The sequence below is a fragment of the Phacochoerus africanus genome, chromosome 12 (genome assembly GCF_016906955.1).
Source record: "Phacochoerus africanus isolate WHEZ1 chromosome 12, ROS_Pafr_v1, whole genome shotgun sequence".
Lineage (NCBI taxonomy): Eukaryota > Metazoa > Chordata > Mammalia > Artiodactyla > Suidae > Phacochoerus > Phacochoerus africanus.
Genome location: NC_062555.1, coordinates 53,807,509 through 53,866,382, shown reverse-complemented (window position 1 = coordinate 53,866,382; position 58,874 = coordinate 53,807,509). Strand labels below are relative to the sequence as shown.

General features: G+C 43.2%; 1 protein-coding gene across 3 annotated transcripts; it reads left to right on the top strand.

Annotated features, from left to right (window-relative positions):
* Positions 1 to 5,177: 5,177 nt before the first annotated feature.
* Positions 5,178 to 48,841, top strand: MCM10 (minichromosome maintenance 10 replication initiation factor). 3 transcript variants are annotated; one of them, XM_047755283.1, is made up of 20 exons: positions 5,178 to 5,242; positions 7,311 to 7,397; positions 11,719 to 12,060; positions 13,054 to 13,158; positions 13,304 to 13,441; positions 15,216 to 15,387; positions 19,106 to 19,271; positions 21,346 to 21,513; positions 22,949 to 23,065; positions 25,024 to 25,223; positions 27,665 to 27,765; positions 29,009 to 29,119; positions 29,205 to 29,322; positions 31,450 to 31,678; positions 32,801 to 32,945; positions 34,112 to 34,230; positions 36,962 to 37,075; positions 40,238 to 40,383; positions 46,160 to 46,202; positions 46,287 to 48,841. In XM_047755283.1, exons 2-20 carry the CDS (start codon positions 7,391 to 7,393, stop codon positions 46,368 to 46,370), a joined length of 2,625 nt encoding a protein of 874 aa, XP_047611239.1. In that variant the 5' UTR covers positions 5,178 to 5,242; positions 7,311 to 7,390; the 3' UTR covers positions 46,371 to 48,841. The 3 variants fall into 3 exon arrangements, with proteins under 3 accessions (XP_047611239.1, XP_047611237.1, XP_047611238.1); XM_047755281.1 differs by having other exon boundaries at positions 13,301 to 13,441; XM_047755282.1 differs by lacking the exon at positions 5,178 to 5,242 and adding an exon at positions 5,259 to 5,377 and having other exon boundaries at positions 13,301 to 13,441.
* The last annotated feature ends 10,033 nt before the right edge of the window (positions 48,842 to 58,874 follow it).

The following is a 58,874-nucleotide window of genomic DNA, read 5'->3' as shown; positions in this document are numbered from 1 at the left end:
TACAAAATTAAGTCTTCAAATTATTTTATATTTAAAAATAATCTGGTGTAGGTTGCAGACACGGCTCGGATCCCATGTTGCTGTGGCTCTGGCATAGGTCGGTGGTACAGCTCCAATTAGAGCCTTACCCAGGGAACCTCCATATGCCACGGGTGCGGCCCTAGAAAAGACAAATAAAAAATAAAAAAACAGGAGTTCCCGTCGTGGCGCAGTGGTTAACAAATCCGACTAGGAACCATGAGGTTGCGGGTTCGATCCCTGCCCTTGCTCAGTGGGTTAACGATCCGGCGTTGCCGTGAGCTGTGGTGTAGGTTGCAGACGCGGCTCGGATCCCGCGTTGCTGTGGCTCTGGCGTAGGCCGGTGTCTACAGCTCTGATTCAACCCCTAGCCTGGGAACCTCCATATGCCTCAGGAGCGGCCCAAGAAATAGCAACAACAACAACAGACAAAAGACAAAAAGACAAAAAAACAAAACAAACAAACAAAAAGAAATAGCAAAAAGACAAAAAAAACCCCCAAAAAACAAAAAACCTTTGCCTCATCTGGCATGTAAAGAGCTTGGCCGTCATGACTCCTGTTTTATAATAAGAAAAAAGCTGAACAAATTTTAAATCATCAACTCTTTTTAAATCCTTCTGAGAACTGAGGTCACAGGGCAAACCTCTGCCACCAAACTGGAGATTCAGACAGGCAGATACAGAGTTACTGATTACCAGACCAGGGTCTCAGGAGCTGAAACTACAGGAGGAACCAGTACATGAGTAGAAGAACTTAAACCTAACTTGAAGAATTGCTAAAGCCTCAGCGTGGATGAGCTTGAGCATTAAAAACTCCAAGGGGAGCCCAGTCTTAGGGGGCATCCTGCACTTTTGTGAGTTTTACTTCCAGAAGTTCCACCAAATTCTCAGAGTGAAGTTTAGAAAAAACTCCCCCAGGAGTTCCCGTCGTGGTGCAGCAGAAACAAATGCGACTAGGAACCATGAGGTTGCGGGTTCGATCCCTGGCCTTGCTCAGTGGGTTAAGGATCTGGTGTTGCCGTGAGCTGTGGTGTAGGTTGCAGACACAGCTCGGATCCCGAGTTGCTGTAGCTGTGGTGTAGGCGGGCGGCTACAGCTCCGATTCAACCCCTAGCCTGGGAACCTCCATGTGCTGTGGAAGTGGCCCTAGAAAAGGCAAAAAGACCAAAAAAAAAAAAATCAAGAAAGCAAGACAGAAAAAGAATCTAGATGTAGACCTTACACCTTTCACAAAAACTAATTGGGAATAAATCTTTACAAAACATGTATCTGAAGAAGGACTGGTATCAAAATATCCACAGAACTCTTACAATGCAACAATAAGAAAACATAGGAGTTCCCACCACGGCACAGTGGGTTAAAGGATCCAGTGTTGCTGCAGCTGCAGTATAGGTCACACAGCTATGGCTCGGATTCAATCCCAGGCTGAGGAGCTTCCATATGCTGTGATTGTGGCCCTTAAAAAAAAAAAAAAAAAAAAAAAGCCCATTTTTTTTTAAAGGACAAAAGATAACAGATAACTCACCAAAGATGTACAGTTGGCAAACAAACACATGAAAAGATGTTAAACATCATTTGTCATTAGAGAATTGCAAATTTGAACAAGATAACTATAACACACTTATTAGAATGAGCACCATTCAAACAGTAACACCACCAAGTGCTGAGGAGAATGTGCAACAAGAATTCTTATTCATTGCTGGTGGAAATGCAGGATGGTACTTGGAAGACAGTTTGGCAACTTGTTGCAAAACTCAGCTCACAATCCTTGCTATTTACCCAAATTGAAAACTTACATTCACACAAAACCTGTACATGAATGTTCATAATAGCTTTACTCATAACTGCCAAAACTTGGAAGCAACTAGGTAAATGAATAATCAAACTGTGGTACACCTATACAGTGGAATATTGTTCAGTGCTAAAAAAGAAATAAGCTATCAAACCTCAAAAAGACATGGAGGAAACTTAAATGCATATTGCTAAGTGAACGAAACCAATCTGAAAAGGCTACATACTGTGTGGTTTGAACTGTATAGCAATACTATGAAGACAGTAAAAAAGATCAGTGGTTGCCAGGGGTTAAGTGGAGGGAGGGATGAACAGGTAAGAGCACAGATTTTTAGGGCAGTGAAACTATTCTGCATAATACTGTTATGGTGGATACCTCCATATAAATGTATAACATAAAGAGTGAACCTTAATGTAAACTATAGATTTAAATTAATAATGTATCAATATTAGCTCATCGATTTTAACAAAAAGTCCCATACTAATGCAAGACATTAATAATAGGGGAAATTGTGTGTGAAAGGGGCTATATGAGAACGCCATTCTTTCCATTCAGTTTTTTTGTAATCCTAAAATCCTCTAAAAAATATTCTTTTCTTTAAAAATGAAAAAAAAACCTTTGAACTCTGTATAAGATTATTTAAATATGAAAACATAAAAATGTATGGATCATAAAATCATGATTCTGATGAAGAATGTCTCACAATTCCACTTGATCCATAATGAAAGGGCTAAGCTGGAACTGCTTTCAATGAGATACTAAATTTATTATGCCATCATTAATTCAAGGGAAGAAAGCCGATATAACAGCTCACTGCAGCTTTTCAGTGTTAACAGGAACCAAGTATATGGACCAATATACAAATGTCTTAGGACAACAAATTAGTAGAATTGTTAGTTGGACAAATTCAAGTTTGGGATAAAACTCTTGAGAGTCCTGCAATACAGCGCAGGAGATGTGAAGGCAGATGTAAATAGACATCTACAGGGAGGTGGTGGGGGTGCTGTAGAAATTGGCTGTTATTCCCAGGAAAAGGGCTGATTTTCTGATTTTGAATAGCATCGCTTCCTGCTGGGCCTAAGGGTGGAAGCATTGATTTAATTATCCAGTCCATTAGCCCTGTCAACATGTTCCACAATCTCTACTTTAGAGGACTCACCAAACCTACACTTGAAGCTCTAATATGTTCTCTTGCCTTTGGTCATAAATTGAAAGGTAACTGGAGTTCTCTGGTGGCCTAGCAGGTTAAGGATCTGGCATTGTAACTGTTGTGTGCCATGGGTTCAGTCCATGGCCCGGGAAATTCCACATGCTGCAGGCACAGCTGAAAAAAAAAAAAAAAAGAAAAAAGAAAAAGTAAATGTATAGAAAAAGTTTAAAATAAAATAATAGTCCATGCAGGTTCAATCCCTGGCCTTGCTCAATGGGTTAAGGATCCGGTGTTGTCATGAGCTGTGGTGTAGGTTGCTGACCCAGCCCAATCTGGTGGTGTTGTGGCTGTGGTGTAGGCTGGCAGCTGTAGCTCTGATTTGACCCCTAGCCTGGGAACTTCCATATGCCTCGGATGTGGCCCTAAAAAGCAAAAAAAAAAAAAAAAAAAAAAGTCTAAAGGTAGCTCCTGAAATCTGCACCATCACCTTAGGCTGATCTTGTCATTTCTACCTTGTCTAAAGCCAGCTCCTCCTCTATAATTCTACTAGTGTCTCAGCTACTGCCACCTTAGCCATTGTCCTCTCCTTTTCCTACCAAAGGTAATTTTTCTTTGGTCACTTAGCACAATGCTTCCCATTTGTCCTTTCCCTTCAACTCTTTTAACAGTCTGGGACTATCACCATCTTCTCTCAAGCTTCTTCGACTCCAGTTTCTGGTATATCTAGTTCCTGAGCACTTACCTTTTTAACTGTCCTAAGCAAAGCCTTTGAAAGAATATAAGTTAATATACATTTTATACTTACATGTGCTGGGCATACTCTGCACATATTCAAGTTTTTCTCATGAATCCTCAAAATATCCTATGAAATAACTACAACTATCCTTGTTTTGCAGATAAGTCGAGGCTCAGAGAGGTTAAGTAACCTAGCAGAAGTTGCACAGTTCATATGCGGCAGTTAAAAATCTTAAAATAGTGTAAGCACCTAGCTGCACCTTCCTTTCCCACTTGCTCAAACATGATCTCTTTACTGCTTACAGAATAAAATATTTATCTGCCACATAATTTGCTTTACCTGCTTTTTTTAAAAATTTATTTTAACATTTGCTCCTCTTTTTACCTTCTCTCCAGCAAGACTGGTGCTCCTCAGTAGTCACCTTATGTTATCTTTTATGCATGTCACATCTCCAAAATTAGACCTAGTAAATTTCTAGAACATGGATTTCCTCTTTGTCCAACCTTGTACACCTGAGGCACGAAGTGATTATGGCCAATAACTCACTTGATCTTTCCTAAAACCCTCCAATCCAGGTATTGCTATTATCAGCACTTTACAGATGAAGAAATCGACCCCCCAAAGCTGACTTGTTAAGGAATAAATACTCTGTTCGATTTTTTCTTTCTTAAGCATTTACTGTGTGCCAGGCACCAGCACCAAGAGAGAAGACAGAGGAAGGGGAAGATGAAAAGACACGGTTTCTTTGTCTCCAGATGCTGATATTTTGGTGGGAAGAAGCAGCAGTTATTCCCAACTCCGACGAATTCTCAAAGTCTATGGACCACGGACTCCTCTGGAAACGATGGTTTCTACTGTGCCAAAGAATGTCATCCAGCCTTTCCTTCTCATTTTATAGACGGTGAAGATGTTAGTGCCCAAGGTCAAACAGAGGCAAAAGGAGACCAGATTTCTAGTTTTGAGTCCCAACTATTTCACTTGAACACTGGGCTATAAACTAATCTACTAAGTAAATAGTCAGCCGGCTTGTTCAGATCTCTACACAATTGGTCCAGCCGCGGGAACTCTGTGAGGACAGGGGTAGGTTTGTAATGGGTTCTGTGGTTTGGGCGTCAGCATACAGAGTTGTTCGCATCAAGCGTTACCAGCTACCTCACAGGAAGAGAAAGAGAGGCTCAGAACCACATGACACACTCAGTTCCGGAAAGTGTCAGGAACTGACACCTGTGAAAATACCGTACGGGGATACTTCAACTTCCCGGCGCCAGCAAGGACGCAGGAACACTCACCTGAAGGAGCCCAGTGCCTCACCGACCGGAAGTTCCTTTGCCCCCAACAAAGAGGGCGGCGGTCACATGAGCCAATCAGATTGCTGTACGTAAGGGGAGACTCACCCCCCCCCCCACGCTGTCGTTTCCGCCCAGCTCTCTGAAGTAGCCAATCAGTACAGCTCTGAGCTTGGCGTGCGTCTGACGTCAGAGGCGGGGCGGTGGCCAGTTGGAATTTTGGCGGGTCTGGTTGTAGAAAGCGGGGAGTGCGGATCCTGGTAAGAAGCTGGCGTCCATAGGTTGAGGGGCGGGTTGAAGGGTTCGCCACGCGCCTCAGTAGGAGAGTTTAGCAAGCTCCGAAGGCGGAAGGCCCGGAGTCTTAGGGGCGCCCAGGTGGGCGAGACTGGAATTGGGTAAGCGCGGGGGCGGCCTGGGCAGAGCGTGGGGCTGGCGCGGGCTGGGAGGCGCAGTGGGCGCTGGGTTTGGAGCCGCGAAAAATGAGGGGGTTGGGGGATTGCGTGGACTTGCGAAATGCATCTTGAGGTACAGGCGTCCGGCCGCCATGCTGTTTAAGGGTCCAATTTTTCTTTTTTAAAGGCAACCTTTTAAAACTCTTGCTAAAAGCGTGGCGGTTGGGCTTTCTCTTATTCACTCGTTCATTTGCTTAATTGATAATTTGCTAACAGTTAATGAATGCGTGCCATATGCAGCTCTCCAAATACCCATCATTTCTTAAAGAAGATAACAGCTAACAAACAGGTCCATCATGGTGGAATTGCAGGATGAGGGGAGAGGATGTAAGGGGCCTGGTCAGATAAGGTGGCTTGGAAAGGCTGAGAAAAATTGATAGTTAAGCAGAGCTTGAGGGATGAGAAGTTGCTGGAGGAGAGCTTTGCAAAGAACCTGAGGTCTGAAAGCACCGCTGAGTTGGAGAAATTGAAAGCAGACTAATCTGGGTGGAGTGTCTTTTGGGAGGTGGGTAGAGTTGGGGGAATGACCCCTGGAAAAGATGAGGAAGTAGAACTAGGCAGGAGAGAGCCTATCCATGGCCTCATAGGCTCCGTAAATTTTCTTTTCAGGGCAGTGGGAAAATCGTTAAAGAAATCATATGAAGGGACTACCACGATCTGGCTTATGTTCCTTAAAGATTGCTAAGTTAAGAAAAAATTAACTGTAGATGTTGTATAGAGGATAGATTACAGAGGGGCAGAGAGACCAATACAGGTAGTTAATACAGTAGTCTAGGCAAAAGATTGATGGTGGCTTGGGCTAGGCTTTTGGCAGTGAAAGTGGGGAGAAGTAGGAGATTTGAGCAATATTTTGGAGATAGAACCCATAACATGTCATATGGGCCTAGATGTGAGGTGAGGAACAGTGCATGGATTTGTCTGGTGGGAAAAGGGATTAGTTATAGAAATGAACAAGACAGTCTACTCCTACCAAACCCTCAAGAAGCTCACAATCCAGCAGAATCCCTAGTAGACAGCACAGCGCAGGGCACATGAGGGGTCCGTGGAAATATTTGTTGAATAAGTGAAAAGAAAGCACCATAATTAGCACCATAATTAGTGGACTTAACCAAGGACACACACACACACACGTCTTTTTAGGGCTGCACCTGTGGTATATGGAAGTTCCCAGGCTAGGAGTTGAATCCGAGCTGCTGGCCTACACCACAACCACAGCCAAATGCCAGATCCGAGCCACATCTGCAACCTACACCATAGCTCATGGCAATGCCAGATCCTTATCCCACTGAATGAGGCCAGGGATTGAAGCTGAATCTTCATGGATACCAGTCAGATTCATTTCCACTGAGCCATGGCGGGAACCCCCTCTTGCAGTTTTAAAAGTCATTTTAAATGAAAAAAGGAAAGTGCACAGAATAATATGAATTCGTCCTAATTAGCTATGCCAACTGTTTGCTTTGCTAACTAGTTTGAATTGAAAACTTGATGTGGTCAGGTTGCAACTAAGTAGAATCACACAGTAAGCTCTTAGGGGTAATGTAGACATCAAATGTGTTACAGGAAATAAAACGGATTATAGTCCTCCTGTTTAGACCCTACTGTTTACCAGCTTTCATAATACACAGTTTGTTCACAGTTTGTCTCACCTGTGTAATCTATTGTACATGAGATACATGCTATGTACCTCAAGTTTCTCTAACCATGGAGATGAGAAAAAGGGACTGCTTCCATATTAGGCGGGGAGAAGGAGTTGCCAGTGGGGTGAGAAACTGAGAGCCTAGCTGAATTCTGACCCTAAGCCTCTAGAATTTGTAGTATTCTGGCTTTGTTGGATACTCGATGTGAGAGAATAATTTCTTATGTTGATTTCACACAGACAAGAGTCTGCATCACTGCCATCACCTGGGCACCTGGTCCTCCTTCATAGGTCTCCGTCTTCACTGTTGTCTTGACAGCATGGATGGTAAGTCCTGACCGTTTTCTCCATTTCTCTTTGTTTCATGGAAAACCACTCTTTTGTCTGTGGGCTTATTGTTATGTATTCCACCTATAAAATGGTGAAAAGAGCTACCCTGGTCTCAAATAATTGTCTGAGCAGTTCCAAAGAAATCTCACTTCAGTCAAAGACTGTTATTTGTTTTAATCAGGTGAGATTTCTCCTCCTGACACCAGTGATGGTCTTTCATAATTGGGGAGTTCTTGTTGTGGCTCAGTAGGTTAAGAACCCGACTAATATCCATGAAGATACGGGTTCCGTCCCTGGCCCCACTCTGTAGGTTAGGGATCTGTCATTGCTGTGAGTTGTGGTGTAGGTTGCAGATGCAGCTCAGATCTGGCATTGCTGTGTCTGTGCTGTAGGCTGGCAACTGCAGCTCCAATTCAGTCCCTAGCCTGGGAACTTGCATGTGCCATAAGTGGGGCCATAAAAAAAAACTTTTTCAAGTTCCCATTGTGGCAGAGCAGAAATAAATCTGACTAGGAACCATGGGTTAAAGATCTGGCACTGCCGTGAGCTGTAGTGTAGGTCGCAGACTTGGTTTGGATCTAGCGTTGCCATGGCTGTGGTGTAGGCTGGCAGCTGCGGCTCCAATTCGACCCCTAGCCTGGGAACTTCTATATCACATGCTGCACATGCTTTTTAGGTACAGCCCTAAAAAGAAAAGAAGGGGAAAAAAAAAAAAAAGACAACTGGCATTTACTTCTAGTGTGCCAAGCACTACTCTCAGATCTTAGGTATACAGCAGACCTTCCATATTTGAGGTTTCTGCATCTGCAGATTCAACTGACTGTGGATAGAAAATATTCAAGAGAAAAAAAATTCCAGAAAGTTTCAAAAAGCAAAACTGGCAACTATTTACATAACATTTGTGTTGAATTAAGTATTATAAGTGATCTAGGGATGGTTTAAAGTGTATGGGAGGTTGTGGGTAGATATATGCAAATACTATGCCATTTTATGTAAGGGACTTGAGCATCTGTGCATTTTGGTATCTATGTGGGGTCCTGGAACAAATGCTGTTTGATACCAAGGACAATTGTATTAACTGATTTTATCCTCACCACAACCGTGTTTTATACACAGGAAGACAGATGTTAGATAACTTGTCATGGGTGAAACTGAGAGGCAGTCTGACATCAGAGTTCACTTTTGATATTGAAATTTCTTGAGGTGGTTTAAGTCTAGCTATGACTTAAATTCTTGGTCTTTTGAGATTTCGTTCATTTTACTGGGATGTGGGCAAAATATTTACCTAGTAAAGCTATTGTCACTCTAATTAGCAGAGCTAAGCCTGAGAGCAGCACAGAAATGATTGTGCTGCCTGGGAAGAGACCCTAATGTGTAAAATGTATTATTTTTCTGGTTGTGTAATTTTACTTTATAATTTTTTATTTATTTTTTTGCTTTTTAGGGCCACACCCATGGCATATGGATGTTCCCAGGCTAGGGGTCAAATTGGAGCTACAGCTGCTAGCCTACACCACAGCCACAGCCACAGCCACGTGGGATCCGAGCCTTGTCTGTGACCTACACCACAGCTCGTGGCAATGACGGACCCCCGACCCACTGAATGAGGCCAAGAATTGAACTTGCATCCTCATGATTACTAGTCGGATTCATTTCTGCTTCACCATCTTGGGAACTCCTGGTTGTGTAATTTTAAAGCCCAAGTGTATTACACTTTGCCCTTAAAAAAAATAGAACCAAATGTTAAAATTCATCACACTGATAATATGTGAAACTGATTGCACCTTTGTTATAATGATAGTTTTCTGTTTCCTAAAAATCACCAAATTTTGATGTCATACAAAGCATGATTTGTGGCTAGTCAGGAAAATAAGTGGTGAATGGGTCTGTATTCTCTAAGAAATTACTATATCTAATAAAAATCTCATTTGGTTGCCGTGGCTTCACAGTTTGGTCCAGTATAGACAAAATCAAAAAGTTTACTGGTGCACAGTGAGTGCTGCTGAACAACATCCCTGCTTACATGCTAGTAGAGAGTGCAAGCAAATCCGAAACAAATAAGTAGGAAAATCTCAGGTGGTTGGTAAGATGGGAGACACTGGAATGAGTTTGGATGCTGAGAGGAATGTGCCCGAAGACAGGAAAGAATGAGTGATGTGGGGGAGAGAGCTGGTGACTGTCAGCTGAAGTCCTTGAGAAGCTGAGAGGAAGGGAAGCCAGTGTATAAATGGTGGAATTGGCCAGAAATAGGACTCGACTCTTTATCCACTGTTGCCAGAGGAAAAGCAGAGATATACATGTTCAGGTTGGGCAGTGAAAGATGATGAAGTCTGATTGCTTCTACTTTTTTTTTTCCCTGTAAAATATGAGGCAAGATCATCTAAGAGTAAAGAGGGAGGAGAAGGCCCCAGAGGTTGGAGGAGAGACAGTATGAAGGAGTTCAAGAACAGGAAAGCAAGGGTGTCAGGGAAGTGTGGGCGCTTTTAAGCAGTGTTGACTGCCACTTTGTTATTGGGGGTGTACATTTAGAGCTAAACCAGTCAGGGTGGTGGGTCTTTGTCCAGGCAAGTTTACCAGCAGGGGGATAGGCATGGAGGTGTTGGCCTGTTGGATTTCATCAGGGTTACAGGACAGGAGGGCAGGAGAGAGAAGTAAGGCAGTTAAGAGGCGTTAGAAGACGGTGATTCTAATGAGGGAACATGGATCCAAAGTGAGGACGTGAGAGATGGGGGATGAGGGATGGTAAAAACCTTACGGGGGTGTCAATGGAAGGGCAGGAAATGCTGGGTAGGAATACTAGAGTGAGTTGGCTGAAGGATCAGGGGCGGGGATCAAAGTGGAATGCTTGAAATCAAGATCTCAGAGGTAGGTTGTGCCTTTGCTGTGATGAAAGGGAGTGACCTTGGGAGCAAGTGGCTAAGATGAGAGGGGAGGACATGACCTTGAAGGTGAGGTCAGGAAACCAAGAGACCAAGGCGTTGGCTGGTCCCTGCATGCGTGTTGTAGAGACTGAGAATGGAGACGGCAGTAGTGTTGGAGGGAAACTGGGGGGCATCCAAAGGGAAATCTGGCAGGGACAGCAGCTGGGAGGGGATCTTAATGAAAAAAATCTGTGCTTATTAACTGTGGCCGAAAGAAAGGTACGTGGTTCCAAAGTGAACAGGGATAAACAAAGAAGACCTGAGGGCCCTTAGTTGATTGTCAGGTATCTATGGCATGCCTTGTGCATGCTGGACACTTCTTGCATTTGCAGAGTGGGCTGTGGAAGGTTAATGAACTTCTAGTCAAGAAGGTTGCAGGACAGCCAGATTTCTGGTTTAAGAGCCACTGAGGATATAGGGAGACTACCTGATGGTAGATTTTTTTGGTTTCAGAGAGCAGATCCCAGGAATTTGGAGCAAGGAGGGTGGAGGATGGAGACAGTGTAACATGGAGAAGACAGATGGTTTGGGGTGGTGACCCAGATAAACTGGGATGGGAGGCATCATGGGATCAGCCTTCATTCTCTCAGGGAAAGATGGGCTCAAGGCAAGAGCATGGAGTCACTAGGCACCCTTTCTCGCTGTAGCTCCCTGGGGGTGTGAGCCAAGGCCTCTTCTGGGTGTGCTCTCTATGTCATCTTGGAACAGGAGAGAGGAGGGCCTCTAGGCTCCTTTTCAAGGATGCGGTGATCTCACCTGGAGCTGAGGGGCCAGGTGGCCTCTTCTCTTTTCCTGTAGTCTGCAGTCTTGGGAGTCTTTGTTGGCTGTGCTAAGCAGTTTAGACTAATCCTTATGCAGCCCCTGACTTTAAGCCTTAGATTGTTTCATCAGATTCTAGGCCTTGAGTTTAGCTATTGGCTCATTTCCTTCTGGTAAGGGAGTGTAAAGTGATGAAAAAGATATTGGCTTACTGGTCTCGAGATCTCCATCCTAACCCAGGTTCCTTTGCCAACCTGTTTCACCACGTGATCCTGAACAGACTGATTTTGTAAAGGAATCATACCCAGATGGGGGGAGGGGGGGAGCAAACAGGAGTTCCCTGGTGGCTCAGTAGGTTAAGGATCCTTTGCCACTGCTGTGGCACAGGTTCGATCTCTGGCCTGGAAACTTCCCACATGCTGCAAACGCAGCAAAAAAAAAAAAAAGAAAGAAAGAAAGAAAGAAACAAAATAAACAGATAAATCAAGAAAGAGGAACTCTTAACTGTCCATTCTCTACCTTGGAAATCCCCATCAGAACATCGAGTCTTATGAATATTGAATATTGTAACTCTGCTTGTCAATGGCTGTTTTTCATAAGTAGCCTTCCTTTTTTCCTTTTTCTTCTTTTTGCCCCAGGGGAGGAAGATGATTTGTCTCTGCTGACTGCACTGTTGGAGGAGAATGAGTCGGCCTTGAATTGTAATTCAGAAGTGAGTCAGCCCTTGACCCAGGAAGATGGTGAACCTGACGAATTTGATGAGCTTTTTGATGCTGATGGTGATGGTGAATCCTACACAGAGGAGGCTTCTGAGGGAGAAGTGGAAAAGGCTGAAGACCAAAAGGAGAATTTGGATGCTCTCTTTGGAGACATGGGAGACTTAACTGATGAGGAAGAAGTTCCTACATTGCAGTCAGCTAAAAATGGGGTCCTTCCTGCTCCTGCTCCCCGTCAAGGGAAAAGTAATCAGGAGTTGCAAGGTGCCTTAATCACTAGCTTTCTCTAATTTCTTTATGATAGACCAGATGAAAACTACCTGTCTGAAAGCTTTCCTCTAAGTGGCTGCTGAGTCAGGGGTAGAGATAAATGACTTTGCCAAAAAAAGCTGTATGAGTGGAACAAGCATTTGAAGTCTGCTTTTGAACTACAGAGGCCCCATTATATCCATACCAACTGCTATGATTGATCCTTTGCAGAATGGCTCCAGTAGTCCTCATACTTATTACAGAAACATAATAGTTTGGGGTTTTTATGCACATGAGCCAGGGATAAGAATACAAAGCGGCATATGGAGGTTCCTAGGCTAGGGGTCCATTCGGAGCTGCAGCTGCTGGCCTACACCACAGCCGCAGCAATGTGAGGTCTGAGCTGCCTCTGTGACCTACACTGCTGCTCATGGCAATGTTGGATCCTTAACCCACTGAGCAAGGCCAGGGATTGAACCCGCGTCCTCACAGATACTAATAAGTTCGTTACTGCTGAGCCACGATTGGAACTCCAGAGCAGAAGACCATTTCTAAACAGACACATTGAGAAGTGCCCTTTTCTTATCCCTGGTATCTTCTCTTATATATTTTTAAATTACATACAACAAAATTCCCTTTCAGTCAACTGGCTGTTTCTTCTAATACAAGAGTCAGCATTCATTGTATAAATTATGATCCTCAGTTTTTGAAATAAATGTGATCATCTCTTGACTCCTAAAAACTTTTCAACCATGGCTGTATATCTGTGGTATTCTGTCATAATGAGCTTTGGTATTAGAGGTTTGATGACTGGAAATAGCAAGTTTATTTCTCTGAGGGGACCTCTTTAAAGGGCAGAAGTTAACTACGAGTTCTTGGTATGTGATTATATTATGGGTCCCAAGGTTGTAGGGGTGATGGAAGGACATCAAAAACCTTTCAGCATTTTTGTTGTGTATAATATTTCCTCTAGTCTGGTTCTTAAATCAGTATGTATGTCTTTCCCAGATGAGTTAAAGAAGTTGCAAGAACAAATGAAGTCCTTACAAGAACAGCTAAAACTAGCAACAATTAAGCAGCCTGCTAGTCCAGCTCGTCTGCCTAAATCCCCAGGTAATCACACTAATTCTAGAAATAGTATGCATTTTCTATTATGAAGTAATTATAACATTACTTATGTATCCAACTCCTGGTAAAACAGCTTTTGAGTCCCTTTCTAAATTTTCTTTACTAATTTCTTTCACTATTATTCAAGTAGATAAGGTTTCACGTCCCCCTCTTAAGGAGAAGAAAGTTCAGAGAATTCAAGAGTCAGCGTGCTTTTCTGCAGATCTTGACGTCCCAACTCTGCCAAAACCCAAGCGAGTGGCTCGGACACCAAAGGTTTCACCTGCAGGTATAGTACTTGAGGCCCTCCTGGTTTCTTACTGCTTGAGTTCTGTTTAAAACACAAATTGGGGAATTCCTGTTGTGGCTCAGCAATAATGAACCCAACTAGTGTCCATGAGGATATGGGTTTCATCCCGTGGCCTTGCTTAGTGGGCTAAGGATCCAGCATTGCCATGAGCTGTGGTGTAGTGGTGTAGGACACAGACACGGCTCGGATCCCATGTTACTGTGGCTGTGGTGTAGGCCAGCAGCTACAGCTCCAATTTGACCCCTTGCCTGGGAACTTCCATGTACCAAAAGTACAGCCCTAAAAAAGCAAAGAGAATTAAAAACAACAACAACACATTTTGACTCTGTCTTATCTGCCTATTGAGAAAAGTAAGTTTTTTGGGAATGAGAACCATATGCAGTATTCTGTAATCTTTCTCTATATCTCCAAATGCTTAGAAAATCCTTAGGTAGTAAGTAGGTGTTTAACTAAATGCTTAGTGGATTCAGTTTCTTTTTAAGTCTTAATAGTTGTACGTAACCACTGGGTTGAGTTCTTCTACTAGCAGTCTAGAGATTTACTCTTCAGGCTGTGAGATAAAGGCACAGATTCCCTTATAAAATGGTCAGGTTTTATTTTTGACCTTTTGACTACCATTGGCATGTGACACAATAGGACAGAATAGGTGCAGGCTCTGAGTGTATTTATTTGACAACAAATTATGTATTTCGTGTATCCACTGATAAATGGTGTTTATCCCCTTAGAACCTTTGATATTACTAAGGTGTTTCATCAGGCAGTGTCCAAAGTTGAGTTTTGAGAGGATGTGTCAAGTGCATGATTTCTGGAGATTCTAAAGTTCTAGAGTTGCACTAGCCCCTGGCTTGGGAGCAGTGATCCAGAGTGGCTTTGAAGGTAAATAATGATCTTATTTAAGAGAGAGTGATATATACCCAAGCTTTCTGACCTTCAGGAGAATTATCAAATGCTTCTAAAATATGAAAAGTAATCACATCAGTAGAATAGTCTAGCCCCCTTAACTTCCTCCTACCCCACAAATAAAATGGATTGGATTGAAATGAAATTAAATGAAACAAGAAAACAAAGGGAAGCTAAGTTTGATCTGTGCAGAAATTCCTACTAATGCGTTTTTTCTTTTTATGGCCTCGCCTGTGGCATATGGAAGTTCCTGGGCTAGGGGTCAAATTGGAGCTGCATCTGTAAGGCCTTTGCTGCAAACTGTGCCAACGCCGGATCCTTAACCCACTGATGGAGGCCAGGGATCGAACCTGCATCCTCACAGAGACTGTGTCAGGTCCTTAACCTGTTGGGCCACAGTGGGAACTCTCCACTAGATGATTTCTAAAGGAGGGTTCTTACTTCCTTAAGGAATCAACCCCAGGTCTCTGTATGTGGTGAATACTCAAAAAATGGCATTGCACAGAGGAACAGTGTTTGAGAGCAGCATTGATATAGCAGCCACTAGCCGCATGTGACTGTTTAAATTAAATTAAATTAGACATTCATTTCCTTGGAACGCTATTCATTGTCAGTATCCCCATGTGGTTGGTGGCTACCACAGTGGAAAGCACCAGTGTGAAATATTTCCATATGCAGAAAGTCCTTTTGGACGACTGCAGAGCTTTGAGCATAGAGCAGAAATGATCCTCTGGGCTTCCTTTGGTCTCTCAAGATTTGGTTGTTGCATATGTTGATTAAAAAAGAAACAATTCCATAAAAAATTGTTAGTTATCAGTGTTGTTTTCCTCTTAAATTTATGTTAATTTTCTAGAGCCCAAAAGCCCATCTTCAAGGATGACAAGTATACCCTCCCAGCCGCTCCGAACAACTCCTGGGAACACTCCTGGTGGGGTGACTAGAGATCAGAGTGCGGGGACCCCCAGGAGCTCTGGGGAAACAGCTCCGACAGTCTCTGTGGAAGCCTTCTCTGGCCTGAGGCTCAGGTCAGTAACTGTAACCCCCCCACACACTCTCTTTGGATGCCCATTACATGGCTCATCCTCCTTCCTCGGGACTGAGCCTTCCAGAAATAAGTGTATTTACACTGCAGGTCCACATTAGACCACCAGCTCTTGAACTTGACAAAACTTGGCTGTCAGCACTGTGTTTGTTTGACTCAATATATTTGCCTGTGAAATTAAGGAAGACTTTCTCTTGCTTATATAAAGAATCAATGATATATGTTCATAAAGAAATGAATAAATAATAATACTGTATTTACTATTATAAATATTTTTTTAGGACTGCACCCACAGCATATGCAAGTTCCCAGGCTAGGGGTGGAATCAGAGCTGTAGCTGCCGACCTACACCACAGCCAGAGCAACGCTGGATCCTTAACCCACTGAGCAAGGCCAGGGATCAAACCTGAGTCCTCATGGATACTAGGGTTCGTTACCACTGAGCCACAATGGGAACTCCTGATACTGTATTTAATCAGAAACTGGGAGTTCCTGTCGTGGCTTAGGGGTTAACGAATCTGACTAGCATCTGTGAGGACATGTGTTTGATCCCTGGCCTCCATTAGTGGGTTAAGCATCTGACATTGCTCTGGCTGTGGCGTAGGCCTGCAGCTATAGCTCTGATTGGACCCCTAGCCTGGGAACCTTCTTATGCCTTGGGTGCGGCCCTAAAAAGCCAAAAGAAAGAAAGAAACTGGCAAAAATAGTAATAGAGACTATGTTTATTTATTTATTTTTTTTAGAGCCGCACCCACTTCATGTGGAGGTTCCCAGACTAGGGGTCTAATTGGAGCTATAGCTGCCGGCCTACACCACAGCCACAGCAATGCAGGATCCAAGCTGCGTCTGCAACCTAAACCATAGCTCACAGCAACACCGGATCCTTAACCCACTGAGGGAGGCCAGGGATTGAACCCTTATCCTCATGGTTCCTAGTCAGATTTGTTTCTGATGCACCACGACAGGAACTCTGAGACTTTTTAAATACCTAAAGGTATATGCAGTTTAATCAGGATAGTGTCTTATAACTGATGTTAAAAGAAATAACTGTGCTCTTTTTCTTCATGATAACTTTTAAGGCCGTTTTATATTCTTTGCGTCTGGTAGGTGGAGAAATTAAGATACTCAGTTAAAATAGGAATAAATCCCAGGATCAGTTTAGGGAAAAGCCTGGACTTGTAAATCTTCTGTGCTCTGCATCACTGCTGCCTTGCGTCTCTGTTATTACTGCTCTTGAAGCCCTGGGCACAGCAGTAATCTGAAACCAGATGGCCTTTTGTAACTTCCGTCTAAGTCGCCAAGTGCAACCCCTCTAGAACACCTGAACCTTGTCCATCAAACTGAAACTGCTGAGCTCTTAAATTGTATATTAGTAAGAAGGGGAAAAACAAATGACTCCCGACATGCAGTATAAGTTTATTCTCCAAAATTGGGGGGCAGGGTGGTGCTGGGTGGGAATCAGTATCTTGATAACATTTCAGACAGTCTCAGGGATGGAATATAGTAAAAGCTCATTGAGGGGGCTTCAGGGTTCTTGTTCAAGGTAAACATGACCTTCCTGAGCTGGTGCTGCCTTTCCCAGTTGAAATCACTGTGGATAATGAAAGATGTTGCTGCTGTGAGTGTGCTGTTCATTTGCACTGAAGTAGAGGGAGTTGAAACTACTCAGACAAAGCTTCTGAGCAGCCTCCAAATTGAGGTTGTGGAATTGAGTCTCTCATTATTCTTCCTGAATCTTCGGAAGGATCGTTGCTTGATAGTAACGTGCTAACTCAGAGAAATCAGGCAGGGAAAGGATTTCTCCACCCACATCAGTGTTTCCCTCCTGAATATTCTTCATTGTTCAGAGGTAGCTCTTGGGGGTGTCTGTTCCAGACGACTTCTGACAGAGTCAAAGGCATGTTTTTCTCCTGACTCTTTTTGCTTGTCCTTGAATGTGTAATATGATCACACAGGGAACAGATAAGAGTATTCTACCAGGGAAAAATAGTTTGTGAATTCACAAGTTTTTGGCCTGTCATTAGGAACAAGAATATATTAATTGAAGCTAGATTCAAAGCTTTTATTTGTTATGTGAAAACACTGGCTTAAAAAATCTAATTAGAAGTCATAGAACCTGTGAGCTTCTTATAGAATTGATGGAATTGAAATATTTACAGCAATTCACGATTTTGTATTAAAGTTAAGAGGTCTTGTTTTTGTTTTTGTTTTTTTTTCTTTTTCTTCTTTTTACTTTTTGGGCTTTTTAGGGCCGTACCTGTGGCATATGGAAATTCCTAGGCCAGGGGTCATATTGGAGCTATAGCTGCAGGTCTACGCCACAGCAGTGTGGGACTTGAGCTGCGTCTGCAACCTACACCACAGGTCATGGCAACACTGCATCCTTAACCCACTGCGTGAGGCCAAGGATTGAACCCACATCCTTGTCAGGTTCGTTAGTGCAGAGCTACAAGAGATTTTTTGGAGTTTCCTGTTGTGGCTCAACAGTTAGTGCAGAGCTACAAGAGATTTTTTGGAGTTTCCTGTTGTGGCTCAACAGTTAACGAACCTGACTAGTATCCATGAGGATGAGGGTTCGATCCCTGGTCTCTATCAGTGGGTTAAGGATCCGGCATGGCTGTGAGGTGTGGTGTAGGTCACAGACACGGCTCGGATCCCATGTTGCTGTGGCTGTGGTGTAGGCTGGCAGCTGTAGATCTTATGTGACCCCTAGCCTGGGAATCTCTATATGCTGCGGGTGCGGCCCTAAAAAAGACGGAAAAAAAAAAGAGATTTTTTTAATTTAAATTTTTTTTCCATTTTTGGCCACAGCATACAGAGTTCCCAGGCCAGGGATCAGATCCAAGCCACAGTTGGGGCTTATATATACCACAGCATTTAACACCAGATCCTTTAACCCACTATGCCAGGCCAGGGACCCATCCAACCTGCGTCCTGACACTCCAGAGACACTGCCAATCCTATTGCACTAAAGCAGGAAACTACAAGAGATTATTTTTAAAAGAATATTATAACTTTATATTGGAATTCATATTAACTTAAAGAATTAGGGTTCCTATGTGGCTCAGTAGGTAAAGTACCCAGTATTGTTACTACAGTGGCCTCAATTGCTGCTGTGGCACTGGTTCGATCCCCTGCCCAAGAACTTCAGTATGCCAAAAAAAAAAAAAGAAGAAGAAAGAACTTAGGGTCTTTGTTTTCTACATAAGTCCCTATTCTAGGTCCAAGGAAAAGCAAACCTTTTTTTTTTTTTTTTTGGTCTTTTTAGGGTTGCACCTGCGGCATATGGAGGTTCCCAGGCTAGGGGGCAAATTGGAGCTACAGCTGCTGGCCTACACCATAGCCATGGCAACACCAGATCCAAGCTAAGTCTGCAACCTACACCACAGCTCATGGCAATGCTGGATCCTTAACCCACTGTGTGGGGCCAGAGATCGAACCTGTGTCCTCATGGATGCTTATCAGTTTCGTTTCTGCTGAGCCATGATGGGAGCTCCAGCAAACTTTTTTTTTTTTTTTAATTATCCTGGTTTCATCTGCTGTGAGAATGTGCACCTTGTCCATACTATGTAACTAAGCCTCTCTGAGAACAGGTGCTTCAGAAATTTCTGCCCATGACACCTCTTCTCACCAATCTGTTACCATGCCTGATAATCTCTTCTTACAATAATGACCTACCAATTGCTGAATTCTTGACCCAGGAAGCCTCGAGTATCCTCCACAGAAATGAACAAGAAAATGACTGGCCGAAGACTGATCAGACTGTCTCAGCTCAAGGAAAAGATGGCAAGTGAGAAGCTGGAAGAAATAGACTGGGTGACATTTGGGGTTATTTTGAAGAAAGTCACTCCACAGAGTTCTAACAGCGTAAGCCATTTTATTGACTTCTCAGCTTTTTTTGTTACCCAGAGCCATCAGAATTTCACCTTGAAATAATTGCTAGTAAGTTCTCAAGTTGCCACACCATCATTGGGTTTGTAGCCGAGGCGGAGATAGGTAAGGAAAGCCCTATTTAAGGAAGATGTGGTTTTACAGGCTTCTTAAGCTTTTTATTGTCCACATCATTCTTACTCACTTCACTTATCTTTGTTTGATGGTGGGTGTGGTTGTATCTGTGACGCTCTCATCCCTCTTGTGGAAGAGGAGCAGGTCTTCAAAGGGACTGCGTTCACAGATCCTTTGCAGAGTCTTACTAGATATAAAATGTCAGTCTCAAAAGTCCTGAAATTGCTGACCTGTGCCAGTACAGTATGGTTTATTTAAATTGACAGATATTAAAAAAGATCTAACAAGTTTTATTTTATTTATCTTTTTTGGCTTTTTAGGGCTGCACCTGTGGCATATGGAAGTTCCTAGGCTAGGGGTTGAGTTGGAGCTGTAGCCGCCTGGCCTGCGCCACAGCCGCAGCAACTTGGGATCCGAGCCATGTCTGTGACCTACACTACAGCTCAGGGCAACGCTGGATACCTGACCCACTGAGCAAGGCCAAAGATTGAATCTGAATCCTCATGAATACTAGTTGGATTTGTTTCCGCTGTGCCACAGTGGGAACTCCCAATCTAACAAGTTTTAAAATTGCAGTCGACTGAGGCATAACAGGAAAATTATTATTTCTAAGCTTTGTTCTCTGTTTAGCAGGAGGCTTGTGGTCTTAGAGTAACCCTTAAACTTTGTTTAAGGATCTCTGTTTCCTTGCCTATAAAATGAAGGAACTGGCCTTTGAAGTCTCTCCTAACTTTAAATTACTACAGTTAATCATCCTCAAAACTGATGTCATTCTCCATTTAGATCTTGGCCAGACTTAGACTTTTTTTATGAGCTCTAACACCAGGGATTGAGGTTTAGATTCTGAATCCTGCTCTAGCCCTGTTCTGTCTCTTTAACTGTGATCAAGTCTGGTTTTCATTTGATTAAGTTCTTTTTTTCTGCTTTTTAGGGCCGCACCTGTGGCATATGGAAGTTCCCAAGCTCTAATCAGAGCTGCAGCTGCCAGCCTACACCACAGCCATAGCAACACCAGATCCGAGCCGTGTCTGCCACCTGCTGGACCACAGCTCATGGCAGTGCCAGATCCTTAACCCACTGAGTGAGGCCAGGGATCAAACCTGCAAAACCTCATGGTTCCTAGTTGGATTGGTTTCCGATGCACCATGATGGGAACTCCCTTGATTAAGTTCTTAGTTGTATCACCAGTGGCCATAATGACGTGGAAATAATAATGTGAAATTTATCTGAACTCCTCTAAGAGTTTCATATGCTGCAGGTGTGGCCCTAAAAAATTATAATTAGTTGGTGGTAAATAATAGATTTACTACATTTATATCAGGAAGGTCTTGAATGATAGTGCCACATTTTCCTTGTTCTTTCATTTTTTTCTTTAATTTTTTTTTTTTAGGGCCGCACCCACAGCATATGGAAGTTCCCAGGCTAGGGGTCCAATCGGAGCTGCAGCTGCCAGTCTATACCACCGCCACAGCAATAAAGGATCCAAGCCACATCTCCAACCTACACCACAACTCATGGCAATGCCAGATTTTTAACCCACTGAGCAAGGCCAGGGATCAAACCTACCTCTTCACAGATACTGGTCTGATTCATTTTCACTGCGCCATAACAGAAACTCCCACTTTCCTTGTTCTTTTAATGTTATATGTGTGCATGCCTGTGAAATCAGGAAAGCAGTGCTGTCCCATCGACCATTTAGATCTGAGAATTATAGACAAGTTTGCTATTGGTTTCTCTTTCTTCACCTTGATTTCTAAAACTAGAAAGGGTCATATCAAAACCGAGGAAAAGGATGAATTTATCATTAACAGACATTCTGATGATTATAAATTCAAGGTGTGTAAACTTACATATTCTTCAGTGGAACCCTTGAATCATATGTGGAGACAGTGTAACTAACTCATTGTTCAAAATTTATGAAAAATATTTCCTCCAGGGGAAAACATTTAGCATCTGGCGACTGAATGATCTTCGTGACCTGACACGGTATGTGTCGCTGTTCTTGTTTGGAGAGGTTCACAAAGAACTCTGGAAGACTGAGCAGGGCACCGTCATAGGGCTGCTCAACGCCAACCCCATGAAGCCCAAGGACGGTTCAGAGGAGGTAAGACTGGGTTTCCATGGCTTATTTTTTTTCTTTATTACTTAGCTGTGTTCTATCAAAAACATTTATATTTTAAATATAATAAGTCCAGTTTTTATAGTCTTTTATCTCCATTGAACTGGTTTTTTGTTTGTTCATTCATCCCTCACTGCCAGTATTCTGAATTTCTCACTTCTTGAGCATTTTGCATTATATATTGCATTATATCTTTTCAGATTTGTTTCAGGATTCCTGGAGTTTTTTCAACTCTTGCGATCAGGTCCCCATAGATCTCCCATAAGTTTCCATGGTGGCATCAAGAAGCCGAGGTTTTATAGTTGAGGGAACTTTGTGCCATTCCTTAGTACAGCTATAATTGCAGTTTATGAATTTACTTTTTTTTTTTTGTCTTTTTAGGGCCACACTCATGGCATATGGAAGTTCCCAGGCTAGGGGTCGAATTGGAGCTGTAGCTTCCAGCCTATGCCAGAGCCACAGCAACACCAGATCTGAGCCGCATCTGCAACCTCCTATACCACAGCTCACGACAACGCCAGATCCTTAACCCACTGAGCGATCAACGGGAACTCCACGAATTTACATTTTTAGTGTAAATTTTTATCTTTTCAAGCAGCATCTACTCAAGAGTTTGGGTAAATTGCACACCGACATACAGATGAATAGCAACAACTTCTCCACCTGAGCCAGCAGGAAACTACTGCTCCTCTTTTAGACAGATTATATCAGCAGGAATGAGAAACAATTATTTCATTTTTTGCTTTCAGGAGAGAATGACAACACATCTTCATTTATTGGTTAGGAAGGTATTTGATTACAAGTAACAGAAAAACTTTACTGTAGTTTCCTTTTAACTGTCAATACTGAGTTTGTTTCTCTTACATAGTAAAAAAAAAAAAAAGAAGAAGAAAAAAAAACAAAAACAGACATAGGCGGAGTGGTGATACCAGGGACAGTGTCCTTGAGTCTCTCAGCCTTTTCTTCTTGGTCACAAGATGGCTTTGAAGCTCTGGCCATCACATCTCCATTCAGGGCAAGAAGTGAGCAGCCTCTTTGCTCTGCTTTTGTCAGGAAAGCACAAGCTCTTATAGCTCCCTTTCCTGCCCACTCCTGCTTTATTGTCATTGGCTGGAGCAGTGGCAAATGACCATCACTGGTTCTAAAGAATGCTGGGAAAACTGGGAACTGGATTCATCACCCGAGGCTGAGCCTTTGGATTCTGATAGCAGAGACGCAGGAGGGGATGGATAGTGGGTGGAGAGCTAAATGTGTCTTCTCCACCTCCTGTCTGACAGCGCTTTGGCTTCAAACTCCTGTGCAGTGATAATAAGGGCAAAAAGCCTTCTCAGCTCTCACCAATTGTTGGTATATCCATTCGTGCTGATGAAAGACCATATCTTTGTCTGCTTTTAACTCCCACACTACCTCTTTTCTACAGGTGTGCTTATCTATTGATCATCCTCAAAAGGTCTTAATTATGGGGGAAGCTCTTGATCTGGGAACCTGTAAAGCGAAGAAGAAGAATGGAGAACCGTGTACGCAGACTGTGAATTTGGTTAGTTTCAGCTTTGTTGGGGTAATTTTTGCTAAAGAAAGAAGAAACTAGTATGAATAAATTATAGGTATTTTACCTATAATGACCTATTTAAAATTGAGTTTCCTATAAAACAGAAAGCATCAAAGTGAGAAAATTGAATGCATGGTTACTAAGGGCCAGTTTAAAAAGCGGGGGGGGGGGGGTGGTGCAGTATTTAACCTCTTAGAAAAGTAACCTATTATTGCTAGCTGACTAGGAGATATAAGAAGACAGAACTTTAATTTGCCCTCAATTCTTTTTAGTGCCGAGATCAAACACTAATGATGAAATACACTGAAACATTTAAACTCTATTTTATCTTTTCTTAGAGGTTTCTTTTAAATATATACGTAGAGATGGATTTCATATATCAGACTCTTAAAGTGCACAGTTTAGTAATTTTTAGTATACTCACAGAGTTGTGCCATCATAACCACTATGTAATTTCATAACATTTTCTCTCCGCAAAAGCCTATGCCCATTAGCAATCATTCCTCATTCCTCTCTCCCCCGCCTAGACCTGGCAACCACTAATCTAAATTCTGTCTCTATAGTTTTACCTCCTCTGGACATTTCATACAATGGCATTGTATAATATGTGGCTTCTTATGTCTGGCTTCTTTCACTTAGCATAATGTTTTTAAGATTCATCTGTGCTCTATCTATGCTGCAGAACAGTCATCAGTGCTTCATTCTTTTTACAGTTGAATAATATTCCATTCTATAGATAGATCCCACTCTGTTTATCCATTCATCAGATGATGGACATTTGGGTTGTTTTCACATTTGACTGTTAAGAATAAGCTGCTGTAAACATGTACATGATTTTGTGTGGATGTTTTCAGTTCCCTCGCATGTATTCCTGGGGTGGAATTGCTGGGTCTTATGATAACTCTATGTTTAGGCTTTTGAGGAACCACCAAACTGGTTTCCAAAGTGGCTTTTACATTTTCCCCAGTATGTGAGGGTTCCAGTTTCCCCCCATCCTCTCCTACACTTGTTTTTTTGTTTGTCTTTGATTACAGCCATCCTAGTGGATGTGAGGTGGTACTTCTTAGAGCTCTTTGAAGGATCGTGACAGGTTTTGGTTTCCTCTCTTTTGATTTCCCTCATTCCTGTCCATCAGATGAACTAGTGGAAAGGAAGTAGGAAAGTGGGAGATATTTGGAAAAAGAGGTCTCAGGGGAAGTACCTGACAGATCCCTTAAGAGCTAGACCATTAAAGCCCCACCGTCGCCATCTCTGAGGTTCATCCAAAAGGACGATACTTCACAGTTTCTCTTTGTTCCTTTCCCTGAAGGGGTAGCGTTTGTCCAAAGGTCAACCAGAGAAGTAGAAAAGCTTACTTGAAACTGATTTTGTTTTATTTTTTAACTTTTATTGAGGTAAAATTCACATTACATATGATTAACCATTTTAAAATGTACATACACATCGTTAGTATTTAGTGTATTCACTTTATTGTGCAGGTATCAGCATCTTCTGATTTGAAAACCTTTCCATCACGCCAGAAAAACATGCCGTGTTTGTTAAATAACCACTTCCCGGGTGACCTCTAAGCCGCTTTCTGTCTCTGGATACATGCCATAAAAGCAGTCCTACGACGCGGGACCTTTTGTGTCTGACTTCTTTCTCTTAGCATAACATTTTCAAGGTTCATCTGAAAGCTGATTTTATTTCCATTGTAGAAAGAGGCCAAGGCAGTGAATGACAGCACTTTTTCTTTTACCCACGTAGTACATGAAGAGGAGGTTAGGGAAGAACTTCTTGCCTTCAGCCACTCTTAACTCTGCACTGAGAATGGTCCCAGAGGCCAGCCAGGAGGGTTCTGCACACAGAATAGCCCTTTGTGGGGCCAGGAGAAAGGAGCTGTGTCTATTAATGTTGTCCCTGGCCTGTCGCCCTAACCCTGACGCAGCCCCTCTTCTTTTTCACAGAACGACTGTGAGTACTGTCAGTATCACATCCAGGCCCAGTACAAGAGGCTCAGTGCCAGGCGGGCCGACCTGCAGTCCACCTTCTCTGGAGGCCGAATTCCAAAGAAGTTTGCCCGCAAAGGCATCAGCCTGAAAGAACGGCTGTGTCAGGATGGTTTTTACTACGGAGGAGTTTCTTCGGCCTCATACGCAGCCTCAATGTAAGATATTCCTGGGGCTTCTTTGGGACAAGGGTCTTGCCTGTCTTCGTTTAAGAATAAATCCAGTGGTTATACATTTCTCTCCAGGTCCTGGAAGGCTTGTAGGGGTTTTATCTTTCATATGGTACTGCCTGGAACGAGGTAGCTGAGGGCCTCTCGCAGTCCCGGAAAGAGAGGAAAACTCTCAGAAGTCTGGGAATCTGAGTCAGGTTGTGATGGTTTGTAGCAGGGAGCCCGCACTTCCTCTTTGGCTTCTAACGTGAACAGTGCAACTTGGTCAGGTCTGATTGGAGAGAGTGTTACCTTGAAATCAGTTCCCCCATGATTGTTGGTGTGGGACTGTTGACCTCTTGGAGCCCACATTTAATTTAGTGAACAAGTATGCAGTGAAGCTTCAGGAGGGGGACATTCTTGGCCTCGCCTCTGAGCATCTTAGCCTCTCCATAGAGTCCCTGCAGGTGATCAGTGGCCTTGTCACTGTACTCTAGAAAGCACATCTGAGGACGTGACAGATGGGGACCTGGCTCGAAGAAGGTGTAGTTGGTCCAAGAATAAATTGTAGGTTTTGTCCTTGATCCAACAGAAATTGGGCTGGAGGACTCGTACTTTCTATCTATTTTGTAATATCAAGCACTTTTTTTTTTTTTTTTTTTTTTGCTGGCTGCAGTTTGTAGCCGCTTGATGTGGAATCTGAGTTCTCAGACCAGGGATCTAACCTAGGCTGCAACAGCAAAAGTACCAAGTCCTAACCACTAGACTACCAGGAAACTCCCAAGCACTTGTTTAAGATTTAAAATAATTTTGGTATTTTTCCACATTGCAAAAGCAATAGGCATATGTTATCTTAAACAAATTAGGTACAATCCAGTCAAAAGGAGACAGTAAAAACCATCTATAATCTCACCACCTGGGGGAGTTCCCTGGTGGTCTAGTGGTAGGATTTAGCACTTTCATGCTGTGGCCTGGGTTTCAATCCCTGGTCTGGAATTGAGATCCCATGTCAAGCTGCTGCTGCAGTGGTGAAAAAAAATTTTTTAAATAAAGAAAATTTTGTAAATCCCATCACCTAGGTAACTGCTAGTTTGGGTATATGTGGTTCTAGGGGGGTTTTTCCCCCCGACTTTGTTTTTTGTTTTTTTTGTTTGTTTGTTTGTTTTTTTTGGTCTTTTTGCTATTTCTTGGTCTTGGGCCGCTCCCGAGGCATATGGAGATTCCCAGGCTAGGAATCGGAGCTGTAGCCACCGGCCTATACCAGAGCCACAGCAACGCGGGATCCGAGCTTCGTCTGCAACCTACACCACAGCTCACAGCAACGCCGGATCCTTAACCCACTGAGCAAGGGCAGGGATCGAACCCGCAACCTCATGGTTCCTAGTCTGATTCGTTAACCACTGCGCCACGACGGGAACTCCTTCCCCCGACTTTGTATACACTTTTAATAATATAAAATGGGATCCTGATATACTTTGCAAGATTCTTTTTTTTCCCCACATAAAATAATGAATTTTTCTTTTTTTCTTTTTTTTTGTCTTTTCTTGTCCTTTTAGGGCCACACCCTCGGCATATGGAGGTTCCCAGGCTAGGGGTCTAATCAGAGCTGTTGCTACTGGCCTACGCCAGAGCCACAGCAACACCAGATCCAAGCCGCATCTGCAACCTACCGCACAGCTCACACAAAGCCAGATCCTTAGCCCACTGAGCAAGGCCAGGGATCCAACCCAAAACCTCATGGTTCCTAGTCAGTTCGTTTCTGCTGCATCATTACAGGAACTCCAATGAATTTTTCTTTGTGGGGTATTCACTTATGGCATTATTTTTAGTGGCTACATAGTATTCTTTTACATGCCTTTGATAATTTAACTAATTCTTCATGGATAAACATTAATAGTATTTTTGGAGTTTGTACAGTGGCTCAATGGGATCTGTGGCTTCTTGGGAGTGCTGGGATGTGTGTTTGATTCTCCGCCCCACATGGTGGGTTAGGGATCCAGCATTGCTGCAGCTATGGCATAGGCCTCAATTGTGGCTCCTGTCTGATCCCTGGCCTGGAAACTCCATACGCCCCCGGGGCAGCCCCCCAAAAAGGGTATTTCCAACTTTAAACAATACAAACAAGGTTGTTAATATCCTAAAGTTTTGCAAAGGACTTAAGGTAAATCCTAGATTACTTGATCAAAGTATTGGTGTATGTTTTATTTCTTTTGCCAACTTTCTTTTCCAGAATGATCTTCAACCTGATTGTAGGCTTCCTATTGTTTTATGTCTGTGATGTAATGCGTGCATCAGTTAGGCTGTGAGGCCATAGTATTAAGAAAGGCTGCTTACACAGTGCTTTGAGAAACATTGGCAGTTCATAATGACTGTTTCTGCATCTTCTTTACCCCATAGAGCATTGAAGTTCAGTGACTTTCTTTTTAAGAGGGTGACTCTTGTCATTTCAGTGCAGCTGCTGTGGCACCTAAAAAGAAGATTCAAACTACTCTGACTAATCTGGTGGTTAAAGGCACAGATTTGATCCTTCAGGAAACTCAGCAAAAACTTGGTAACTTTGTTTCTCCATACCTTTCTCTCTCTGTCTTTTTTTTTTTTTTTTTTTTAGAGTATGGTTGGTTTACAGTATTGTGTCAATTTCTGCTGTACAGCTTAGTGACCCAGTCATATGTATATATACATTCCCTTTCTTAGGTATTATCATCCATCATGGTCTATCCCAAGAGATTGGATATAGTTCCCTGTGCTGTACAGTAGGACCTCATTGCTTATCCATTCTAAATGTAATGGTTTGCACCTACTAACCCCAAACTCCTCTCCTATCCCAATCCCTCCCCCCCCCTTTCCCCTTGGCAACCACAGGTCTTTTCTCTATATCTGTTTTGTAGATGGTTTCATTTGTGTCATATTTTAGATTCCACATATCTCTCTCTGGCTTAAATACGTAGCCTTCAGGATTGAAAATGGTTAATTCCTAACTCTGAGTTATACTTAGCGAGTGATGTGGCATCAGCTGAAGGAACCAAGCTTGGCTGGTAGCCTTAAGGAAAAACAGCCTCTTAATCTTAGCTGTGCCTTAGCTTGCTCTGCTTGTTAAAATGTATTGATGTATATGGGTCTTACTTCTAGTATCCAGCACTGACTGGAATCAGTAGTGTCAAGTTCCTAGTCAACCTCATCAGCTATCTTTCATTAAAACAGGTCAGAGAAGGCCACCTCCTGGGGTCTCTGTTCGTAACAGTGGTCAAGGTCTGGGATGCACCCTTTCCCTTTGTGCATATTACACAAGTAGGTCTGAAATGACTGCACAAATATTAGTATTCTAATTATTATTCAAAATAAGGTATATTTATCTTCCCTTTGCAGTCTTACTGGTCCGATGTTAGAGGTTAAGGATTCTCTTTTCTCTTGATATATCTACTTCATTTGCAAATGACTAAGTTGAGAAAGCAGAGTTTAAAAGGGATAAGTCACATGATATAAAATAGTCTGAATTTTGGAGTTCCTATTGTGGCTCAGCTGTTGCAAACCCAACTAGTATCCATGAGGATATGGGTTCCATCCCTGGCCTCACTCAGTGGGTTAAGGATCCGTCATTGTTGTGAGCTGTGGTGTAGGTTGCAGATGTGGCTCAGATCCCCCTTTGCTGTGGCTGTGGCTTAGGCCAGCAGCGACCACTCTGATTCAATCCCTAGCCTGGGAACTACCATATGCTGCAGGTGCAGCCATTAAAAGGAAAAAAAAAAAATAGTCTGAATTTTGAATCCTCTAAGACTGATGTTTGTATATTCCAGGAATACCCCAGAAGAGCTTGTCTTGCTCTGAGGAATTCAGGGAACTGATGGACTTGCCTACATTTGGAGCTAGAAACTTGAAACATCATTTAGCCAAAGTCAAGACATCAGGTAGAGTCAGGCTACTCTTGCTCTGGTGTCCACACCTGAGTTCCTGAGGCCTCAGAACCCCCTAAGCCTGTGGCTCTTGTTTTAGGGATCCTGGGGAGCCCAAAACCTGCCTTCCAGTCTATTTCAGCATCATCCCTCTTGAAGCAACAGAAGCAGCGTATGTTAGAGATGCGGAAAAAGAAGTCAGAAGAAATACAGAAGCGGTAAGGGTAACATTTAATATTCCCTGTTTGGTTAGCTCATCTCAGGAATCCTGAGGATGTCTTAATAGATTTTAAAAATGTGAAATCTTTGGGGATTCCCATCGTGGCTCAGCAGGTTAAGAACCCGACATAGTACCCATGAGGATTCAGGTTCGATCCCAGGCCTCACTCAGTGGATTAAGGATTTGGCGTTGCCGCAGGCTGTGGTGTAGATCTCAGATGCAGCTGGGATCCTTTGTCGCTGTGGCTGTGTGTAGGCTGCAGCTATGGCCTCTGATTCAACCCCTAGCCTGGGAACTTCCATATGCCCTAGGTGCAGCCATAAAAAGGAAAAAAAAAAAAAAGTGACTTTGGATTTGGGGTGACTGGCTACCGTTTTAACTTTGGAAGTTTTTAAAAATGATTTTAACATAACCTAAATTGATGGCATTTAAAGTTATATATTTCTAACTTAATGCTAGTGAATTCTGAGACCTGGTGGTACAGACTGCATTAATGAATATCATTGGAAAAGAGAAAGGAGTGATGCATAAAGAGGGTTTTGTGAAAAGGGAAAATAGGTGTTAACTTGTTTGGTGCCCATTTCTTAGTTTTGCCACAATTAAGTTTTTAATTACAGGCTAAACCAATGTGTAGATTTTGCATTTGTTCAGGTCAGTGATGAAATGAGAAGCTGAAAATGGAGAGTCATTTTAGAGGCAGAATCCAGTGGAAATGGGTGTTGAAGGTAAACGAGTTTAAGACTTTTAAGCTTAAGTTATCTGAATAGTAATAAGAGCTGCTGTTTACAGGCACTCAGCATGCACTGAGCACCACGCTTTACATGGTACACACGTCTCATTCGGTCCTTACCATACTCTACAAGGCGTCATTACCTTGTTTCGTACTTAGTGTGACCAAAGGTCAGAGAGCTAGTCCAGTGTGGGAGCCGAGTCTGCTCTATTCCAGTGCTGAACTATTATGTTGTCCCAGACCTGGGCTCCTGAAAGGGTAGACAGTTCCATTGAAAGGAGAATCCATTTTGAGCCAAGAGGAAATGCTTTGGAAAAATAAGATAATAGATTTGCCCTCAGGCAGGTTAGTTTGCCGTGCTGGTGGGTTATCTATAGAGGTATTCATCAGGAGGCTACAGATGACATAAATGTATGGATGTGGACATCAAAATATACATGGAGTTGTAGACACTGTGGGAAGTAGAAAGCTCCTGTCCCTTTAAAGGCTTTACAGTTCGAAGTTTGGCAGAATTTTACTGGCCAAACAAAACATATCTTGGGATGGGATCTGATAGGCAGTTTGCACAGTCAGCCTGGAACTCACAGGAGTGGGGATGTGATAGGGAAGGAAGATTGGCCTGGGATTACCTAGTACTAGGCCTGAGCCTGTCACTTACGAGCAGTGGGGTCTTGGGCCTTGATTTCTTCATATCTAAAATGATTTGTTTTTTTCTTTCTTTTTTTTTTTTTTTGGCTGCCCTGCAGCATATGGATTTCCTGGGCCAGGCATCAGATCCAAGCCACAGTTGCGACCTGCACTACAGCTGAGGCAGGACCTGGTCCTTAATCCACTGTGCCTGGCTGGGAATCAAACCTGTGTCCCAGCCTTCCCAAGTCGCTGCTGATCCTGTTGGGCCACAGTGGGAATTCCTGGACTAGATGATTTCTGGCATTTGTTGTTTTTAAGGAGCCCTTAAAACCATATGTAAAATAATCACTGTGTGAGTGGTAGCGCTTTTCTGTTAGGACTTCCAAGGTGTATAACGTGTTACACCTTCCCAGTAGAGTGAACAAGTGCAGAGAGACTTCATGAGTTCCTGAACAGTGCAGAGCTAACCAGATGTCTGGGATCACAGTCAGCAGCTCACCTTCAGGACGGAAAGTGCTCCTTAGACTGCACCCATTGGGAAGCCTGCTGATAATAATCAGTTCTAAATTGGTGAAACAGTTAGCACTGATTCAACCAAAACTCAGTTAACTGAGGAGTTAGTGAGACTAGTTTTGTATTTCCTATGTGCTAATCTGAATTAATAACCAAGGAGAAAAAGTTTTACTCACAACTACTTATCAGCTCTGGCTTGCCTGCAGCCTCCCAGTCTGTATGTTTAGTTTGTGACTGCCTATTTCTTTAAAGATTTCTCCAGAGCTCGAGTGAAGCTGAGAGCCCAGCTGTGCCGTCATCTTCTCGGGAGCCCCTTTCTTGTTCTCCACCAACTGGGGCCGAGTTCCCCAAGATGAACAGAACCCCAGCCATTCAGACGCCCAAGCTCGGAAGAGGCATCTCAGAAGGAGATAATGTCCTCCTTTTTGACAAGTCACCACCACCAAGACCAAAACTCAGTGCTTTAGCAGAAGCCAAAAAGGTAGCTGCCATGCGTTATCTTTACCACTGGAATGTGCATTCTGAGAGACACAGTTGGAGTTTTAAACATGATGTACCTGTGGCCAGGAAAGACAAGTCACCTCATGCTTGTTTATGGGTCATGACAATTATTAGAGTTGAAAGAATTTTAAATGATAATGGGTGTCGACATAGTGCCATTAATTGAATACAGCCATTATCTCCATTCTGGTTCCTGTCAGGCTGTAGGAGATAACTTAGAAGATACTGTTTTATAGCTAGACACCTTAGATTAGGGGGAAACATCTTTGGAATTGTTTCAGCAATTGAATTGTCAAATAATAATTAGGAGAAGCCCTCTTTAAAAGAAATCTTACACAGAAGTCCAGTCTGCAAACAGATAAAAGCTAAGTTGCTCTGACTGAAGTGGGAGTTGGGGGTAGTCAGAACCCCACCTGCTCAGCAGTTTCCACCTCTCCTCCTGAGTTGCCCTATGCCTCAACTCGAGCCTGTATTCTCTTTGTTCTGGGTAACAGCCAGAACCACAGGAAGGACAAAGGCTGCCTGCAAGCCAAAGCTGTACCTACAATAATCATAATAGCAATTACATGATGTATTTCTAATATTCTGTGATATGTGCATACATTCTGTTTACTAGGTATGGGTACCTGTTTTGCTGGCATTATCTCATTTTATTCTCAAAACCCCAACTATAAAAGATAAGTTAGTGCTGTCATCCCCATTTTATAAATGTGGAAACTAAGGCTGAACAATTAGGTCAGGTTACCTACTAGTAAATGGCAGAGCTGGAACTCTATCCTAATTTTGTCTATTCTGAAACAAACTTCCAAAATGTTTGTGTGGTTCCTCTATGGGTCTCAAAGCCTGTGGATTAGCTAATGTTAAAGTAATTATTGATATTTAAATGAGCTGAAAGTTGGCTTCCCAACTTAGAGACCTGTCTTTCATTCTTTTAAAGTTTCATACTTGTGTTAATACTGCCAAGTAAAATGAAGATATATTTTGCTAATACATATCTGAGAACAGCCGGAATTTACTGCTTAATCACTGGAAATGGGCCCAGAGCTATAGGTGCTTATCTCATCTTTTAGATTTTCAGCTCCCTCTCTTTCTGTTTTTCTAGTTAGCTGCTATAACCAAATTAAGGGCAAAAGGCCAGATTCTTACAAAAACAGACCCAAACAGCATTCAGAAGAAGCTGAAGGAACCTCAGGATATCCTGGAAGTGAAGGAACGTGTGGAAAAGAATAGCACGTTTTCTCTGCAAGGTACTGCAACTTTAAAACCTAGCAATGTGAAAGAGACACCACTTACAAAGGAAACATTCCAAAACGTAACCAGCTTCTCTGACATCAAAAGTCATTATTTTGGAGTTCCCGTCGTGGCGCAGTGGTTAACGAATCCGACTAGGAACCATGAGGTTGTGGGTTCGGTCCCTGCCCTTGCTCAGTGGGTTAACGATCCGGCGTTGCCGTGAGCTGTGGTGTAGGTTGCAGACGTGGCTCGGATCCTGCGTTGCTGTGGCTCTGGTATAGGCCGGTGGCTACAGCTCCGATTGGACCCCTAGCCTGGGAACCTCCATATGCCTCCGGAGTGGCCCAAAGAAATAGCAAAAAGACCAAAAAAAAAAAAAAAAGTCATTATTTTACTTCCGTTTACCTCTGTGAAGAATACCTAAAAGAATTTCTACAGCGAGAACTGATTGTTTCTTATAATCACATTAAATTAAAATGAAATTATGCACGACTTGAAAACTTGAGATTATTTCATTGAATCTTTGCACATGTATGTTAGTATAAAGATTTACTTTGAAAGAAGTAGAATTCCTTGGCTTTAAATTGCCCGGTTTTTATCTTTTTTAAAACTCTGAAGTTAGCAGTGTCATTTTAACATCAGTTTGTGAATAGGGATTTTGTTGTTCTCTCTGGTCATAATTGGCTCTTATTTTAAGCTGAAAAAGAGATTCTAATTTAAACTACCCATATTCTAGTTCTTACTTCTCAAGTCGCCCCCCCCCCCCTTTTTTTTGTCTTTTCTAGGGCCATACCTGAGGCACATGGACGTTCCCAGGCCAGGGGTTCAATTGGAGCTATAGCCGCCGGCCTACGCCAGAGCCCCAGCAACTCGGGATCCAAGCTGCATCTGTGACCTACACCACAGCTCACGGCAGCGCCAGATTCTTAATCCACTGAGCGAGGCCAGGGATCGAACCCAAAACCTTATGGTTCCTAGTCAGATTCGTCAACCACTGAGCCACAACGGGAACTCCTCAACTCACTTCTTTAAGAGCCTTATTTGCTGGTACCAAGGCGGGGGTGAATTCCCTTTGAAGAGTTGTAGAGGGAGGCAGAGGAAATAGGAGCAGCAGAGTCGGTGAGACTCACTGGTTGGGAAATGCCTCTGTAACAGCTCACACTTTTCCTTTTTGCTCTAGCTGAGGATGAACTGGAGCCTGCCAGGAAAAAAAGAAGAGAACAGCTTGCTTATCTGGAATCTGAGGAATTTCAGACAATTCTCAAAGCAAAATCAAGGCACACGGATGTTCTAAAAGAGGTATGAAAGAGCCCAGAAGGTCAAAGGTGACGGAGATATCCTCAGACCTGGGCACTTGTCATGGGACTAAAAGTTCCTTTTCCTGAGGTGCAGCTTTAGTCAGTTTGCTTGAGTTTGTTTTGAAGCACGGGAGTATTGCTAATAGATTTTAGCATTGCCTTTGTTGCGTAGGAGAATATCATTCAACATTATTTGACTTCAGTATTAAAAGATGTTTTAGTGAATATTTTATAACTTTGCATGGAGTATATTCTATAAAAATGATGAGTTACTTTGTTGTACACTTGAAATTAAAGTAATATTAAGTCTGCTGTACTTCAATTTTAAATAATCTAATTAACTTTAAGAAATGCTTAGTTGTTATGGCCAGGAAATTATGTTTAAATGGCTCTCCACTATCTACTGTCTTCTGCCTTGCAGTATGGGAAGGGGTTTCTCCATCCATACGTTTTTCTTTTTCTTTTTTTTTTGCCTTTTCTAGGGCCGCTTCCCGCGGCATATGGAGGTTCCCAGGCTAGGGGTCCAATCGGAGCTGTACCACTGGCCTACGCCAGAGCCACAGCAACGCGGGATCCAAGCCGCATCTGTGACCTACACCACAGCTGACGACAACGCCGGATCCTTAACCCACTGATCGAGACCAGGGATCGGACCTGCAACCTCATGGTTCCTAGTCGGGTTCATTAACCACTGCGCCATGACGGGAACTCCTCTTTTTTTTTTTAATTTATTTATTTATCTTTAATTTTTTTGTCTGCACCCACAGCATGTGGAAGTTTCTGGGCCAGGGATCGAACCCATGCCACAGCAGTGACCTAAACTGCTGCAGTGACAATGCTGGATCCTTAATCTGCTGCTCCACAGGAGAACTCCCATTCATACATGTTTATATTGGCCCTTCAAATACCCTAAATCAGTAGTTATCAACCCAACACTTGCAATGCCCCTTTTTAATAACAAATATTTTGTATTGCTCCCTACTGCAATAAGGTGGGTAATATAAATTACCTAGCCAATAATTTCAAAAATACCAATATAATATCCTGGCTGTAATAGGAGGAGGAAAAATGGAAAATGTTCATTATAAAAATACGTGTTTTAGTATGTAAAATATGTGGGCACAACCATCCTTGAAGAAATAATGATGTAGTCGTAGGCTTGTACTTATCAGTATATATAAATGGATTTATCAGACAGCTGGAAATGAAGACTCATTAGATGTGTTTTCTTTAATACAATGGGCTGATTTCTTTGGCAAAATTTTTTTTTTAAATAATGAATAATCCTGGGAAACTTTTGAAGACATAAAAGCACAGTTGTCTCTCTGTAACCATAGGACTTTCTGTTTGTACTCTTGGAATCGTCAGTGTATATTAAAACCATGCACAAATATTATAGGGTCAAGGGTCATAATCAAGTTTTTCATCCACATGGATGTCCTGTAGAATATTCTGAATAGTCCTTTGATGTATGAGGGATTGTTTTATACATAACTGAAGGTGTAGCATCCCTGGTTTCTGCAGTAGCAGGGACAGCAGTCACATAACAAAAAAAGTGCTTCCACACATTTTCAAAGTTTCCCCCATTTTATGCCAATACCCTGAACGCTCTGCCCTTCTTTTGACTTTTTTTTTTTTTTTTTTTTAGGGTGTATCTGTGGCATGTGGAAATTGCCTGACTGGGGATTGAATTGGAGCTTCAGCTTGCTGCAATGCCAGATCTTTAACCCACTGAGTGAGGCCAGGGATGGAATCCTCAGGGACACTATGTCAGATTCTTAACTCACTGAGCCACAATGGGAACTCCTGCCCTTCTTTTGATTAACAAATGACTAAGGAGATGGTCATATGTTATCTCTTTCTACTGGAATGGAAACTCAATCAGGAGAGGTGCTCAGGCCGACCCTGAAAAGACCTTACAGCAGAGCTCCTTGCTCTTGTCGCCACCAAAGACCTTGGCCTTGTGCCTTGTGTAGCTGTGCTGGCTCCAGCACTGTGACCAAATCCTACAGTAAAGATTTCTCTGCGCTTCTACCTTCTCACTATCGTTCTAAACAAGCAGGGCTTGCTCCTGCCAAGTGCTTTGTCTTGAGAATATCGAATGGACTGGGGAGGCATCTGGCACCTCTGTAGCCGGGTCTGTATTGCAGCAGTAGAAATAGTTCCCTTGGGAGTTCCTTCATGGGCGCAGCGGAAAAGAATCCGACTAGGAACCATGAGGTGGCGGGTTCGATCCCTGGCCTCGCTCAGTGAGTGAAGGATTAGGCGTTAACCATGACCTGTGGTGTAGGTTGCAGACATAGCTCGGCTCTGGTGTTGCTATGGCTGTGGCGTAGGCTGGCAGCTGAAGCTCCAATTAGACCCCTAGCCTGGGAACCTCCATGTGCCTCAGGTGCAGCCTTAAAATGCAAAAATAAATAAATAAATTTCTTTAAAAAAAGAAATAGTTCGCTTTTGGTGCACACTTGGCCTGATGACTTTGTTAATCATGTCAATAGTTTAAATTCATATTTAGTGTTTTACACATCACCAGATACTTTCATACCCTCTTTTTGCCTATTAAGAGCTTGTTTCTAGTTAACTATCTTTTTGGCTTGCAGTTCATTGAGCCACGACCACGTGTCCTCATACAGTTAGCTTGTCTCTTCAGTTCTGATTTGATTATTATTGAACAGATGCCTGAATATATATTGGATCTGGTACGAGGTCTTCTGGGTGTCTTGTCATTCCAGGCTGAGGCTGAGCTACAAGAGCAGTATTTTGAGCCCCTGGTGAAGAAAGAACAAATGGAAGAAAAAATGAGAAACATCCGGGAAGTGAAATGTCGAGTGGTGACGTGCAAGACGGTGAGTGCAGGAGATGGCTCTCAGCGGGGAGACTCGGGGGCCGTGGGGCCGTGTCTTGTGACTGGAGTCCTGCGAAGTTCATTTCATTGGGCTGGAAACTCAATGGCATGTGATAGCCCAGGACCTGGCTTCCTGTGACCCTCATGGCAGTGCCTTTGTGATGAGATGTTCCTCATTTGGCCATAGCTCGCAGTTCTGTGGACCAGCCCCTTCCCCCTTTACCTTTGGGCTTGAGTATTCCTCTCTCTCCTCCTCAAGTTTGAGCACATCCTTAGTCCATAGTTCCCAGTCCCTGGGGCCTTGTTTGAACAACTTGAGCACCAGGCCAGGGATTGAACCTGCACCTTCTAGTGACCCAAGCTGCTACAGTTGTGTGTTTTTTTTGTTTTTTTTTGTAATGATTTTAATTTTTTCCAATATAGTTGGTTTACAGTGTTCTGTCAGTTTTCTACTCTACAGCAAAGCGACCCAGTCACACATACATATATACATTCTTTGTCTTTTCACATTATCCTTCATCATGCTTCATCCCAAGTGACTTGATATAGTTCCCAGTGCTATACAGAAGGATCTCATTGCTTATCCACTCCAAATGCAACAGTTTGAATCTACTAACCATAAATTCCCAGTCCATCCCACTCCCTTCCCCAACCCCTTGGCAACCACAAGTCTGTTTTCCAAGTCCATGAGATCCTTTTCTGTGGAAAGATTTATTTGTGCTGTACATTAGATTCCAGATATAAGTGATATACGGTATTTGTCTTTCTCTCTTCTGACTTATTTTTCACTTAGTATGAGTCTCTGTTTCCATCCATGTTGCTGCAAATGGCATTATTTTGTTCTGCTTCATGGCTGAGTAGTATTCCATTGTGTGTGTACACCACATCTTCTTAATCCATTCATCTGTCAATGGATATTTAGGTTATTTCCATGTCTTGGCTATTGTGAATATTGCTGCAATGAACTATGGGTGCATGTATCTTTTTCAAGGAAAGTTTTATCTGGATATATGCCCAAGAGTGGGATTGCTGGGTCACATGGTAGTTCTATATATAGTTTTCTGAGGTATCTCCATACTGTTTTCCATAGTGGTTATACCAATGTTTTTTAAGTTTTTTTTCTTTGTTTTTTTTTGCAGTTGAATTCTTAACCCACTGCTCCACAGCAGGAATTCCACCATTCCTTTTATTTTATTTTTTTATTTTTTTGTCTTTTCTAGGGCTGCTCCCATGGCATATGGAGGTTTCCAGGCTAGCGGTCTAATTGGAGCTGTAGCCGCCGGCCTATGCCAGAGCCACAGCAACACGGGATCCAAGCCGCATCTGTGACCTACACCATTCCTTTTAAATATACCTGCATAGCTAATCAGCCCTGTGAACATATATGAGAGGGGAAAGAGCTTACCCAGTACAATTTTCTCTGTCTTTATTCTAGTTAAAACCTTATATTCTCAGAGTTCCCTGGTGGGCTAGTGGCTAAAGGATCTGGCATTGTCACTGCTGAGGTGTGGATTTGATCCCTGGCCTGGGAACTTCTGAGTATTTCAGGACATGGCCAAAACAAAACAAAACAAAAAACAGGAGTTCCCATCGTGGTTGAGTAGAAACGAATCCCAAAAAACAAAAAAAACCAAAGCATAAAACCTTAGATTCTCCTTTACCGTTAGGGAGTGGTGCCACCACAAAGTAGCGCTTCCTTGAGAAAGACCTGGAGCATCAGTAAAGCTCTTGCCTTGGAGGACAGTGTTTACTCAGACCACGTGGCCGTGTTAGGACAGACTTTTCCTGTTGCTTCTGTAACAAGTGACCATCAACTGGGTGACTTAGAACAACACACATTTATTATTTTGGAGTTCTGTAGGTCAGAAGTCTGTGTAGGGGAGTTCTCGTCATGGCGCATTGGAAACAAATCTGACTAGGAACCATGAGGTTTTGGGTTTGGTCCCTGGCCCCACTCAGTGGGTTAAGGATCAGGCCTTGCCTTGAGCTGTGGTCTAGGTCGCAGGTGAGGCTTGGATCCTGCTTTGCTATGGCTGTGGCATAGCAGCGTCTGTCGTTCTGATTCGACCCCTAGCCTGGAAACCTCTATATGCCGTGGGTGCAGCCTAAAAAGCAAAAAAAAAAAAAAAAAGTCTGTAGGTCTCACTGGGGTAAAATCCAGGTGTCAGCAGGGATGCATTTCTTCTGGAGTCTCCAGGGGAGAATCTGCCTCCTCGCTTTTCCCGGCTTTTAGAGTTCACCTGCATCCCGTGGCTCATGGCCCCATCCTCATCAGAGACAGCAGCAGCCAGTTGAGTCTTCTCATCATATTGCTCCAGCCTCCTTCCCTGTGTCCCACTTCCACTCTGATGACCTTTGTGAGTCATTGGGCCTTCCTGAACAATCCAGGATTACTTCCCAGTCTTATGATCAACTAATTAGCAAACTTAATTCCATCTGCAACCTGAATTCCCCTTTGCCATGTGACACAACATACTCCTAGGTTCCAGGGAGTGCGGAGTGCAAATCTTGGGGGGATTGTTCAGGGTGACCACTCTGCTCTACCCTCTCTGAGGTTGCCAAGGCTGAGAGTTGTTTATCCAGACTCAGGAAGGTTACCAGAAATTATATTGCACTGTCCTGGCCCTGTTTGAACCTTTTCCCACCATTTCTTATTCTTTTCAGTCCTTTTGAGGAAGAATATTAAATTACTTAATATCTGTCTTGGTTTTACTGCTTATGTAATAGGAGTGATAAGCTCTATCCTTTTCATAGGCCTGGTAAGAGAAAAATGAGAAAGAACAGCTCATCAGCCTTCCTAAATAAACCCCCTGCCTATAATCTATTTTATAATCTGGGACTACAGCAGATACAGGATAGACTAACCAAAGCTATTTAGAGGTTTCCAGTCCTTTTCTTCCTTCACCCTTGCTGTTGTCTTGAGGTCGCAAGTGGTTATTGTGTAGTTCGTGCCTGACCAGAAGTTGGGGCCAACATGAGAAAAAGTGATGTCAGGAGGGGGAAAGCTAGGAGATCACACAGATCACTGCAGCTAGAAGATAAGATGGCAGCTCCACCGGCAGCTGGCCTCCTATTCTCAGGAACAGGAGGCCCTTGTGGCTCTTGGCCTGTTTCTCCTTCCGTGCTCTTGACCTGATGTGTGCCTTCTGCTCGTTTTATGCAGTGTGCCTACACCCACTTCAAGCCCCTGGAGACCTGTGTCAGCGAGCAGCACGACTACCACTGGCATGACGGTGTGAAGAGGTTTTTCAAGTGTCCCTGTGGAAACCGAAGTATCTCCCTGGACAGGCTCCCCCAGAAGCACTGCAGGTAGGATTGCTGGGGTTCTTGGTCCCATCCAGCCTTCCTGAACCTTGTTCCAATTCCTGGGTGATGTTCTTGTTCCCAGGATCTCTGGACAGTCCTCGATCTCAGAAAGGTCAGCTTGTTCTGCAACCTCTTACAACCTGAGGATCCCCAAACGCTCTCGGAGGAAGAGCCCCTGCCCCTTTCACGGCTGTATCCCCAGTACTTAATCTAGTGCCCAGCACATAGTAGGTTGTCAGAAATGCTGGTTGGATAGATGAATGGGGCTTGGGTGAATATGTGTTTGTAGGAGGCTCAGGTAGGGAATTTTTTTCTTCACTATAAGGAGTTAATTGTTCAAATTTTTAAAATATGTGAGTACATGTGTTTTAAGGGACTTTGCGCTTTTACTCTGGGGGAAATTTCAGATACAGGGGCAGAACTACTGGGTTTGACTCCTCTGGGGCATGATTCATGCAGAACAGTGTGAACAATCCCTGTGGAGTTTGGGGAGGACGATTACACAGCTGTTTGTTGAACATCGTCCTTGGTCCGTTCAGTTCCTTCCTCATTCATATGTTTCTCTAGTGCCTTCCTCACTCACTGTGCACGTGGTCAGATGTCTTTTCTTCAGTGTGGTTTTATTTTCCTTTATCACTGTAGTGTGTTACATGGTTCAATTTTTCTGAAGTTGAACTTCCCTTGTATTCCTTGGATAAACCCTACTTATCTTGATGATGTTTTAATTTTGTACACTGTTATAGTCAATTAGCTAATATTTTATAAGTGATTTTTATATCTATTCATACATTCATAAGTAAATTAGACTTTTTTCCTCTTATATAGACTTACCTGATTTTGGAACCAAGATTATATGAGCCTTATCAAGTGGATTGGGCAGCTTCCTGAAATAATTTATATTAAATAGTAATTATTGCTTGAAAGTTTAGTAAATCTCAGCTATAAAATTATTTAGACCTTGTTTTTTGGGGGGAAGGGGTGGCTTTGATTACCATTTCTTTTTTTTTTTTTTAATTTTTTTTTATTTTCCCACTGTACAGCAAGGGGGTCAGGTTATCCTTACATGTATACATTACAATTACATTTTTTCCCCCACCCTTTCTTCTGTTGCAACATGAGTATCTAGACAAAGTTCTCAATGCTATTCAGCAGGATCTCCTTGTAAATCTATTCTAAGTTGTGTCTGATAAGCCCAAGCTCCCGATCCCTCCCACTCCCTCCCCCTCCCATCAGGCAGCCACAAGTCTCTTCTCCAAGTCCATGATTTTCTTTTCTGAGGAGATGTTCATTTGTGCTGGATATTAGATTCCAGTTATAAGTGATATCATATGGTATTTGTCTTTGTCTTTCTGGCTCATTTCACTCAGTAGGAGATTCTCTAGTTCCATCCATGTTGCTGCAAATGGCATTATGTCATTCTTTTTTATGGCTGAGTAGTACTCCATTGTGTATATATACCACCTCTTCTGAATCCAATCATCTGTCGATGGACATTTGGGTTGTTTCCATGTCCTGGCTATTGTGAATAGTGCTGCAATGAACATGCGGGTGCACGTGTCTCTTTTAAGTAGAGTTTTGTCCGGATAGATGCCCAAGAGTGAGATTGCGGGGTCATATGGAAGTTCTATGTATAGATTTCTAAGGTATCTCCAAACTGTTCTCCATAGTGGCTGTACCAGTTTACATTCCCACCAACAGTGGAGGAGGGTTCCCTTTTCTCCACAGCCCCTCCAGCACTTGTTATTTGTGGATTTATTAATGATGGCCATTCTGACTGGTGTGAGGTGGTATCTCATGGTAGTTTTGATTTGCATTTCTCTTATAACCAGCGATGTTGAGCATTTTTTCATGTGTTTGTTGGCCATCTGTATATCTTCTTTGGAGAAATGTCTATTCAGGTCTTTTGCCCATTTTTCCATTGATTGATTGGCTTTTTTGCTGATTACCATTTCAATTTCATGGTCTTCTACCAGTTTCAGCATTTTATATTTTTCTAAGAATCTGCTTCATTTAGATTTTCAAATTTATTAACATTTAGTTGTCCCTAATATACTTTTTCAATCCATTACTTGCTATTTTTTATTAATAGGCATTTACTATGTTTTGTTTTGGTTTTTTTTTGCTATTTCTTGGGCCGCTCCCACGGCATATGGAGGTTCCCAGGCTAGGGGTCGAATCAGAGCTGTAGCCACCGGCCTACGCCAGAGCCACAGCAACGCGGGATCCGAGCCGCGTCTGCAACCTACACCACAGCTCACGGCAACGCCGGATCGTTAACCCACTGAGCAAGGGCAGGGACCGAACCCGCAACCTCATGGTTCCTAGTCGGATTCGTTAACCACTGCGCCACAACGGGAACTCCTGTTTTGTTATTTTTTTTCTTCTCTTTTTCAAGATCAGTGTTGACAGAGGACTCTTTGTTTTGTTAACCTTTTTTAGAAAATCCTCTTTCGGTTTTCTAAATGTTTATTGATTTTCTTTCTATTCTATTGATTTCTGCACTTATTTTTCTGCCCTTATTTTTTTTGGGTTTACTTTTTACCCTTTTGTGTACCTTTTCAATTAAAGCTTAAACACAATTAGTTTGTAACCTTTCTTTTTTTTTTCTCTGTCTTTTGTCTTTTTAGGGCTGCACTCGAGGCATATGGAGGTTCCCAGGCTAGGGGGTTGAATCGGAGCTACAGTTGCCAGCCTACGTCACAGCCACAGCAACTTGGGGTCCGAGCCTTGTCTGTGACTTACACCACAGCTCATGGCAATGTTGGATCCTTAACCCACTGAGCGAGACCAGGGATTGAATCCACGTCCTCATAGATTCTAGTTGGGTTTGTTAACCACTGAGCCATGACCAGAACTCCAGTTTGCATCCTTTCTTACCTCATAAATCTATCTAAAGCTGCTTATTTCTGAATAGTGCCACAAAGTCTGACATAGTCAAAAGTATTGCTTTTTTTTTTTTTGGCTTTTTAGGGCTGCACCTGTTGCATATGGAGGTTCCCAGGCTAGGGGTTGAGTCAGAACTGCAGTTGCCGGCCTATGCCACAGCCACAGCAACTCGGGGTCCCAGCCGCGTCTGTGGCCTACACCACCGCTCATGCAACAAGGGATCCTTAACCCACTGCACAAGGCCAGGAATCAAACCTGCGTCCTCATGGATACCAGTCGGGTTCGTTAACCACTGAGCCACGATAGATACTCCATCAAAAGTATTTCTTAATGACCTGGGTGATTTCCTTTTTGACCCAAGAGTTAGTAATGTTTAATTTCCAAATAGATGGGGTTGACTTTATCTTTTTTGTTAATTAATTTCCAACTTTATTCTATTACTCTTGAAGGATATAACTTCTGTGATGTTGGTCCTTTGGAATTTGAGGCAATTTCAAGGTCACCTTTTAGTCAGTCTTCCCAAGAATGTCTCACCAGGATAGTCTCCCTGCCTTTCTGTTCACTTACTTCATTTAGATTGTTGTTTGTTTCCTGGAGCCCAGGCTTCAAGTTTCTCCAAAGCTGATTTGGGGTGGGGAAGCATCACCTTGTCAGCAGCTGGTTTGTGAAATGTTTTATAGTCTAGAATTGTTTTAAGTAGCTCCTTGTGTATTGATGCTTGACTTCTCTCCAAAATATTATAACAGCGAGAGCTTATATAAAAACATTTGAGCATCAGAGGAGTTCCCGTCATGGCTCATCGGATAATGAATCTGACTAGCATCCATGAGGACAAGGGTTCGAACCCTGGCCTCACACAGTGGGTTAAGGATCCGGCAATGCAGTGAGCTGTGGTGTAGGTCGCAGATATGGCTCGGATCTGGCATTGCTGTGGCTGTGGTGTAGGCTGGCAGCTATAGGTGCGATTGGACCCCTAGCCTGGGAACCTCCCTATGTTGTGGGTATGGCCCTAGAAAGACAAAAAGACGGAAAACAAAAACAAAAAACATTTGAGTATCAGAGAAATACGTCCTAGAGGATAAGCAGTAAGTACAGCTCAAATGGAAGAACATGATTTCTTTCAGCCTCCAAGTGGCACTGTTATTTTTGTTAAGACGATCAGCTTTGGGAGTTCCTGTTGTGGTACAGTGGAAACAATCTGACTAGTATCCCTGAGATCGTGGGGCCCATCCCTGGTCTCGCTTAGTGGGTCAGGGATCCAGGATTGCTGTGAGCTGTGGTGTAGGTCACAGACTGGGCTTGGATCCCGCATTGCTGTGGCTATGGTGCAGGCCGGCAGCTGTAGCTCTGATTTGACTCCTGGACTGGGAACTTTCATATGCCATAGGTGCAGCCCTAAAAAGGAGGGGGAAGAAAAAAAAAAGATGATCGGCTTTCTCTGGTCTCTCTCATCAGTTACTGTTCTAGAGCAGAAATGGGCAAAGTTTTTCTCTAAGAGGCTGGGGAGTAAATATATTAGGCTTCATAGACCCTACAGTCTGTTTTACAACCCTTCAACTTTGCTGTTGTGGCAGCCATAGGTAACTAACAGACAAGTGAGCATGGCTGTGATAAAAAAAAAAAAAAAACTTTATGAAACCTGTGGCAGGGAGGACATTGTGTTGAAATGTCATCATTGATCTTGTAGTAGGCTGCACAGGCACAGGTTCTCAGTAGATGCTGAAGTGGTTTCTAGATGGAGACGGTGGTGGAGAGGCTTGGGGTTAAGCCCTCTGACAGCTGATGTATTTCTATCCTGCTTCTCTCTTTCCCGGAGTAAATGTTGTAGAAAATCAGCTTTCTCCATAGTGTCCCCGTGCCTGCTCAGACTTGGGCTGCTCTACCCTGTGAAACAATGAGAACAAATATATCCTTTGGCTAATAATAGAGTAAAAACATTTGGGTTATGAGGAGTTTCTCGTGTGGTGTAATGGGATCCGTGACGTCTTGGGAGTGCTGGGACTCAGGTTTGATTCCCCAGCCTGGTACAGTGGGTTAAGGCTGGCGTTGCCACAGCTGCTGTGTAGGTCGCAACTGTGGCTCAGATCTGATCCCTGGCCTGGGAACTGCGTATGCTCCAGGGTGGCCAAAAAAGATAAAAACAATAACAACAACAACAACAAAAATTGGGGTTATGAAAGGATTTCCTTCCTGTTGTGTTGGTTTAATACCAAATTTTTTTGTTAATCTTATAATGATTTTTATTTTTTCCATTATAGCTGGTTTACAGTGTTCTGTCAATTTTCTACTGTACAGCAAAGGGGCCCAGTTATATATACATGTATGCATTCTTTTTTCTCACATTATCATGCTCCATCATAAGTGACTACATATAGTTCCCTAATACCAAATTTCACATTGGCCTTTAAGTGGAAAATCAAGATATCTCTGTCTTCCCTGTTCTCACTAGTGAAAAAGATGGAAGGATTGTCCAGACCAGAAGGAAGAGTCATCCTTTCTTATCACAACCATTCGGTTCCAGAAAAGAGGAAGAGGCAAAGCCATAGGCTGCAGGTGGCCATCAACTAGCTTCCTCCATCCTAGGGTCATCCCAGGGACCATCGATAGAAACCAAGCTTGCTCGTCACCTCTAGTGTGTGCAGCCCTGTTATAATACCATTTGAAATGCCTTCTCTGAGGTATCTAGCTTGTTACAGAGTTGAAGACCATTTCTCAAATGACTGGAGTGTGTAATTTTCGGTAGTAATATATCATAGCCTGTAATACGAATGTCACCTTGGTCAGCGTCTGCTTAAATGGGGGAGGTCTTCCCCCAAGTGCAGGGAGCACTGTTATCTTCATGGGTGTGTCTCGTAACCTCATCTCTGAGTAAAGCCTATCTTTTCTGTTTCAGTAATTGTGGCCTCTTCAAATGGGAACGGGATGGAATGTTAAAGGTACGTCCTTTGCAAAGTGATTGATTCCAGTGGCTGGTACAAATGATGTTGACCCATTTCTTATTAAACTTTCTGTTTTTCTAGGAAAAGACAGGTCCAAAGATAGGAGGAGAGACCCTGTTACCAAGAGGAGAAGAACATGCCAAATTTCTGAATAGCCTTAAATAGCCCTGACTTCAAACAGGTACCCACAGCCTACGTTTCTTCTTGTGGTTCTGGAAAAGCCGAGTATTGGCTCTGAATTGCCCATGTTCCTGATTGACACAGAATGAATACGTGTTCGTAACAGCCTACAACTTTGCCTGCTTCCTTTGTTGTGTTGGTTTAACATCAGCTTTTACATTGACCTTTAAGTGGAAAATCCAGATACAGTTGTCTTCCCTGTTCTCACTGCTGATGCCCCAAAACTGGAAGGCAGATTGAGAGCTGTGTTTCTCTCTTGGGTTACAGAGTACGCAGTGTGGTGTCTCACTCACAATAAGATTCTGGTATTTATATGAACACCCAGAGGCAAAGGAATGAATTTGGCTCAGGTAACTTGCCTAAATTTGGGGCTTCAGTTTCCTCACCTGTCAAATGAGGAAGGTTGGACGATATGAGCATGAAGTGTATCTTTGAGCACTCAAAAGTGTACAAATAATACAACTTTTTGCCATCTAGAAAATTATGACCATCGCCCTTGACATAGTCTTGCTGTATTGATACAAAAGCCAGATTCCTTCTCTTGGTGCTACTGTTACCTCTATTTTGTTCTTCAAAATCAAGTCCTTGATGCACTTGGCATTTCAGTTCATATTGTATGACTGTGCCCTTATAGTCTTGTGGAGCTCTGTAATGGAAATACCTAAAATCTCATCATTTTCAAATATGGCTTTATTTAAATATGACTTAAACTTTGAAACCTCTAACCAAAACACATGCAAAATGTGAGAAGGCATGAAGCCCAACTGGAAAACAGAAGCATCCCACGAGGAGACTCCTGTGGCATTTGGCATTGGCAGGTATGCTTCATTACACATATCAAGAGTTATACCTTGGGGATCTCTGCGGCGATGGAGGGTGATGGGCAGCTGGGACTTGGGGTTATGCCTGTGGCCCCTGGAGCCTTAGTCTCAGCTCTTCTGCTTGCCAGTTGTGTGACCGCGGGTGAGGTGCCTGTCCTCAGGGTCCACAGTGGCGTGGACTCATGTGAATGGCTCAGGCACACAAGGGCGCCGCAGGTGTGACTTTCAGTGTTTGTGAGCACAGGGACCCGAGGAAGCGGATCCTGAGAAGAGCGTTTGGGTTGCAGGCCAAGGAGGAGGTGTCACAGTTGAGACTGGAGAAGCAAGCAGCAGGCCTTAACTTTGCAGGGCCTCCTTGGCTATGGTGAGGACGCGGATCTCGATCGTGTAGTTGTTGGGAACCACGAGAGGCAGTTTTGAAAAGATCACTCAGCTGTTGCTTGGAGAATGAGGCGGGGGCCGGGGGTGCTAAATTCAGGACGGTGCTCAAATATCAACACTTGAGGGAAGGGAACGGTGGCCTGGACAGAAGGGTGATGGCAGAGATGGAGAGCGGCGGCGGGCCTCAAAGGAACAGGTGGAACTGTGCAGGAGAGGGCATCAGGATAAGGTTCTGGACTGGATGTTGAGAGGGAACCCTGAAGGGGTGGGAGGCAGGCAGGCCAGACGATCGGATGCACCAGGCGCCCCACCCAGGGAGGATCGAGGTGGTGACAGAAAGCAACTCTGGGGCAGCTCAGCCTGCAGGGCAAGCCCCGTGCAGTCTGAGGTTCCTATTCCCGTGGAGGTCGCCAAGGGCAGTGGGAATGTGGAATGTAGCCATCATTTTGTACAAACATTCAGTGCTCAATAAGCTTCTAAAGAATTAGTAATTTTGTGAGGACCATGGGCCAAAAGAACACAGTCAGCATTCCAGATAAGGCAGGATGGGATTTCACTGGTTGGCTCCATCTTGTTCTTCAGCCAACTCCAAGGCGCCCGTAAAGTTTTGGGTCTTTGCCCTGAACCAGCCCAGGCTTTGGAGTCACCTGCAGGAGTCTGGGTGTATAGCTCTGGTAAGGTCACCGGCAGAAAAATAGATGATGAGGAGGATGTCACTCCTGAAAGATCCTTTCCAGGTCCTTCTTCAAATGCAGCTCAGTGTTTATGCATGAAATGATCAAAATGTCTAGGATTGGCCTTCAAAACAGAATGAAGGGACGCAGGGCAGCGCATGGGGTGTCGATGGATCAAAAATGGCGGAGCTACTAATTGTTAAAACTGGGTCACAGGTATATGGAGGCTTACACCCATCTCTGTTTTCGCATTTGTTGTAAAATGTGATGAAAAGTAAAACAGCAAACAAGCAGCTTGTCTTCTCCATGATGCCTGCCCAGTGCCCCTGGGCACAGTCACCACCCCTTCCTCCAAATCTTTGCTGTATTTTGAATGTTGATCTGGCAGGAAACTTATTGTGATGGGTTTGTTTATCTGTGTCACCTGCTGTCTTCTGTATTTTAGTGTGGTTTGATTTCCAGGTGCCAAACCAGTGCTGCCTTATTAGTGCTCAGTGTACGTAGGGTGGATGGAGAGATTTTTAAAATTGTGAATACCAGGAATTTAATAAATGTTTTCTGAATTGTTTAAAAAAGGGGGTTTGCAGTTCCCATTGTGGCTCAGTGGTAATGAACCCAACTAGTATCCATGAGGATGCGGATTCAACCCACAGCACAACTCAGTGAGTGAAAAGGATCCTGTGTTGCCATGAGCTGTGGTGTAGGTCACAGACGAGGCTCAAATCTGGAGTTGCTGTGGCGTCGCCGGCAGCTGTAGCTCTGGTTTGACCTGTAGCCTGGGAATTTCCATATGCCACAGGTGCAGCCCTGAAAAAAGCAAAAATGAATGAATAAATAAGTGAAATGAAATGATAGGTCAAAACTCATGCAGATTACCATCAAAAAATTCCACTTAGGCGAATCCTCTGCCCACGCCATGTGATTTTCCAAGTACCATTTGATCCAAGTGAATGTCACCTAAAGATTGGGTAAATTGGTGGATTATTATATTGAGATTTGAACTAGAGCTGGAAATAATTTGTTTCCCCTAAGATGGTATTATAGTAGAAGCATAACACTTAAGGGGAGGGGGTTGTGGGGGATTGTTGATTTAGGCTTTCAAGACACAGAAATAAATTTCTGGAGTTCCCGTCGTGGCGCAGTGGTTAACGAATCCGACTAGGAACCATGAGGTTGCGGGTTCCGTCCCTGCCCTTGCTCAGTGGGTTAATGATCCGGCGTTGCCATGAGCTGTGGTGTAGGTTGCAGACGCTGCTCGGATCCCGAGTTGCTGTGGCTCTGGCGTAGGCCGGTGGCTACAGCTCCGATTCAACCCCTAGCCTGGGAACCTCCATATGCTGCGGGAGCGGCCCAAGAAATAGCAACCACAACAACAACAATAACAACAACAACAACAAAAAGGCAAAAAATAAATAAATAAATAAATAAAAAAGAAAGAAATAAATTTCTCATGCCTTGGATTTCATTGAATTCTGCTCTATGTAGAAGGTGCTGGGTTTGTGTTTCCCCTAACGGCTATATTTTAAGAATATTTCATTTCCCGGGAAGTGTTATTGTTTGCGTTTTTTTTTTTTTTTAACGAACAAGAGAATAAAGTGTTTAAATTCTCGAAAATCACCAAAAGCACTTGAAACTGATATTTTAATGCCTCCTTTAGAGTAGATGTATTTGCCCATAAACTTAAAACAGAGCTGTGGATCTGAAATATAAGTCACAACCAAGCAGCTGCCTGGAAATGGAACTCCAAGTTGATCTTCGAAGAGCTCCTTCCCATGCAAGAGCCATACTCTTGTTTGCACCACGGTGTTGTCAGAGCCACAGTCACTGATACGTCAGGTGTAAGTCATGTAGTAGCAACGTTCCTCTAAAGGTGGATGCATGAGCTGAATCTAGGTGCCCTGCGTTTTTAAATATGATTTTTAAATTTTAAATAATTAAAAAATATAATCGAGTTCCTTCTTGGTTACTCTGAGTGTTGGGGAGCTTTCACTGGGGGTGCTGTGTGTGTGTTTGTGTGTGTTACTAGAATATTCAGGAATGAAAAGGGGCAGGTAGGCTGTAAAGGGGACTTATATGTTTGCATTGAAAATATGATTCATTGTGAGACCTGACTTTAATCCTACACTCTTTGGTAATGTGTATTAAATACTTTTCTATAAATCCAAAATGTGTGTTTTTTTCTTACCCTGTCTTTGGCAGCGTAGGGCTTATTGTAGTATAATCACAGGCCATCGGAAGAGGGTGAGCACACAAACACTGGCCAAGTCCTTCAGGATTTATCACAATGTTCTGATCTTCACCACAGATTTTTTTTTTTCATATGCATTTTTCTGTTTAGAGGAAATAAGTGGCTTTTTAAAGAAAATCATCTTTCTCTTTGAGTTTTATTAAACTATACTTTCCTTGTCCGAAAAACAAAAGGGAAACTGAACTAACTAGATAACAGTGATCCAGGATAGCAAATAAGAAACTTCTGAATGATTGGCGTGGAATTGACCCCAGAGGGAACTTTAGAAGATTCAACTTTTAAATTTTTTTTCCAGTTTTCAACGTTCAAAAACATTAGCAGTTGATGTATAGCAAAGTTGACAGGAAGAGATGGCATGAATTAGGCTCATCAGAGCCTCTATTGCGCAGAGCAGACAGACATCTCAGATGCCTTGGGGAGAGCTTTAGAAATAGTACCACTCACCAAAAGCTTGACTGGCCCCCAAAGAGAAATTCTGTATTTTCCAATATTTAGGAAAGAAACAGTGCTATATCTAAAGAAAATAACAGACCCAAAAGGTGGAAGAAATCAGTTGGCTTAAGTTGACAGCAGTTTGTAGGAAAGCTGTGAGATTTTTGAAAATTAAAGACAGCCAAGAATATAGCCCCACAACTGAACTATCCATATCAAGAAGGGAGAGAGGCCTGCCACGTTCTATGCAGTCAGACCATATATCCAACAAAATTGATGCATTTTGGAGATAACCAGTCAGCGGTAGTCAAGATGGTGAAAACTCAAAGCCATTTCACCAAAGGAAGGAAGAAAGAACTAGGGCGATATATACGGGGGATTTGTGTTATTCGTAGTAATTCTGTTTTAAAGTATCTGCAACTGAACTAGCAGCTACCCAAGCACTGCCGCTAGAGGAAATTCAGAGTTAAGTTCCTGTGAGCCTCCGGTCACATTTTCTTCACCGGATCAGTACATAACCTTGTATTATGTGTGTTTTTGTTTGAAGAACCTTTAATATATATTGTTGATTCATTAACCTGAAATTCAGAGACGAACAGCACTGTAACTCATGACTGAACAAAGCTGGTCTTGGCACACGTGTTTGTTCCAGATGCTGCATCCCGGCCTCCTCGCCTTCAGGAACAGGAGGCAGCACTTCAGCACTACACTTGGGGGCTGTTTCAAACAGCAGCAGCACCCAGAAAAGCACAAAAATGTGAAGAACACAGAGTAAAGAGGACATCTTTTAACAGTATCAGAGCTGAAACCAGCAGAATTGTTCGTTTGACCTCAGGTGGGAGCAACTCAAAACTGCTCCTTGGTCCATATGTGTTACATGCTCAAAACTGACCACAAAAACACCACAAGTACTGCTTTTGGAGTTAAATTTTAGCCATTAAGTTGAAGTCACAAACGTGGGATCCACAGATAATGAACAACTGTATACAACATTTCCCAAAACAGAACAGTTCGGGAGTGTCACCATTTTGCAGATTAGAAAATTGATTAAGTGATTTGAAACTAAGTGTTGAAGTGGAGTTCCCATCGTGGCTCAGTGGTTAATGAATCCGACTAGGAGCCATGACGTTGTGGGTTCAGTCCCTGGTCTTGCTCAGTGGGTTAAGGATCCAGCATTGCCGTGAGCTGTGGTCTAGTTTACAGATGCAGCTCGGATCCTGCGTTGCTGTGGCTCTGGCGTAGGCCGGCGGCTACAGCTCCAATTCGACCCCTAGCCTGGGAACCTCCGTATGCCACAGGAACTGCCCAAGAAATGGAGAAAAGACCAAAAAAAAAAAAGTTTTGAAGGAGTTCCCATGGTGGCTCAGCCGGTTAAGAATCCAACATAGCATCTGTGAGGATGTGGGTTCAATCCTTGGCCTCACTCAGTTAAAGATATCTGGGTTAAGGATCCAGTGTTGCTGTGAGCTGTGGTGTAGGCAGGCAGCTGCAGCTCTGATTGGACCCCTGGCCTGGGAACTTCCACACGCGGCAGGTAGGGCCCTAAAAAGAAAAAAGAAAATACGAGTTGAAACCAAGTCTGTGGAAATGTTGGAGTGAAGACTTCTCTATTGGTCTTTTTAAAAGTCAGCTTAATTAAACGTCTAAATGTCATGCAGCAAAATGCACATTTAAGGTTACAATTCAGTACATTTTGATGAGTGTATACACCCATGTAACCACCACCATAAGCAGAATAGAGGACATTTCCATCACCCCAAAAGGGTGCCTTCGCCACTTCCCAGTCCGTCCACACTCCCTGGTCCTGTCTGTCACTGATCTGTTTTCCATCACTGTGGTTTAGATCTGTCTTTCCTCCGAGTTTCATATAAATGGAACCATACAGAATGTACTCGTGTACTTCTGTCACTCAGCATATTTTGAAATACATCCATGCTGCTGCCTGTGTCTATAGTTTGTTTTTTTTTTTCTTTTTTTTTTGTCTTTTTGCCATTTCTTGGGCCGCTCCCGCGGCATATGGAGGTTCCCAGGCTAGGGGTCGAATCGGAGCTGCAGCTGCCAGCCTACGCCAGAGCCACAGCAACACGGGATCCGAGCTGCGTCTGCAACCTACACCACAGCTCATGGCAACGCCGGATCGCCAACCCACTGAGCAAGGGCAGGAATCGAACCTGCAACCTCATGGTTCCTAGTCAGATTCGTTAACCACTGTGCCACGACGGGAACTCCTATAGTTTGTTTTTTTATCGTGAAGTATTTCACTCTGGATATATCACAGTAGATGGACCTTGGGTTAGATTGTTCTCCCAGTAGATGGACCTTGGGTTAGATTGTTTCCAGTGTAGGGCTGTTATGAATAAAGCCATTAGCAATATTCAGGTATAAGTCTTTCTGTGGATGTGTTTTTGTTTATTTTACGTGAGTATTTAGCTGTGGGATTTCTGGTCAGTTTATGTTTAGCTTTATATGAAACTGCTGAACTATTTTCCACAGTGTACGATTTTACATACCTGTTAGTGATGCATGAGAATTCCATTTGCTCTGTGTCCTCACCGATACTTGATATTGTCAGTGTTTTAAATTTGAGCCGTTCTGATGGGTGTATGGTGATATCTCATTGTGGTTTTAATTTGCATTTCCTCCATGACATCTTTTCCTATGCAGTTGGCCATTTGGATATCTTTTGTTTTTTTCTTTTTTGTCTTTTTAGGGCCACACCTGCAGCTTATGGAAGTTCCCAGGCTAGGGGTCAAATCGGAGCTGCAGCTGCCAGCCTACACCACAGCCATAGCAGCACTGGATCCAAGCCATGTCTGCAACCACAGTTCATGGTTCCACCGGATCCTTAGCCCACTGAGTGAGGCCAGGAATCAAACCTGTGTCCTCATGGATACTGGTAGTGTTCGTTAACAGTTGAGCCAGGATGGGAACTCCCTTGGATATCTTTTTTTGGCGACATTTCTGTTTAGTTATTTATTGGGTTGAGCTGTAAGAATTCTTCCTATGTTTTGGATACAAGTGTGTTATGGGTATGTATGGTGAATATTTTCTCCCGGTTTGTGGCTTGCCTTTTTTTTTTTTTTTTTTTTGTCTTTTTGCTATTTCTTGGGCCGCTCCTGTGGCATATGGAGGTTCCCAGGCTAGGGGTCTAATTGGAGCCGTAGCCACCTGCCTATGCCAGAGCCACAGCAACTCGAGATCCGAGCCACATCTGCAACCTGCACCACAGCTCACGGCAACACCGGATCGTTAACCCACTGAGCAAGGGCAGGGATCGAACCCGCAACCTCATGGTTCCTAGTCGGATTCGTTAACCACTGAGCCATGACGGGAACTCCTTATTATTATTATTATTTTTTTTAACAGTGTCTTTCAAAGAGCATTTTCTCATTTTGGTGAAGCCCATTTTATCACTTTGTTCTCTTATGGTTCATGTGTTTTGTATTCTAGCTAAGAAATCTTTAAGATCCCAAAGAGATTTTCTTATGGAATTTTTTAATATAATCTAAACTATATAAATATAGGGATTAGATACAAGCCTAGTTGCAACCTATGTTGCAGCTGCAGCAATGCTGAATCCTTAACCCACTGTGCTGCACCAGGGATGGAACCTGTGTCCCAGCTCAACAGAGACACTGCCAATCTTGTTGCACCACAGTGGGAACTCCTATTTTTACATAGTTTCGATGGCATCGTGAATGGTATTTTTTTCCATTTTAATTTCCAATTATTATTCTCTAGACTTGTTAGTATATAGAAATACAATGCATGTTTATCTGTTGGCCTTGTATCCTGGAACTATGCTAAACTTACATACTAGTATAGCAGCTTTTTTTTTTAATAGATTCCTTAGGATTTCCTACATTGAGATCTTTTGCCCAAGAAGTTTTAACATTTCATTTCTTGTTTGTATGACTTGTTTTCTTGTTCCCAGTCTGATGAGGAAAGCATATTCCTTCACCAGTAAGTCTCGAGGTATTTTGAGTAAGATTGGATAAGATCTATAAATCATGGTGTGGTTTTTGTTTCTTTTCTCTTATATTCCGTGGAGTGAGGTTATCATTTGAGCATTAATGGACTTGAACTTGAGAAGAGGAAGCAGATTCAAGCTCTGGGCTGACTACATTTTTAGGTGGTGGTGCTGACTTTATTACTTTTTTTTTTTTTCTTAGGGCCGCACCGGTGGCATATGGAGGTTTCCAGGCAGGAGCTGAATCAGAGCTACAGCAGCCAGCCTACACCACAGCCACAGTAACATGGGATCCGAGCCATGTCTTCGACCTACACCATAGCTCACAGCAACACTGGATCTTAACCCACTGAGCAAGGCCAGGAATTGAACCCACAACCTCATGGATACTGGTTGGATTCATTTCTGCTGTGCCACAACAGGAACTCCCATAATTATCAATTATACCAAAACAAACTTTTGTGTGTCATTTGTGCACTTTTGAGTTAAAGGTTCAAGAAAAACTGTCTTCAGTGACTTACTAAAGGAGTGTACTGGAGTTCCCATCATGGCACAGCGGATACAAATCCGATCATTAGGTTGAGGGTTCGATCACTGGCCTCGCCCAGTGGGTTAAGGACCCAGCATTGCTGTGGCTGTGGTGTGAGCTGGTAGCTGTAGCTCTGAGTGGACTCCTATGCTGTGGGTGCAGCCCTAAAAAAAAAAAAAAAAAAAATGTACTGTTCTCTTTCTTTCCACAGTGATTTCAGGGTATCAATCTAGTAATACGTTTTCATTTTTTGTCATCTAAATGCGCTTACAAAATATAAAATATCTTGCACTTGGTACCACAATTCTGTGCTGGGTGCATGATAAACAGTTGTAAACATGACCTAATAAAATCATACTTGAGGGCTCCTTGACCTCATGAGGTTGTCATTTTATTTAGAAAATTTTTAATTTGGGGACCTACACGCTAAATGATTCAGGCTCACTAATATGTTCTTTGAGACTCATTATTATTACAGGGTCTAAATTAATGAGAAATTATCTAGGAAAATATTTTTCACCTTCATTTTACATATTCAGTCGTTATTCTTGTTAGACATGTCCCCTCAAACATCTCCTTTCCTGTAGGGAGATTTTTCTTTAAGAAAGTGTCATGAGAATTGCTTAACTATACATTAACTATACAGTTTTTTTTAATGGGAGAAAATTAGTTTAATAGGTAAATTAGGCATTGCTGGTCAGAAATGAATTTTAAAGTTTAAAAATAAAAGTAGGAAAAAGGCCTGGAGATCCCGTTGTGGTGCAATGGTTAACGAATCCGACTAGGAACCATGAGGTTGCGGGTTCGGTCCCTGCCCTTGCTCAGTGGGTTAAGGATCTGGCGTTGCTGTGAGCTGTGGTGTAGGTTGCAGACGCGGCTCAGATCCCTTGTTGCCGTGGCTGTGGTGTAGGCCAGTGGCTACATCTCCAATTAGACCCCTAGCCTGGGAACCTCCATATGCTGCGGGAGCAGCCGCAGAAAAGCCAAAAAGCCAAAAAAAAAAAGAAAAAAGGTCTAGGAGTTCCTGCTGTGGATCAGCCGGTTAAGAACACAGCTAATATCCATGAAGATGTCGATTCGATCCCTGGCCTTGCTCAGTTGGTTAATGATCCTGCGTTGGTTCAAGCTGCAGTGTAGATTGCCGATGTGGCTCCAATCCACCGTTGCTGTGGTGTAGGCCAGCTGCTGAAGCTCTGATTCGACCCCCAGCCTGGGTACTTCCATATGCCGCAGGTGTGGCCCAAGAAAGAAAGAAAAGGATAACACACAGAGCTATTAGGAAAAAATAATGAGTTTTCACCAATTCATACTTGAGCAAGATTTGTTTTCGACCGCTTACCTGGCACCCATCAAGGACTGGGGAGAGAAATGAAAAACCAGAGAAGAGTGAGTTAGAAGAATGTCCCAAAGGTCACCCCTTTGACAAGGCCAGTCTCTGAAAATACAGATCCTCCGTTATTAATTCCTGTGAAATTGGGCTGCCCAGATTCTGGGCGTGTTTCCCTTGGCATTCTTTTCCCTGCCCAGGAAATGGCTGTGAGTGGCTTTTAGTGAAGGAATTCGAAAACCCTGAGATATAATGGGGCCCTTGTTAAGGATGGGGTAGAATGAGGTAATAAAATTTTTTCTGCCAGAGTTCTTTATCTAGAGCCGACAAGCCAACCCTGGCTGTTGAGGAGGCTGGGACAGGCTGCTTCGTTTTGTGCTTTGAAGCTGAGTGAAATGGTTACCCAGACCACTTGTGGTATTTGACATCTGTATGGCCCCAGCATCCCTTCCTGTGCATGCAGTAGGCTTGTTGAGCCGGTGGTGCCGGGGAATGGCCTGGAGTCAGGTGCCATCAGCTGCCAGGCACTTACCTGGTTGCTGGCCTGCCAGAAGGTTTTGGGTGTTTCATTGTCACCACAGCAGCCACAGTCTGGCTTCTTTCCTGGCTAAGGTGAGAGAGCAATGCTTTGCCTTTTCTCCATTGCACAACTGGGTGTGTGAAAACACACACACAAGTTGAAGTTACCAACCTAGAGGGTGAGGACTGGATCTGCCAAGTTGCTCCTGGCCAGCCAAGAGAGCATTTCTTGTGGGTAGAGCACGGGCCCACTTGGATCACTGGCCCAATAGCCTGCAGCCCTGACTCAGGGCCTGAGCAGGCAGTCAGCAGAGCTTGCCCTGCGCACCTGCAACCCGCCTTCGGTAATGGGCTGAGGCTAGGCATTGTGCTTCCTGCATGCCTGTTAGCAAGAGTTTCTAACCTGTGCATGGGGTCGGGTGCCATGAGGAGCCCCACCCCCAAGAGCACAGACCTTGGACCAGGGGGTACGTGTAGCCCATTTGCTGAGGCTCCCTGTTCTGCCATTTCAAGGTTGAGGTGGGAAGCAGAGGGGATCCAAGCATGAGTCTCCTGCCCAGTAGTTCGGAGAGGACCTTCGTTCCACTCAAGCCCACAGATTCTTCTTTCAGTCTGTTCAATTTTATGCTCCGAAACTTTGAAACACTCATTCCTCCCCAATAACTTCAGTCTCCTCAGAATAATAAGTAAAACTGGTTAATGAAACATTGAGGCATCTGCAGAGTTTTTTATTTTATGCCAGTTTCTTCCACTACTGTCAGCTTCTGATTTGAAGCTCCTGGTAGTTACAGCGAGGGCTGTGGGGAGCAGTGGGTTTCCTGAAGAGCCTGTCTTTTCAAAAACAGGCCCAAAGGTAGTAGGGTGGCTGGTTGGAATATCTGGATGGTGCAGGTGGGGTGTGTGCCAAAAACCTGGTTTCGTTTTGGAAGCGTTTTGATTTGATTCACTTTATACACACAGGATGTTTGTGTTGGTCGCATAACTTTATAGTGACTATACCTCAGTGAATCCCAAAGGAAAGTAATCAAAATATTCCCCTGCCCCCAAGGAAAGGAGTTCCCTTTTGGCACAGTGGGTTAAGGATCCAGCATTGCAGTGGCCTAAGTTGCTGCTATGGGATAGGTTTGACCCTGGCCCAGGAACATCCACATGCTGTGAGTGCAACCAAAAAGGAAAAAAATTCCAATTCTCAGCTGCTGATCTTCTTATATAAGGCACATTTAACACAAGTGAGTTGTGCTGATCAAAAACTGGGCATGGCTTTTATTTTTGCTGTATTGGGACTTGTGCCCCAAACCTGTGTCTCCAAAGGATGAATCCCGGCACCCTGAGAAGAGAATGACTCCTCTCTTTCACCTGCCCAGGTAACGACATTGAATGGTAGTGTTTGCCTGGTGCCCTTCCTACCTTTCCATAGGCCCATTCAGCTCCTGCTTGGAGTTTCTGTGAGAAAATACAGAGCTGACTATACATGAGATGAGGTGGTTTGGAATGTACACAGTTGCTTAATCACTAGAAAAGTTTTAAAGACTTTATCCCTTCCTTAAATATCCCTTTGCATTCATTGCAAGTGTCGAGACCTAGTAAA

What these genes read in the sequence shown, in the direction of transcription:
- MCM10 (XM_047755281.1), top strand. An exon ending in CCAAGGACGGTTCAGAGGAG is followed by an intron (nt 21,514 to 22,948) that starts GTAAGACTGGGT and finishes TCTTTTCTACAG; the next exon opens with GTGTGCTTATCTATTGATCA. An exon ending in GAGTGGTGACGTGCAAGACG is followed by an intron (nt 37,076 to 40,237) that starts GTGAGTGCAGGA and finishes CGTTTTATGCAG; the next exon opens with TGTGCCTACACCCACTTCAA.